Here is a 72,089-nt window from a genome sequence, read left to right as displayed (position 1 = left end):
GTCATTCAACTGATAATGTTCCCTCACTACGATTATGCCAACTTTAGTTACATGACTAAAGGTCCCCATACACGAGGCGATTTCACTCGTTGTGCGACGAACGATTATATCGACAAACGATCGTATGGCGTTTGGGTTTCCATACGATATGCCATCCACGGGCAACGATTTCATTGTATCATTATCGTAAAATACGTACGATCGTACATCTACGTACGATCCAATGTCGTGGCGGAAGCGGTATTTATTTATTTATGTACATAATAATGGCAATCATGACATGCGCAGAGAACAATCGTTCAAAGACAAATGTCTGACACTCACACCAACTGGCAGATTTTATCGTTAAACGACTAAAATTTTTAAACCTGGCCGATTGATTTTGGGGACGATAATGTCGGGTCGATTAGTGGGCCGACGATCGTTTGCACACCATCAACTATACGATAACTTAACGATAGTATCGGATCGTTCGGGAATCGGTCGTTTGACAGTAAAAAATCGGCCCATGTATGGGGGCCTTAAAGCTGGCCATACACGCACCGATAATATTGTACGAAACCTCTTTTCGTACAATATTCGGTGCGTGTATGGCATGTCGGCGAGTCGACCGATATCGCAGGAAGCTGCTGATATCGGTCGACTCGCCGATCGGACCGGTTAAAAGATTTTGATCGGGCGCCATAGAAGGCGCCTGACTAAAATCTGCCGTCAGGGCTGAAGTTGCAGAAGGAGGTAAAAATCCTATTGTTTCTACCTCCTTATCTGCTGTTTCAGCCCTGAACGGTGTGTGGCCACGTGTGTGGCCACCTTAAAAGATGTTCACTAACGCTACAGAATGAAACCAGTACCACCCTAAACAGACATACAAAGGCATATCTTGAGTTGAATGCAATGGATGTAAACACCTACTTAAATCCATTCAAACATACGGTTAAACAAATTACCTCTCTTTTCTCTGTTCATTCGGCCACCTCCACCAAAGAACATGTCAAAGATATCCATAGGTGAAGAAAAGTTTCCTCCGCCCATTCCTCCTTCTTTAATTGCCTGCTCTCCACCCTGATCATAGAGGTCCCTTTTTTTGGGATCAGATAGCACTTCATATGCTTGAGAGATTAGTTTAAACTAGAAAATAATACATTAAATATTATTAAATAAATAAATAAATAAAATGCAAGCCTCACAATACTTCTGAACTTCTTTAAAAAATGAAAATGGAATATGAAACATGGAAATAAGAAACTTTCTATATATAATCAATTGAAAATTCTGTCTGGTTTTTTTTGCTCTAAAACTCAAATTAGTCAAATGTGATTTTTTCTGTGTTCAAATTTTTCTCCCCCATTTAAAAAATGGTTAGCTTGGTTAGTTTTCAATTTTTATTTTTTTTTAAATTAGGAATGAACTTGAAAATTCCCAAATTTTAATTTTGATAAATATTACATTTTCTTTATTGCAGCAGTTGCGCTTTAAAATGACACACTTATCACTATAATTAATAGCTATGTTGTCAGTAAGACTAGTAAAGGATCACTGTACTATTCTTTTTATAGAATCCCACCTAAGCCACCCCCCAAGTGAAGCATTGCTAACATCTCCAGGCACAACCACATGGTTGGGCAGGAACATTTTATCAGCCAGGCTAGGGGCAGGGTCATCCTTATATAGGCTGGGGACAAATATAAATACTATCCCAGCTTGAAGAATTCTGCTGTCCCTGCTCAGTGCAAGTGACAGAACTGGCTTTCCAAGCTCACTCACTTTAATGGGCAGAAAACATCATTTCCCAATATAAACAAAACAGGACTTGTATTCTTTTAATAAAAAATCCACATTATTTTACTATTTGCCATCATAAAGCGCTAAAGCAAATTGCTTTTGTTTCTACCTAAACTCGTCCTTCCTTGCAGAAGTGCAGATGTGTTTCAGCTTATCTGTGGATTGTTCATGTGTTGTAATAAGTACTGCACCTCAAACAGTGACTCAGCACAACCAGGGAGTAAGGACAGAAAGTTGGAAAGTACATGTGGTTTTAATGTTGTGCAATAAATAACAAAATCCATACAGAATTCCTAATTTAATCAATATAGAGTAAATAATGTACCCCTATTGTAAACTAAAAGATATTATAAGTCACCAAGGAATTCCATGACCATATAAAAGCAGTTTAAAAGCTGCAATTCTAAGGCGCTTGTGTATTATATTTTTACAATTTAAAAATAAATAGCCTGTCAAACATATCTTAAAAAATGTAGTAATGTCATAATGTTATAATCGGCACTCAGTGATTGTGCGGTGAGGTCAGGTAATTTGTGTCTCAGGACTCACTAAAACTTGTCATGATACTGTACCCCATTTTGTAAAATGAGAATATAAGAAATCCCTTTGTCTTTTTTGTTACGTGGTCATGTCACGCCTTTGTTACTTATAATAATCTTATATTTCACAATTACATTATTGTAAAAGAGTACATTATTCCCTGTGTATCTTTAAAATCGTTTTGGCAACACATTTCAAGCAGGCCCACACGCGTTATGCCACTCGTGGAAGGCTATTCACATAGTAAAGAAAAACCTCTGGGTGAAAGCAGTAACCACCTTATATATCCCCTATATCCCTATATCTTTAGTACTGCCTGGAATAGGAGGCCACCCCTCCCAGTTCAAGACAGGCCCCCCAGCTATTAGAGCAGCTTACAATACCTTTTCTCCTTCCTTGGGGTTCTTATCGGGGTGATATTTCAGTGCCAGTTTCCTGTAAGCTTTCTTGATCTCATCTGGAGTGGCATTGGGTTTCACCCCAAGGGTATCATAGTATGCGGTCTCCTTCACCATTTTACTGATGAGAAAAATATACATATATTATAGAAAATACATCAGCACTAATGTATAACGTCCTGATTGCCATGTAAGGGCATAAAACCAACGCCTAGAACAAAGTTCGAGGCGCTTAATATTCTGGAAATCCATAAATGCGCTATACTAAGCACATACTATTTCTGCACAAACAATCTAATAATATACGTTTGAAGTAAGACACGATTTTCAAATATAATGTATTATGTACCGCCAATGTATTTACCTTTGGTCGCGGAGCGTGTCCCCTGATACAGAATGACACCCAACAGAATTATCACTCGTTGCCTTTTAAACAACGTAACGAACAAACGGAAATTACAGGCTCCTCAAAACGACATACAACTTTCCTATCAACCCACGCAACCGGCAAAGGTTTCTGTTAATATATATGCCGCCTGCTGGCCCCGCCCCCGCCCAGTAAGAACATTCTGGACGCTGCGACCCGACGTCACTGCAGCTTCGCCGGATTTCTAGAAGTCTATGTTGCTTGTAGCAACCAGAGCAGCTTCCCTGCTAGTGCATGAACGGGCGTGTCCGTGAGGAGAATCCTCTCAGTGGTATATTTAGTTTCTGAAAAGGACGTGGGGGTGGGGAAAGAAAGCCCGTCAGCCCTGTTATGTGAGTCTGTTACAGTCAGTTTGCAGCTGTTTGGAACCTTCCCATGCGACATAACAACAACGTTTGTAGCTTGTAGTAAAAGCTTGTTATAAGGGCAGTGAGGGCTGTGCCAGTTTTTACGTACAGAAATCAAGGAGCCTGCTTGGCAGCTAAGGGTAAAGACACACGGAGGTACTAGTAGCAGCTACTTGTAGTGGCTACAGAAATGACAATGCTGATCATTTACTGATAACCTGTTTTAGTAGAGGCAATTGTCTATGGCAGGTTATTTAGTACCAATTGCCCCCGTTGACAGTAGCCCCCATACACAGTGCCCCCATAGACAGAGCCCCCAATTGCCCTCGTTGACAGTACCCCCCATACACCGTGCCCCTATAGACAGAGCCCCCAATTGCCCCCGTTGACAGTAGCCCCCATACACAGTGCCCCCATAGACAGAGCCCCCAATTGCGCCCGTTGACAGTACCCCCATAGACAGAGCCCCCAATTGCCCCCGTTGACAGTAGCCCCCATATGCAGTGCCCCTATAGACAGAGCCCCCAATTGCCCCCGTTGACAGTAGCCCCCATACACAGTGCCCCCATAGACAGAGCCCCCAATTGCCCCCATTGACAGTAGCCCCCATACACAGTGCCCCTATAGACAGAGCCCCCAATTGCCCCCGTTGACAGTACCCCCCATACAGAGTGCCCCCATACACAGAGCCCCCAATTGCCCTCGTTGACAGTACCCCCCATACACAGTGCCCCTATAGACAGAGCCCCCAATTGCCCCCATTGACAGTACCCTCCATACACAGTGCCCCTATAGACAGAGCCCCCAATTGTGCCCGTTGACAGTACCCCCATAGACAGAGCCCCCAATTGCCCCCGTTGACAGTAGCCCCCATATACAGTGCCCCATAGACAGAGCCCCCAATTTCCCCCGTTGACAGTACCCCCATAGACAGAGCCCCCATACAGAGAGCCCCCAATTGCCCCTGTTGACAGTAGCACCCATACACAGTGCCCCCATAGACAGAGCCCCCAATTGCCCCGTTGACAGTAGCCCCCATACACAGTGCCCCTATAGACAGAGCCCCCAATTGCCCCTGTTGACAGTGCCCCCATACACAGAGCCCCCAATTGCCCCCGTTGACAGCAGCCCCCGTTGACAGCAGCCCCCTACACATGCCGCTTCTTCGGCTCTAACTTCTCCTGCGGCGGTGACGTCAGTGCGCACAGGGTGCAACCTTATAAAAAGGCCTGTCGCTGCCGCAGGAGAAGTTAGAGCCGCACAAGAAGGAGTCCAGCGCATCCCGCTGTCCCGGAAATGTGGGACATTCCTTGAACTATCCGGGACAGCGGGATGCGCAAAAAGCGGGACGGTTGGGTGGTATGCACTGGGTGTATCATTGGCTGTGTAAACTCAACACAAGTTTGTTGGCTGTGTACACAGCAAGTTGTGGACGCTTAAAGAATTTAGTGTAAAGACCAGGTCTGGACTAGGAATAAAACGGCCCTGGCATTTCAAGTACATACAGTAGTAGAGGTAAAGTAAATAGTGATTGTTTGTGGCAAGTTACATGGGTGCTGGTGCCATGAGGTGAGTTGAGATATTCACTCAGGTGGCAGAGGCAGAAAGCTTCTCCTGGTATCTTAAATCGGAATTTTTGTTCCCCACATGGTGATTTCGTACAGCAAACAAATGGCCCTTGTGCCATTACCCTAAAGCTGGCTCAATGAGGCGACCGAAATCACAAAAAGCTGTGGATATCGGTTCGACACGTCGATCGACCTGAAATCTGTTTCAGGGCTGAATCGGCAGAAGGAGGTAGAATTCCTATTGTTTCTACCTTCATATCTGACAATTCAATGCAATAATGGTTGCACGAAAGATTGAAATCGCTGCGTGTATGGCCCCCTTAAAGGAGAAAGAAAGGTAAAAACTAAGTAAGCTTTATCAGAAATGTCTATGTAAATACAGCCATAAGCACTCACAGAAATGCTGCACTGACTTCTCTGTCAAAACATTTCTTGTGTCTGTAATTCATGTGCCAGAGACACGCAGCTCTCTGCTCTCTCCTGCTCCCCCCTCCCTCAAGAATGCTAAGAACTCACTCCCCCCCTTAGGAATGTGGATCTGAGCCAATCACCAGGAAGCTGACTAATAGTCTAACTAACTGAGCATGTACACTTGGTCTCGGTGCAGGAGCGAGGCATTATGGGAACTTTCTTTACTCAGCTTAGTGTTTTTTCTTCCTGTTTGGCTTCTGATCATCTGAACAGGTGAAATTTGGGGAGACTTAAGGGCACTATTGAGACAACTGAAGGTATGCCTGCAGCTCGAGATTAACTGTCCCATACTGTACCCCTTACTGTAGCTAATGATTGGCCCTGCCAGAACTTGGGGTAAACAGAAGAGGCACATGCTTAGGGTACAACATGTACCTCTGTGCCAACCCCTAGTTTGGCTTTAGACTTACCTCACTGCCTGGTGATGTGGTGATGTGCATTGTAACCACCTCACCCCTGTTCTTAAGTAGAACCTTCGCTACTCATCAATTCAATGTGGCTGGGGGGTACAATCAAGGTACAATCAAGGTTGGCAGGTGTGTCTTGGGCACCACTGATGCTGGGCCCGGCACCTTGACCCACTGACCGAATGTATGCTGTATTTATATTGTTCAATTCAGGCCTAATGGTCATAGGGGCAAACCCATCAAGTTATTTCAAGTACTTCCTCATGTACTTCCTTCCATATAGATTGTAAGCTCTATGGGGCAGGGACCTCCATCCTCTTGTGTTTTGACTCTTATTGAAACTGTATCTTTAATTTATTTGTCTTTACTGTAATACTTTGTATTTATTTATTATCTTAATAACCCCCTGTTTGTATTAATGTATTCTACTGTACAGCGCTGCGTACATAAGTAGCGCTTTATAAATAAAGATATACATACATACATGTGCCCATGCATCATATACTGACAAATATAGTGCATCAATAGATTGCAGTATTTAACTTGCCCAATTTAGCAATATCCATAGTACCTCGACTTGCCAGCTATCCTAGAAGAAAATACCAACATTCCTTTATATTTTGGGATCAAGCATAATTTTTACTGGCCAGGCTGATAAAATACCGGCCAGGTGGCAACCCCAACAACCCCTGGATATTGGTCAGAATTGTCAGGCTGCCATACACGTACCAAAAAGAGAATTTTACTTATTTTATATTGTAAAGTATTGTCTCTCCATATTGTCTCTGTATAGGACCAGGCCTGCCACCCTGCCACCCTAAGGCAGCTGAACGATGCCTCCCCCGTTTTGGGCATGGAGCAAGAGGAGGCTGGACCACTAGTGCAAATGTGCTTTCTGCCCTACTGGAGCCAAAATGCCAATTAAAAGAATCATTTATTTGCTGCCCCTGGTAACCTCAGAGGAGCTGCTGCCTGAGGCAACTTGCCTTATGGCTGGAGCACCCTGTAACATCATCAGTCAAAATCAACATGACCTATGAGATTCCTGGTTTTCCTCCTCACCACTGGTATACTTTTGCTATAGCAATACAGGAATCAATATTAATAACTTTGTATGGAAACCCTGTACTGATATGTTGGGACTAGGAGAAAAGGCATTTACGATATGAAGGTTAGTGAATTTCTCATTGTCTTCTGCATCCTTTCCATATCAGTTCACAAGGGATCTCCCAAGCCATGCCCCAAAAACAAAAGTGCTAGGAATAAAAAATAACATACAAAATATAAAAAATGAGAAGGGAAAGCTTTACTTCCTGTCCACTAGGCCAAAAAATAATAGTGGTGAGAAGGAAGTAAAGTGATATTTTAGGTCATGTTTAATTTTCATTGGCTATGTTACAAGTCCTATCTCCCCGGCATGAATACTGGCATGAAAAGGACACAGAAGAAAAATTCTTTCTTGAAATGTTATTTGTACATCCAGCTTTAGATCAGTAATTCCAAGTCTGTAGAGATTGTCCCCACTTCAGCACTTCGTCAGTGAACCAACCTGAAGGCCAGTTATCGTGAGATTTGGGAGAATGCTTACTTGCTTTTTTTCTAAATACTGCAGGAAGGAAGCCAGTTTGAAGCCTGTTGGGATAAGACTTTGGTGAACCAAGAAAATTTGTATTTTTTGTTGTAAATATCCTTGGAACCAGTGTTCCCTCTAATTTCTTCTTGGCTGTGTGCGACATTTCTTTTTAACTTTATTTTTATTGATTTTAATATATTGTATGGACAGAAGATTCCAATCATACTTGTCACATAGTATGTTGGGTAAGGAAAAAGGTACAACAAAGGAAGAGAATAAAAGTAACAATGATAATCAACACTATGTGCTCTAGGTCCTGTCACGTATTGCCTCCTTATATTATTGTGCTGAATTGTTTAGGCCTTGTAATTTGTTTCCCAGAAGCATGAGGGCAAGGTGTGATATGTGTGAAAATAGCTGTGAGAGAATAGTGACAAAGTTAGGCATGCCCACCATATATGCCACATAGTTCATTTGTAGTACAGTTCCTAAAACAGAGAGGTGAAGTTGTAGGATATAGTCAACAGAGCCATTCTGTATATAGTATGCTGTATGAGATAATTGTGCACACAAAAAATTTGTGTGCAACCAAAAACAAATTTGTGTGAAGACACCCAAGACATGGAAAGTGAACCTTGTAGTGGTGAGCAAATTATTTCAGCAGGCATGGATTCGCAGGGAAATGTCACATTTTGCGAATTAGCGGTTGCATAAAAAAAGAAGTTGCAGCTGTTGCAAAAAAAAAAATGTTTCCGCGTCAAAAAAAATTGCACGCCACCTGCGCTTTGCTGACAGATTGGCTCATCAATAGAACCTTGTGCATTGGGAATGGGACTGATGTGAATGATTTATAATCTCTGCAAAGAACTGTGTGTTATGTTGACACTGTATAAATAAAATATACTATAACAATAAAAATGCCGTTAGTGCAGGGTTATTGTCATGGAGGAGTCTGATTGCCCAGGCTATTGGCAATTTACTATGGGATACCCCTTTTACCACTACAACTTGCATTAACCCCTTCTTATTTACACTCCTTCGTTATTTAACCTGGAAGCTGTAGCTGCTGTTGGAAGAATGCGGCTAAAAAATTAGGTATTCCATGTTCTGTAGGGAGTATTTTATACAATATTGGGCCTATCTCTGACATGTCCTAAATAGTTTTCTGAGAGCTGTCTGTACTTCAGTATTTCGTAGGCTATACACTATGGGATTTGCCAGAGGTGTAACTATATTGTAGAATAATGAGAGCAATTTGTCCCTCTCCAAGGAGTAGCTGGCCTTTGGTCTAATGTACGTGAAACTTCCAGATCCGTAGAATATAAACACTATGATAAGATGAGATGCACAAGTAGAGAATGCCTTTCTTAGTCCTGCTTTAGATGTAATTTTAAAAATTGTACAAGCAATATAGATATATGAGAGAAAAATAAAAAGAAGTGGACCAAGTCCTACAAATACCCCACTAACTGCAAACAGTATAATCTCATTTAGGGATGTGTCAGTACATGAGAGTTTCAGAAGAGGAGGGATATCACAGAACAAGTGATTGATTTTATTATCACAAAATGGTAAATGAACAATGAGTAATGTATGAAGTAGTGAGTGCAGAACAGCTGCAATTATTACCATGGAAAGTAAACTGTAGCAAAATTCTCTGCTCATTATGAGAATGTAGTGCAAAGGTTTGCAAATTGCTGCATAGCGGTCATATGCCATGATGGCAAGTAAAAAACATTCTGCACTTTCCAGGAAAATTACAGAAAAAAGTTGCACTACACAGGCAACAAATGAAATTGTGTTTTGCTGTGAGGCCAGAATAACCAACATATTTGGTACAGTAGCTGAAATATAACAAATGTCCAGCACAGATAAGTTTCCCAGAAGAAAGAACATTGGGTTTTGTAGGATGGTGTCGAACTTGGTTATAATCATTATTAGCATATTGCTAGAGAAAGTTAGCAAATAAATACTCAGTAATAGCATAAACAATAAAACCCTCTTTTCTTTCATGTCTTGAAATCCCAAAATGTTGAAACTCTGCACCATTGTCTGGTTTTCATTTGGAACCGACATTTTGTCTAGTATTTGTCTGCAAAGCAAATTTAGATTCGATCTATATTTGTATTACTGAGCAGTCAATGTTTTATGGCACCTGCTTTTTAGTTTAGTATACAGGTATTAATTTAAAGAGGGATGGAATCACCATGGGCACCTCAGGGCGGCATGGGGCCTAGAATCAACCCTGAATATATTTTTTCGGTATCAGACTGGGCCTCCTAGGGCCTACCAGACAACCTGGCATCAAAAAATGGGCAAAGACCGAGCACTCCAGGCAACCACCTCAGCTGAACGTAAAACTAAGCTTTGTTTCATTTTAAAAACAAATAAACATAGACTTTAGCTTTGTTTTGCCTTCAGCTGAGGTGGCAAGCACTTCGTGCTTTCTATGAGGTTTCCTTTCACCTTAAGCTACTGGTCTGGGGGGGATGCACCTGGGCAACATCCTGAACTGGTGAGTGATCTCTTCTCTGCCATTTGACTTGTGGACCAGGCTTACTGTAATGCAGGGTTAGTTTTATTACCTGGCATCAAGGACAATTCTCAGAAATAATATAGCGACAGTGCTAAATGGTACGGGTGCTATATAGGTCCACAGGGAAAATAAGAACAGGCTGAGGACATTTAATATAGGCCAGGGCCCAGCTATTGGAAAGATAAAACATATACCCATATATGCCTGAGAAATACAGTATCTGGGGCCAACTTTGTTATACACCAAACCAGCTTTAAAAAAAAGGAGGCTAGGAGACAATTGTATATGAATGGGAGCTAATGCTGTCTGAATTTTGTGCAAATTTTCCAGAAATGTGTATAGCCAGGCTTCAGTTATGGATGTGGATTAACCTATGGTTTTTTTTATTAGGTTGCTACTCTGAAGTGCTGTTGAGTCCTGTTTAAGGTTAGCCATACTCCCTAAAAATGGACTTATCAGTCCACTGAGTTTGCTGTTTTGACCCAAATGTCCACATAGGGCCCAACACACTGACTGATGGACAAGGCTTATGTGTGTGCAACCAAGTAAATGCTAAATCTAATATTAAATGGATTTGTATAAAAACCAAGTCTCTGTTGCTATTAAATTTATCACATGTTTAAGAGAATCACAATCTTTTTTATTTTAACACTAAAGTATTTTCATTATAAAATGTTTCAGCAGCCTTCCTGGGTTATATTAAATGTAGAAGTTCTAGTTATTCAGCAATTTTATATTGCCCTATAATAATATCTTTTTTCAATTTCCAGATCAGTACAACTAGGTGTTTCCGGAGCTTGACTGTTTTTCCTTGTTAATTATACTGTTAGGATGGTCTGTTCTCAAGTTAGAGAGAAAGATAGGGTATCTTTGAGGAACTGACCATATTTTGTTCAAGGTATATTTTTTTATATCCAGTGGTCACATACAGCAGTGTTATACTTTTATATACTTCAGGAAAAAGGTACTGTAACCATTACACAGCACTGGTGTATCTCTTACCTTTTGTGACTAAGTGCTTGCTATGCATTCCATGAATGTGTTGTAGTACATTGATTCTGTGTCTCAATAGTGCAACACATTTTGTTTCTTCAATACAATTAGTAGTTATAATAATCATATATATAGTTGTGAAATATGTAAATTGTGACAATTGTCAAAGGTACTATTTACATGTGAGAATTTCAGATGTTCAAGTGGGATTAATTAAATTGTAGATATTTATAAATGGTTTAAGTTTGCTCTAATTTAAAAATTACTTAGTCTAAGGGCTAGTAACAGAAAAAAGACATTACATTCATTTCTATTCTGCAATTTTTTTCTTTTATGCACACAGCAAAGTTTGTTTGTTGTGATTGCTGTATTCAGTCATTTTGTATCTAGTCTAAACAAAGCTCCACCCATTATACTGTGTTCATCAGAGGCAGAGACCATGCATAGTTAAAACTTCCCCAAAGGCCCTAGACAAAAAAACCAAATATTGAAAATTTGTGTAATATAAGTGGCACTTGTATTATAATCACAATTTTTTGAAGTTATAAGCAAAATGGGATCTGTTTAGACTGGTATTTTTCATGATCTTCTCTTGTAGTATATAGTATCACATGATAAGTAAAACATCAGCTTAATTAATTAGTTAATTTGGTGTGCTAATAGAATGAATTTAGAACACAGGTATGGGGTCCATTAGCCAGAAACCCATTTTCCAGAAAGTTTTGAATTACTGGAAGGCCAACTCCTATCGACACCATTTTAATTAAACAATTCAAAATGTTTGATATTTTTCTTCATCTCTGTAATAATAAAAAAAGTACCTTGTACTTTATTCCAGATAAGATAATCATTCTTTAAGTAGTCTTAAAGTATGGCGATATAAATTACGGAAGTAACCCTTATTAGGAAAGCCCCAGGTCCTGAGCATTTTACTAGGACTGTAGGTTAGTGATGAGTGAATTTTTTCACCAGGCATAGATGCGCAGCAAAATTTTGCTGCAGAAAATATCACGTCAAAAATTGTCACGCACATGAAAAAAAAGTCACGCTTGTGGCAAAAAATTTTGCGCATCAAAAAAGGTTGCCCATGGGAAAAAAGTCACATTTTGCTAATTTTTCAGAAGTTTCGCAAATTTTTTGGAGAAACAGACAGATTCCAGTAATGGAACAGCTAAGAGATAACAAAAACAGCCAAGATGCAATGTCTTGTTGATACAGAAACAGAGTAAGACATACAAAGCATTGTTATGAATTAGTTAATTCTTTATGTCTGTATGTATTTATATAGCACCACAGCTATATGCAGTGATTGACAAGTTGTAAACACAAACAGGAATACAATTATACAATGATAGTATTGTACAGTAAAAATAGTTAAATCCATGCTTAAAGGGGTTGTTCACTTTCAATGTCCAAAATATTTTAACCCATCAACAATGCTAGAAAATCCATTTTCCATAAAAAGCTACTTTTTATACCTTTGAAATCAGTTCTTCTGCCTCTCTGATCAGTTTTCTGAAGGGTGGGAGTGGCCTATTTTAACCTTACACACTGAGAAGTTCCTATATGCTTACACCATCATGTCCATACTTTGCGCTTACTTCTTTCCTATTGGACCAAAAAAAAAGACCAAAAAAAACAATTGTATTATAATTTTTATAAGGGTGTCCCCTCCCCCCGCAGGGTCTGTGCAGAAGTGAAGGATCAGCAGAGGGATAAATATATAGCAGAGGTGAATACCTCTTCAGCTGCATATTTTTTGTTAAGTATGTATATGGCAAAGATTGTTCTATTGTGAACTGTTAGATATGTGAACAACCCCTTTAAGTGCTTAGGTGTTTCAGTACACAGTTGTTATGAGGACCCTGCACCAAAGAGCTTACAATCTAATTAAAAAAAGGAAACAAGCAAACATACAAAAAGGGGGGTGGGGTAAAAATATATGATATACATACATTGCATTTATAGTCATGCCTTTGACTTATACCTGGTAGTATCTGTACATGAGAATTAAAATTCTAACTACGAAGGATGAAGGCACTGGAAAATCCCAAATATATATAATCTGGGCAATTTTGTAGTATTGGACTCCAAAGATGAATTTCAGTTGCAGAGCTAAACATCCAGTTTGCAAATCAGCACATTGCACATACTTCTGTCTGAAAAATGGATGAGAGCATTGTGAGTCAAAAAGGAAACCAAGACTTGTTCATTATATGGTATAAATTAGCTCTACGGCTATATATTACAACTGACAATGCTAATTTCTGATTTGTTTATTGTTTTTTTATTTAGTGGTTTGAAAGGATGAATACTGAATACTGACTTTATTACATGGATGGTCATGTCGTTATGTTCACTTGTGCCGAGAGCCCAAATGATTGTGAAAAGGAGTTACACCTCCTTTTTGCTTCCTCGTTTGCCAATGAAACCAATCCATGATCTGACATACATGCTCAGATGGTTAGCCAAACCACCCAACCACATGTGAGCTTGTAGTTGTATGTCTTCCTGCCAAGTAAACATGCCCACACAAAACCATGCAATATTTCACCCTAGAAAACAAGCACTAGCATTTTTATACATAAAAAGTTATTCTTTATTTGATATTTTTATTTAGATGGATTTCATATAGCGCCAATATAACTTAATGCTATTAATTAATTAAATAAATATATGTTGCTAGCTAGTTCCTATTATGCAGATAAAAATATACAGTATACAGTTATTATAAGGAATGCAGGAAAACAGTCTGCACTAAAAAAAACCTTATGTATGTACAAAGATACAAATCTGAATATTTCCTCAGTGTATCAAAAACCAATATTAAAATAGAGGAAAAAAATATTACACTGTTATATTATGAAAGTAAAGTATTAATTATTTTCTAAGAAAATCACAATTCCAATGAAGTTTATTTTTATCCTTCTTTGACTTTTACTAATTTAAATATAGCAAGTCATTAAAAACTTAACATTACAAAAATCTTTGTGTTGGCACGTATTAGCTACTTATCAGATTTCTTAGCTACTTTTTATTTTGTAATGAAAAATATTATGTTCACTTTTCTCTCAGGTTTTGTAAAGGAAGACTCACCTTTGGCAGAGAATATTTGATAAAAGAAAATAACTGCATTGACGTTGGCAATAGTATTCAGGTATTAACCCATCAAACAGCAGTAGACATGTATACGTGTCATTGTTATCTAGGAAGAGTCCTAATGGGTCTTTTGTGGTTTCTGGAAATGTCAGAAACACTACAAATATATGAAGAATAAACATGATGGCAAAGACTTTACTTCATGGATGCAGAACATAAACTGTCATCATTCTGTACAGACATGGTTTAGCACAGGCAGCTGCAAAATACAAATGAAAAGTAGGGGTGGTCAAAGTAGTAAAAATTCAGATACCTTTACATTGCTCTTCCTAAATTAATAATGTTATCAACATCGTATCTAGTTGAAGGTAAAGCATAATATAAGCCCAGTGATTTGGCCTGATAAAAACCCAAATGAAAACTCAGTGATTCTTATGGTCTGCCCAAGACTATCCAACATTGCTATTAAGCATTTCCTACATTACATTTACATTTAAATTGATTTTCTATTTTTAATGGTTTTTGAAATATTTGCATTTTTATACTGCTATTACCAGATTTTTAGCTTGAGTTAGCAGTCGAGGGTTAACAGAATACAGGAAGTTCATAGAGAGCGCTTACGCATTTAGGGTCAGTGACACTGTTAAGCCAACCCTACTATTAGCAGTCTTTAACTGTCTTAAACTACTAATAGAAAATTACTGTAAACTGCAAAAAAGCTCACAAGATCACTCTGATTAAGTGTATACCAATTAATTTTTTGAGGTTTATCTTCAGATAGGCAAATACATGCAAAGATATTATTGTTATTTGACAGAAATTTTCTAACTTCTCCAACTAACTGTACAACCGATCACCATAGTATGAAAACTAACTGTCCAGACTTTGTTTCATACGATTATATTAGTATGGCCATCTTAAATCAGCTTTTTAGCAAATGACCAGATTAGCTGGTTGCACAACATTTATGACATATATGAATACACTGTTATTCAGCTACACCCTTAGATTACTGATTCTCAGTATCAATTGAGGTGTGTGGGGTGGGAACAACAATATCCTGTTGTTATGCGAAGAGACAAAATTAATATGTACTTGGAGTAAAAGCCTCAAGGGAATATATGACTTTAAACATTTTTTCAGATTAAGATGAACTGACCATTGTTTTAGAATGTTTTATTAACATTTACTAAAGTGACAGACACGGGACATGCCAAATTATTATTATTATTATTATTAATATTGCTGTGATTTTATAATTGGTTTAACATGGAATACAACAAATTTAAGATTGACAGGCTACAGCACTACCCCATTAAAAATGTAACAGGACATGACACTTTTAGAAATAGTAATTAATCAATATATATCTCATACTTTAGTATACTTTTTTAAGGCTGGAGGAGACTTGCTACTGTTGTAAGGTTTTCTATTAATTGAAAAGAACACATTTAAAAGTCACTGAACATTTAAAACTCACTGAAACAGATCCTTAAAATACACCAAAAAAAGAGCACATAAAACTAATTAACCATCCATTCAAAGCATGCTCAGCAAATGTAGGACCGCATTCCATTATTTTTTCAGCTGTTAATTGAGGTGTTATTTACAAGCTACTATTCATTCAGGATAAATGTACATAATCTCCTAACGACATTTTGCCCCCAATAACAAATTTTGTCTAAAAAATATAATACAAAATGCTGCCTGGACTTAGCACACTTTGAAGAGTTATAGTATTGCAATGTATTTATGAGCCTCTTGCAGCATGAACTGCATTAGCTTTCTTTGCAGTTTAGTGTTCTTTAAACTCTAAGTTTGATAAAAAGAATCTTGGGTGTCTCCTTCTGTTCATTGCCACATTTCTTTAAAAACCCGAGAAGGTTCAGCAATGTTTTCTTCAGTTTGGGGCTGCCAAAAATGAGAATGATTGACTGCAAAGGGGAGTAGACATAAATAGCCATTAAGCAGGTACAAAATCCAGGGCTACTAGGTGGGAAAAAATTAATAAACATCAAGATCTGAAAGATATAGAAGGCCATGTATAGTAGCAATAGGCAACCAACAGTTCTTGCTGCTCGCTCTCTTGCCTCAGTTCGTGGACTATAGACGTCACTCTTGTTTTTCTCAAGCATGGTGCTTTTGCTTATCAGTGATTTAAGGATTAGACTATTGGAAATCCCAACAAGCATCAATGGAAGTGAACATCCAATAATATTACTGGAAAACAAGTAGACAGCACTCAGCTTGGGTAACTCAATTTTCAAACTCTGATTGCTTGAAAAATTGCCATTTTGGGGGTCCTTGTAGATGCTCCATAATGCTGGAATACTGATTACTAAAGAGGTGAACACCGAAGCCCCCAGGAAAAATGGCACAAGTCGAGACATTCCAAGTTTGAGACGCACAAGAAAGGGATGGGTGAATATGACAATCTGCAAGCAGTAGTAGACAGACAGGCAAACAGTAAACCAAAAGCTGGCAAAAATGGTTGAATAGAGCAAAGCTTTAAAGGTACCATAAACTGCATCTGAGAAATATAAGTCACTCCACAAAATAATCGAGAAGTCATTTACAGTCATGGTGAATTGGAAAGTGATATTCGACATGCCGAGTGTGACAAGGATGAGGTCCGAAGGATTAAAGCTTTTGCCCTTTATCTTGTCTGCAACATTCACAACTACAATTAGAGAATTTGTGACAATTCCCATTATTGTGGTAGCCCCCAAGATGACCACTGAGGCAAGGACAAACACAGGCAGCATAATCACAAGCGTATGTATAGGTCTGAGGAAGAGCAGCTGTAGAGACTAAGATGTTTAAAAAAGAAAAATATTTATTTTTGGAATATATATTAGATTTAGCTGCCCAAAGACATATTATGAACTTATATACCTTTGCAAGTTTATTCTAAGTATTAAGTGATGAAATCCTATACAATTTGCTGCCCACTCTTTGGAAAAACAATTACATTTCACAATTGTAATGAACAGTTACTTCCTAAATATACAACTCCCTCGCTTTTTATGTGTTGACAAAAAAATGAATTCAGAAAAATGTGATACTTTATTCCACTGGCAAAAATGCTCTGCTAAAATTGCCAGAGTGCCAAACATGGGATTAGATTATATATTTATGGGACATGCATGCCGTTTGTAGCTGTCATTTCTTTATTTGAGGAATTAATGTTCCAAAGGTGTGATAATAGCAATCGCTGACATACTACAGATAGGAATTGAATCTGTATTTCAACAAGCACATTATGTGATCTGAATCTAACATTTTTGTTAGCAGTTTGAGACCATTTTCTAAAATTCCATCCCCAACATATGCTTCATCCTTAACTTTTTGGATGCACCTGGATGCTCCATACTCAGCTATGAGGCATAAAGGAGCACTGTAGGCAGAAAAAAAAAACAGGAAATTTTGCACCTGTTTATACACTTTTTACCTTATTCTCTGGTGTGTTTAGAATACGTTTTTCTATAAACAATGACAAGTAACTCAAAGATAACACATTTCATAGATTACAGAAAGTTTCTTCAACTGCAAATGGTAATGCTTTTGTTTTGTCACATAGGAAAATAGTTTCTTCAATTTATATGTGCATCTCTTCTATATTATTGCTTTTATTTTATTGTTTATATGTTGGTTCTGTCGGATTGTTTTACATATATATATCTATAAATATATATATATACCAACATAGAGGAAAATATAAATCTGTTCAAAACTTCAGGGCAAATTTATTAACATTTTGATTGTTGTGGTTTTAATTTCCATGAACGTCTAGTTATTTTTTAAAAGAAAAAGCACAAACGATAAAAGATGTGGAAAAAACATGAAAACCTTGATTTTTTCGTATTGTTATAGTATAAGCATGGCATGTAAGTCTACTTAAATATTATTGTAGAAGTACCCTTGAAGCCCGTGAAGGACAATATCAGGAAGCTCAGTTACCAGAAACATTTAGTTTTCATGCCCTGGGGCATTCTTTTGCAATTCAAAAGCTGAAAGTAAGGTTTCAAAAAATTTTGGTAGGGTTTCTCTCTGTTTACAGTTCTGCAGCAGCTGGAAAAATAATTTGCTCAGAAATCTGCAGTCTGCGTTCTACGTTTGACACACTTTATACTAGGGGGACACGGGCGTGCTGATGCCTACTGAATGGTACAGCTTATTGCAGTAATCTCAGTAATGAAATTTCCAATGCTTGCCTAGCATTGTGACCTTCTGCCTGTCTCCAGCATCAGAATGCGGTGCATAGTATCTACACTGGTTACCAGGATTAGCAACATCAGATGAGGGTCACTATCAATGATTAAAACTTGCCATACACAGTCATACACACTTGTTTGGTGAGGTCACCAAACAGGTGAATCTAGCCTGATTTGGCCAACAACATGCTGTGCCAATTTGTGCTGATCTGATTATTGGGCCTAATGCCAATTATCTGATCATCCAGGGGCCCTGCTGCATCAACTTGCTAATACACTCCTCATCCTACAGGATTTTTAAACCTGCCCAATTGATTTCTGCCTGATTTTTGGCCAGACAGTGCTAAGATAGGCCCATGGTTGGTCCCATACATGGGTCATTAAGTTGCTGTCTTGGTCTGGGGCAAACACAGTTTTTTAGACCCTTGTATTGCCACCTTTAGCTAACAAAGTTGCCCAGCCTTGAAGTTACATTGCTTTTTATTTTAATTTAGAGATAGTTTTCTCATACTGGTGATCATGCAAATTATAACACACTCACCTTTTTTTAATGTGTCATTTTCATTTCCTCTATAAGTTCAGAAGTATTTATTTTCTTGCAGGTTTCTCAATATGCTTAAGATCTATTTAAAGACTTTGTCTTATGAAGATGTGATGTAATATAATATCTGTAGACTTCATCAGGAAAAAGAAAATAAAATTATTTAAAATCAGTAGTAACTAAAATTATGTTTTTAAATTGTGTCTTTAAATTTCTGGTCCGAGCAATGCCATCTAAGTGTATGGATAAGAAGGACCCCAGTAATGTTCTGGCCACATATCCTTTTTTTATAATGGGATATCCTTTTATATGCCAGTCCCATTCCCCATAATTACAGTGAGTATCCCCTGGAGGAGCAATTTTATGTATGGTTACCTTGCAAATTTAACAACTCCTGCAAATTATAGCCTTCTGTTCCCTTAAGCAATGACCCATTTACTTATGAAAATGTTTGTAATTTCACCTTGAATTCCCACCTGTTTTCTTTGGATTCCCTCCTGCTTTTCCTTGGATTCCCACCTCTTTTTCCTTGAATTCCCACTTGCTTTGAGACAATACACTTTTGGTGGGTTTTACTGTTATATCTGTTAAACAAGATATTTTAGGTATTTGGTTTAATAATCTCTTTATTTAACAAGTGTTATACATACATTGTTAATTATTATTGGTAACAGAGGTGTCTGATTCAACATGGCAAATGATAATTAATCAGGTGGAAAAAGATACATAGGCAATCCAAAATAGAGTTGTGAACTAAAGCAAATCTGGCTCTTGTTGAGACATGGTTTCTAATATTTAAGGCTTCTGAGTGCCAAAGTTCTTGTGTTTGAAATAAAGTCCAGGGTTTCCAAATTTCCTTGTGTAGCTCAACTTTGATAATATTGCAGAGAGGTGATGCATAAAGTGAATATGGTCCAGCCGTGCTTTTAGTTAAGAGGTAGCAAACCAGTTCAAAGCTTACCCAGCGGGCAGCTGCTTTAACTTGTAAAACCAGTTTGTTCTGTTTTTAGAGAGAGTTTTGGAAGGAGGTGATAGCAATGCAAGCTCTGGATCAGCGGGAGTATCAGTTTGGAACAGTTGCAAAATTTGGTCCCAAAATTTATGTACTATGGGACATGTCCACCTAGAATGAGTCTCCTGGGATAGGTGGAAATAAGTTTATTTTTCAAAACTGTTGTAGCATACCATCTAGAGAGGAGTTTATATGCTGTTTCTTTGATACTTGTGCAGGGAGATAATCTTTTCATAGATTGCCAGATTTTTTTCCCCATTTCTGGGGGGAGAAAGAAGTATGCAGATCTATTTCCCAAGCCTGCATGTAGTATAAGAGAAATATGGAAGTTTCTGATGTAGGACGTTGTGGGCCTTGTGAGAAATAGAAATGAGTATAGTGAAAGTGTTCGGAGGGAGGAGTTTTATAATTTACCTGGAGGTCTTCCAGGGATTTCAATCCTCAAGACGTAATGAGGTTTAGTAAACGATTATTGTGTTGGATCCACCAAGAGAATGCCTTAGGACAGTGCCGTCCAACTTCTTTAATTTTTCAGGCCTACATGGTGGAGGGCCAATAATGAAGCCAGTTTTGACCACTCCCCTTTTTTTAACTGCACCCACTTCAAACCACACCCATGTTATCACAAGAGCTTTTATGACCATAGCCACATTGATGGTAGCGCAGCAAAAACTCAAATGGTTGGTGCTCACTGTAGGGTTATCGCCCTTAATTTAAATGTGAAAGAACTTCATATGTGAAAGTTCTCTACCCAAAACATGTAGTGTGTTGACACTGTTAATAAAAATAGCACTGCAGTTTGAATTACTGCCTGGACTGGAGCTGTTTGATTAATTTATACTGCTTTGGGCAGGCAGAGTATGACATACACAAGCAGGGTAGGGCAGGCAGAGTATTGCACACACAGGCAGCATAGTGCATGCAGAGTATGCCACACACAGGCAGCATAGGGCATGCAGAGTATGGCACACACAGGCAGGGTAGGGCAGGCAGAGTATAGCATACACAGGCAGCATAAGCCAGGCACAGTATGGCATACACAGGCAGCATAGGGGAGGCAGAGTATGACACACATGGGCAGGGTAGGGCAGGCAGAGTATGGCACACACAGGCAGCATAGGGCAGGGAGAGTATGGCATACACAGGCAGCATATAGGGCCATAGCACTGCTAAAATTAACCCCATACATTTGAACATATAAAACCTAAAGCCTGTGTCTTGACATTGTCTTTTTTTGGGTGTCATAGTGCATTTGACAGTTGTATCTCTTATGCAAGTAGAGATGGCTAATTGTGCTTGGCTGCTCACTTGACCAAGTCTGGCTCAGTCCTGCTGCCCCTCATTAAACATCAATAACTCAGAAGTTGCAGAAGTTGAAGATTTCCCTTCCCAGTGTGACTACCTACTGGGCCCTACCTCCCATACAGTTTCCCAGTGATTCCAGGTAGAACTAATCCTGAGCTTAGTCCAATCCCATTATATTCTAAGGCAAAGTTGCCCAGGACACTCTGTCCTTTTTATCTATGGCATATCCCACATAGTCAAGCCTGAAATGCCATGGGTTTACTACAAATGATGAGGCTACTGCATGAAGCATGCAAGCAAGAGGAGCCATGCGCTCCGGACTCCGGGGTCTCTCATAAAATCAAATCTTTATTGTTGCATTAAAAGAAGGAACGCCTAACGCGTTTCGTATGCCAAGCACACTTATTCATAGGCTTAAAACAACTGTACAACAAGGAAGTGTTTAAATAGCATATACAGAGTGAATGACATAATTAGCAAGCTAATTCACCTGAAAGGGGGCGGAGAAATGCAAATCCGCTCAAACACATCCTAATGAAAAAAAAAAACTTTAAACAACTTTAATGAAACTCAAGAAATGACACACAATACTAATAGAACCCCACTATACAGATATATATATATAATAATAATAATAATTCAGGTGAATTAGCTTGCTAATTATGTCATTCACTCTGTATATGCTATTTAAACACTTCCTTGTTGTACAGTTGTTTTAAGCCTATGAATAAGTGTGCTTGGCATACGAAACGCGTTAGGCGTTCCTTCTTTTAATGCAACAATAAAGATTTGATTTTATGAGAGACCCCGGAGTCCGGAGCGCTTGGTGTCCACTACGTTTGAAATCGGCTTTTTTTCCCCTTCAGCTACGGGTTCGGGGCCCTGAGCACCCGGACCAGCCAGGGATACCGGTGAGCTATTTTGACTTGTACTGACTATGCTTGACCATTGTGTTCCTTGAACAGCATTTGCGATACGTCCGGGGCTTTTACACCCGGACCTCACTGTTTAGATTGGTACGGATTATATTTTGGGAATTGGAGCATTTATTATCATATGCAGAGAAATTTACTTTTGTTTTTCGTTTTTGTTTTACTTTATATGATATATTATCTTACCTCTTTTTCTTTGACAAGAGGAGCCATGGCTATCTAAAGGAGAGGGCAGCAGAACATATAAATAGCAGACAGGTATGCGGTGAGCCTAAGGGGCAGCTGTATGGTGGAAGGGTTTTTCAGCCTGAAAATGAGGGTGAGATTTGGAGAGAATATCTAATTGCTCTTATGGTTACTTCTGAAAGCTCAGCATGAAGGTCAGAAAGGGTGAGAACTTGGAGGATCTGTGACTTGTTATAAACTAGGGGGACTAAAATCAAATGATAGACCCCAACGGTAGTGGACTTAGACTTGTCACCAATACACAGTTTTAAACACACAAAACAAATCCATGCAGGCAAACAGGTTGAATTAGCCATGCCATATCATGTGAGCAGTAACGCTGTGCCAAGGCTTCAACCTGTGTTACTGAGCATTCACCTGCCTTTCATATCTTGGGGTTGATTCATTTGGGAGTTGAAAGGCAATGGTTTTCTCAAATGGGGAGCTTTCTCAAATGTTTGTTGGTGGCCAAATTGAATCAACCCACCCCTTTCTCTCACACAAACATGCACCATTTGCAACATGCCTGGTTCACTGCTGTCTAATTCTCATCCGATTTAGGGGACTTCCTGAGTAACTCTATTCTAACCCACTCCTTTAGTTCTACTTTTCTATTTCTTAACTATCCCCGCCCCACTTGGCATAGGGTGGGGGAATCACGGGTCAAAGGCAATCGGACCCTTTTTTAACAGCTTAAATGTAGAAATGTATTTACATTTACCAGTTACCTATGAATCGCCTAATTTTAAAAGTCCCACCCCCAATCCAATCAGTATAATAAAATATCCTAATCTGTTTATATTTGCTTTTATAAATCCTAAAAATCCTAAAATACTGTATAATATATTAATATAATTAATACATTAAAAAATTCTTATCACCTTATATCTGTACCCCCAATCCAAATTCATTTCTCATTATTCCCTCCCATTACATCTACAAATCCTAAAATCCCCTTACAGACCTTATTCCGTCTATAATAGGAGGCAGAAATTCTGCACAAACCTATGCAATGGATACAAATAACTGATATGCACATACATAGGAATACTTGTCATTTAGCATTACTGGCCCTTAATTAAACTGCATGGGTATGGCTCCAAGATATGATGCAGGTAAGAGCAAAAGGCTTTATAGGGGTTAAAAGAGTTAAAAGTTGCCCTTTATGGAAACAATTGTTTATTGTGCCTGCCTTACATCCTACAAATGCTGCTGGCCAATTCATTGGTTGTCATGAATTATTTACTTGCCATTTGCAGTAGTTATAGTATCCAAATATAACTAGAGATGAGCGAATCTGCCCCATTTTGCCGTTTTGTAGTATTAAGGCAATATTGTTCAATAAAACTATTCCCCAACTCTCCATGTCATCTATGCCATTAAACTGCAAAAGCATCCGCTAATGAGAATTCCATCCGATCTATTTAATAATTTCTACATCTTTTTTGTTCTTATAAATGGAGCTGGCAGCTAATAAACACTAAACTGCAGCATGTACTCACTCCTAATGTTTGATTACAGTGAAATATCATGAAAAAAATTTATACAATCTTAATATGTAGTATAACTGCGTAATTACTGCAAAGTGCTGGTGGGCAGATAGGTGCACTTATAGGTGCATTCTTTATGTTTATTGGTAAAGCATTATAACATTTTTATAAGTCTTTTTAGTGGCTGAGACTGTGATACTGCGTTAACACAGAGGGGGTCATCATAGCCTCAGTGCAACATCCTTTTGGTTTAAGATTAGCAGGATTATTGATATTTAGACCAGTATTCTTCATCCAGTATTTATTCTGGGTATAACAAATTAGCTGTGACCAGGGTAAATCTTTGCTACTGCGAAACATATATGCAGCGCTTTGTTTTTTCAAAGTCGTCTGACATTTCCTAGCAAGGCAACTTTGGAAAAACGAAAAGTCGCATATGTTTTTCCTTACTGCAATATACATTATAACCAGTGGGAAAGCAGGACATTAAGATTTATCTCAGGTGACTAATCTCTTTGTGTGCCAGAACCCTAAAATGCAGTCAGGTTGTCTGGATTATGAATGGTACTTGGTACCAACTCTTCAAAACTGCACAGAGTGTGTTTGGATGCATTTGTGTTTATTTAGCATGACTGCACCTGCAGCTTTGTTCAGAAATGACCCCAAAGGGCAGTGGCAGACAGGGAGAATAGTCGCCCTGTGACAAATCTTAATTTCTACTAATCTCCCCGCAATGTGATCCCACCGGCAAGAATATAAATCGCTGGTGGGATGGCAAACGCGTCACTACGATTTCTCAAAGTTGGGACTTCGGGAAATCGTAGCGATGTGTATGCCATCCCACCGATTTATATTCTTGCCGTTGGGATGGCATTGCGGGGAGATTAGTCGCCCGTGGCAACGAAGATTTGTCGTGGGGCGACTAATCTCCCAATCTGCCACTGCCTTAAGGGTGAAGACAAATGGAGCTACTGCTAGCACTCATAAACGATATGTACAAAGATAATGCCCTGGTGTTCCCTCAACCATTTCCAAACCTCTACGTAGACAAAAACATCACATATATAATTATATAACGACAAACCACTAAATTATTTTTATTATTTATTATCACTATTAATGATGAAGTAAAAATGACAACTCTACATTAGATTTATCTACATCTTGCAAGAGAAGCCACAGCAGGAAATAGAGGTGTTGTTTATAGTTTTATGGAATTAAAAGCTGACTGAAAGAATCTTAGGAGTCTCCATCTGTTCCATGCCACATATCTTAGAGAAATGGAGAAGGTTCAGCAACGCTTTCTTTAGTTTGGGGCTACCAAAAATTAGAATCACTGATTGTGTAGGTGGGTAGCTATAAATGACCATTAAGCAGGTACAAAATCCAGGGCTACCGGGTGGAAAAAAATCAACAAACATAAAGATCTCAGAGATATAGAAGGCCATGTATAGTAGCAGTAGGCAACCGACCGTCCTTGCTGCTCGCTCTCTGGCCTCAGTTCGTGGGCTGTACACATCACTCTTGTTTTTCTCAAACATAGTGCTCTTGCTTATCAGTGACTTAAGGATTAGACAATTGGAAATCCCAACAAACACCAGTGGAAGTGAACATCCAATAATATTGCTGTAAAACAAGTACGTAAAGCTCAATTTGGGTAGCTCCATTTCCAAGCTTTGATTGTTTGAAATATTTGAAATAGGGGGATCCCTGTAGGTGCTCCATATTCCAGGAATACTAATAACCACAGAAATAAAGACAGATGTCGCAAGAAGAAATGGTACAAGTTGAGAGATTTTAAGCTTTAGCTGCACAAGAAAAGGATGGGTGAATATGACAATCTGCAAGCAGTAGTAGACACATAGACATACAGTAAACCAAAAGCTAGAGAAGATGGGAAAAAGCAGCAGGGTAATGAAAGTTGTATAAACAGCATCTGAGAAGTAAAGGTCACTCCACAAAATGCTTAAGAAGTCATTTGCAGTCATGCTGAACTGGAAAGTCATGTTTGATAGGCCAAGGGTGACAAGGATGAGGTCTGACGGGTTAAGACTTTTTCCCTTTACCCTGTCAACAAGATTCACAACTACAATTACAAGGTTTGTGGCAATTCCCAATATAGTGGTAGCTCCCAAAATAGCCATAGAGACAAGCAAAAAAATAGGCAGCATTGGCAGCACTGTTACTAAAGCATTACTGCACATGCAGTTATCTAGATTAAGTCTAAGGCAGTGCAAATTGAAAAGCAGAGACTGTGATATATTACATATATAAAGTATAATATTTTTTGATGTTACTATATGTATATATGATGAAAAATGTATGCAACTTTTAGTGGCATTGTTTAATGTAATTTAATATTCATGTTTAAAGTTATAGCCTTCCTGCTGTAATCTTGCATGGATTCAAATCCCTGGTCTGTGCTTCTATATTGTAATGTCAGGTGTATCACAAAGCTCCACATTGATCCTACAAAAGCATGAACCTTTGTTAATTTTCCTTTTTTGACAGAGCAAGCTGTAAAATGTACAGACAAATGCACAAGGTTCCAGATGCTGAGAGTCCATGAGATATCTGATGCTGCATATACTTTTGGTGGTCACACTCCTCACTTCCTTGGAATAAAGCAGTGATCTGATCATTAAGAGCAATTAATACCAAACTGGAGTAGCTGCCCAGTCATCTGAAAGAAGAGCAGATTTGGTATTATTAATCTTGATTCACACATGGATGTGGTAACATATATTTATGCTATATCATATATAATTATTTTACTTATTATTATTTTCTTTTCTATGTCTGTGTATTTAAAAAAGCAGATATGTTTTCCTTTTATTCTATAAGTTGTCCAAATTGCAAACTCAAGCACTTATAATAACAAGTTCACTTATATTTCTGTAGGGCAGTATTTCTTAAATTATCGGTCAGCATGACCACACTTAAGATTTGGATTGCAGCCCAGGCATAATTCAGTATACCACACATTGTATCAGAGCTTCTAAAGCCTTAACATGTTTTTCACCATTACAATAGAACAGTATATTATGTTTAACTGGATACAGTACTTTTAATTCTTTGTTTTTTAATGGCCCATTAAACTGCTCAGTCCTTAAACTTTTGGTGAACTGGCAGGGACGAAACTAAGGGTCTGCAGAATAGGCAGCTGCTTAGGGTGTAATTTGTTGGTGGAGCGGGAGTAGGTAAGCGAGCAGAAGGAAGTAGGCACAGACTGGGATTCAAAATAGGCCCTGGCATTTCATGAACACAGATGCCTAAACAGCCCCCCACCAGCCCAATAAATAGTGACTGTCTTTGCCATTTTACAGCAGCCCCTCTGGCATTTGTCAGAATCCACAGATTGCCAGGCCTGGAGGGGAGTGAAACAGGGAGCAGACTTAGGGGATAAGTCTGGGGTGGCATGCAAGAGACACATACTTTGGGCCAAAGTACCTATTCTGTGAACTGAATATTTGCAAAAATGTTCTTGTAAACACATTGCCGTTTGTATACTCAAGATCATCAATTTTTCCTTATGACTTACTTGCATTTCTGTATTTATTATCTTCTGTGAAAAGTCCAGGCTTTCATTATTTTATTGCAGGTTCCTTGAAGACTAAATTCATATGAGCTTTAGCTGTTTATATAGACTTCCTTGTCAATGTAAGTTGTGATGCAGCAATAATATCTACAGATTTCTGAAAGAGAAGAAAAGGCACAAAAATTAATTCACCAAAATCAGACCATGCTGCCGTTTTTTTGTATAAAATAGACAGTTACCCATTATAGACTATGCAAAAGCAGAGTCTGATACTGAAATCTGATTTCCTAGTGATGCTGTACCTGTATATTCTCTTATAGGGATCTGTAATTTATATATCACCCTGATCACCGGTAATTATAAGGTGATTTTCTTTTGGAGGGAAAGTAATAAGTATAATTGCACTTAAGCACTAACCCTTTTCCTGAAGGAACTTCAAATTTGTGGTTGTCATCTCCCACCTGGATTCTCTTCTTCTTAGGAACAACTTAAAAGTCTCCATGGGCAGAGGATTGTGTTTTGGAAGATTATTTAGATATTCAGACAGCTTTATTTCTCTATGCATGCTAATCATATGATTTTCCATAATGAGCAAGATATAAGAATTTACTTTTGGCTGCATTCAGAAAAACTACTTTCACTGCATCAATGCGAATCTAACACATAATGATGTGAGGGCCCCTTTTGGTGAGTCACCATAGACACTGGTATTGTGCAGCATTCCTGCAGCAGACTCACACTCACCCCCCTGTTGTCTGTCCATACTCCATACACATATACTCCTCCCTGCTCCCATCTACATACTCCAGCTCCTTTACCCTCTATAACTACTTACATCACCTCTGTCCCCCGGTTACTGTCCGTATGCAGAGGCGCAATCATTTCAAATCCTCTGCTCACATCTTCTCACTCCTCTTCCTACTATTGCTGGCTGCAGGGGACGTCTCTCCAAACCCCAGGCCCTGCTCCATACCTACTTATATCCGTGCTCGTCCTTCTGTCCCCATGCCCAAAACCTGTCGTTCCTCTGCTGTTTCTAACCTTATTCAGGTTCCCACTCTTCCCTCCTCCTGCCTTCCGTTTTCCTGTGCCCTTCTTAATGTCCGTTCCTTAACTAACAAAGCTACACTAATCCACGATCTGTTCTGCTTTAAATCATTTCATCTCCTCGCACTAACAGACACCTGGCTCTTGCAGGATGACACCGCCACTGAAGCTCCGCTCTCTCATGGCGGTCTGTCTTTCTCCCACAACCCCAGGACCACTGGACGTGGTGGGGGAGTTGGAATTCTCCTCTCCTCCCGTTGTCAGTTTGCACCTATTGATATTCCACCAGCTTTTTCTTTTAACTCATTTGAGGTGCATGCATTTCAAATCTTCCATCCTCTCTCTGTACGGGTGGCTGTCATTTACAGGCCCCCGTCAGCCTCCTCCCCTGCTACCTTCCTCTCTGATTTTGAAACCTGGCTCTCCTTTTTTCTCTCTACTGATGGCCCTGCAATCATCCTTGGGGATTTCAACTCCCACATTGATGATCCCTCGCAACCCTGGCCCTCACGTTTTCTCTGCCTAACCTCCTCCTTTGAACTCCAGCAGTGGACAAATGCTCCGACTCATAAGGATGGCCACTTTCTGGATTTAGTCTTTACTAAAGTCCCTTTCTGATTTTAACAGTGTCCCCTTCCCCTTCTCTGACCATCACCTGGTTACATTTTATGTCTCTCACTCTCCTTCCCAACCTGCTCCTTCCCCCACTGTATTAATTAGAAATACACGTGACGTAGATCTCCCGGCCTTAGCTGCTCTTTCAGGTCCAGTTTCTCCTTCTTTGACGAGATGTCTGACCCTGATACCCTGGTTAGCAAGTACAACAGTATACTAGCCTCCACCATTGACTTATTTGCACCCCTTCAGCCTAAGCGTACTCGGGTGCAAAACCCATGCCCCTGGCTGAATGTGCACACCAAATTCTTATGCTCCTGTACGAGGTCTGCGGAACGTATGTGGAGGAAATCCCGTACGCAAGCGGACTTTATCCATTATAAATTCCTATTGGCCTGCCTCAATTCTGCCCGGTCGAAGGCTAAACAGGAATACTATAATACCCTTATAAACAACAATAAATCCAACCCGCGACACCTGTTTTCTATTTTCAATACCCTTCTGCGTCCCTCACAGACTCCATTACCTCACTTTATGCACTCTCCCCAGGACTTTGCTGATTTCTTCATGAACAAAGTGGAGTCCATCCGCAATCAGATTCCCCCCTCTACTAATACAAACCAGCTCCTCCTTCCTCAGCCCCCTTCTGCATGTCTTAACTCTTTTGGTCCCGTAACTGTCTCCGAAGTCTCCCGCCTTCTTTTGTCAGATCCACTCACCACTTGCTCTCTTGACCCTATGCCTTCCTCTCTGCTTAAACACTGCGTTCCTGAACTTACTCCGTGCTTACTCACATCTTTAACTCTTCTCTGACCTCTGGAAGCTTCCCCTCTTCCTTCAAACAGGCCTGTGTCAAGCCTATCCTAAAAAAGGCCCCGCTGGACCTGTCCTGGCTCTCTAACTACCGCCCTGTCTCGCTTCTACCGCTTGCCTCCAAAATCTTAGAGCGTATTGTCTTCTCCCGCATCACTAACTTTCTTAACGCCTATAATTTATTAGACCCTCTGAAATCTGGTTTTCGGCCTGCGCACTCCACTGAGACAGCCTTATGCAGAGTTACAAATGATCTTCAGGTTGCCAAAGCCAAAGGTCACTTTTCTATACTAATACTCCTAGATCTGTCGGCTGCGTTTGATACGGTTGACCAATCCCTCCTGATGCAGATTCTGCATTCGATTGGTATCTGTAGTCAGGCTGCATGCTGGATTACTTCTTATCTCTCTAACCACTCTTTCACTGTCTCCTATGCTAACAAAACCTCATCTCCAGTTCCTCTTAATGTGGGGGTACCCCAAGGCTCTGTACTTGGGCCGTTGTTGTTCTCCCTCTACACGCTGTCTTTGGGAGATCTTATCCGTTCATTTGGCTTCAAATACCATCTGTATGCTGATGATATCCAAATTTATCTGTCGACCCCTTTGTTAACAGTTGAAACTGAGACTCAAATCTCTAACTGCCTCCTGGCTATCTCTAACTGGATGAACCAACGCCACCTCAAACTGAACCTAACAAAAATTGATCTAATGATCTTTCTGCCTAAGCCTGGTCCTACCCCCCCTTTTCTATCTCTATTGATGGCACCCTCATCAACCCCGTTGATTCGGTGCATTGTTTGGGGGTGATCTTTGACTCCAGTCTCTCCTTTACTGACCACATTAACTCCACTGTCAAAACCTGTCAGTTTTTCTTACGCAATATTGCCAAAATTCGTCCCTTTCTTTCTACTGCAACAGCTAGGCTGCTCATGCATGCTCTCATCCTGTCATGACTGGACTACTGCAACCTGCTATTAACCGGCCTCCCTAACTCCCATCTTTCCCCCCTACAGTCAATATTAAATTCTGCTGCCAGAATTCTCCTCCTCTCATCCAGGAGAGTTCAGGCCCTTCCCCTGCTAAAGTCCTTATCGTGGCTTCATATTAAACATAGAATATCTTACAAACTTCTTCTCCTAATCTTCAAAGCCCTCCATTCCTCTGCTCCTCACTACATCCTTTCCCTTGTGTCTCTGTACGTTCCTGGCCGACTCCTTCGTTCCTCGCAGAGCAATCGTTTGGTTGCGCCCCCCACTACTACTGCTGTTTCCCGCCTTAAACCTTTCTGCCTTGCTGCCCCTTACATTGGGAATGCCCTACCTTTTGGAGCACTCACCCAGCACCTGATCTGGGAACTAGCACTTATATTGTAATGTCAACCCCTGTGACCTACAGCACTTATACCGCATTTGCCTATTTGTGTCTGTAAGTTACCCTCCCATATAGATTGTAAGCTCTACGGGGCAGGGACCTCCTTCCTCTTGTGTCCTCGACTCTTAACTTATTGCAGCTGTATTTTATCTTGTATTTATTGTTATACTTTGTATTTATCTATTATTATCTTATTAACACCCTGTTTGTATTAATGTATTCTACTGCACAGCGCTGCATACATAAGTAGCGCTTTATAAATAAAGATATACATACATTCATACAGTCAAAGGGCAGGTATGGAGGTTGGCCAAACTGGATAGATAAAAATAAGGGAGAGGAAGAGAGGCATACAGTGAAGATAACCAGGAATCCTTCTGCTGATTGGCTCAGATCCACATTCCTAAGGGGGAGTAGCATTCTTGAGGGAGGGGGGAGCAGGAGAGAGGAGAGAGCTGCATGTCTCTGGCACAGAAAAACAGACACAACAAATCTTTTGACAGAGAACTCTAAAGGTGTTTATGGCTATATTTACATAGAACTTTCTGATAAAGCTTACTTAGTTTTTACCTTTCTTTCTCCTTTAAGGGTATTACGTGGGTGGTCAATTCGCTAAGGGCTTAGGGTATAGGGCTTTGGTCTCTATAAAAATATATTGCATAAAACAGCTCATATGTAAAACCTTTTTTTTCTAAATAAACCATTTTCATAAAAATATACTTTGTAATTGTGCCACTGGGTAATCCTTAATAGAATATTGCCTTTATAAGTACTAAGGGCTAAGCTAAGCAGAATCTACTGTGTGGGCTACAAGCAGTATAACAGATATTCTGATTAAGATAGTTGTACTCAATCCCAGTATAGTTTTTTACTATTTCTGTCCTAAATTTTGGAGTAGCGAAATAGCTTTATAACAAAGTACAGGTATGGGACCCATTATCCAGAATGCTGGAGACCTGGGGTATGCCGTATAAGGGGTTTTTCTATAATTCAGATCTCCTACCTTAAGTTTGCTAAAAAAAAAATATTTAAACAGTAATTAAAGGAGAAGGAAAGGCTAAGTCACTTGGGGGTGCCAAAATGTTAGGCACCCCCAAGTGACTTAGATCGCTTACCTTTTACCCCGGGCTGGTGCCCCTGTTAGTAGAAAAAAGCACCAGCCCGGGGTACCTGTAGCGAGCGCTTCCTCCTTCCTCTCTCTTCTCCGGGCGAAATCCGTCGGCCGGCGCATGTGTAGTAGAGTGAAAAGCCGACTTTGTTTTTTAGTTCGGCTTTTCACTCTACTGTGCATGTGCGCGCGGCGATACAGGAAGGAGGAAGCGCTCGCTGCTACCCCGGGCTGGTGCTGTTCTCTCCGTACAGGGGCACCAGCCCGGGGTATGAGGTGAGCGATCTAAGTCACTTGGGGGTGCCTAACATTTTGGCACCGCCAAGTGACTTAGCCTTTCCTTCTCCTTTAAACCCAATAGGATTGTTTTGGCTCCAATATGGATTAATTATATCTTAGTTGGGATCATGTACAAGGTACTGTTTTATTATTATGGAGAAAAAGGAAATCATTTTTTAAAATGTGAATTATTTGATTAAAATGGTGTCTATGGGAGATGGCCTTTCCGTAATTTTGGAATTTTCTGGATAATGGGCTTTTGGATAAGGGGTCCAATACCTGTACTGCTGGTAATCTGACAAGATTCCTCAAAATTGATATAATAAACTATAGTCTCTCCACTTTGCAGTAGATTTATATTACCCCCTTAGCTAAAGTTTACAACTAACGCTTTCTGGTAAGGATATTTATTTAATTGGGCTCATGTAAAGTGCATTCAAGGGAAAAATACCCCCTTTTTCACATAAACTTATTTAGTCAGGCCCATGTTAGAAAGGTTCTGAAACACAAGATAGGTTCTGGTGCTTAAAGTCCATCTGCTTTCTATAGTTGGTGGTGCTCAGGAAAGCAGAGGCTTCAAGCCTCTAAATCTATCACCTTACAATGAGGGGCTGAATGACTCTGCGGGGGGTTGGTTCCCATAAGTCAGAGGCAGACTTTCATGGTTTTCACTCAGTCTGAGGAATCTTGTTTGTCTGTGTTTATGCACCATTTTTTTTGAAGCTTGTATCAAAAAGGAGACATTTTTTCCCTTTAAATGCAGGTGGAAGTTTTTTTTAAAAGAAATTACATTGGCTGCCAATGTGAAACATAATACAAAAACAAAATTGCACTGCTTGCATAAAATGGCAGTGTGCCCCTAATTAACACCACTGTAGTGTTTGTTAAAATTAGAGGCATATGTAAAAAAAATTTGAACTTCAGAGTTCAAGTTTTTAATTTTCACTGAAAACATTTGAAAACTCACCAAACAAAAAATACCCTTAAAAAACCCAAAAAGTGTGCTTATTTATTAAAATTCAAAAAACTCAAAAACTTGATTGTGTAAAAACGTAGATAAAAACCAGTGAAATCACATTTTAACCACCATTTTTAATGAATCTGCCAAACTACAAATAAGTCTTGAAAACTCAAGTTAAAAAAAAACTTACTTACTTTTGCCAGTACAACTCCTATTGACTTCTGCATAAACTGCCAGCTTTTTATATTCAAGTATTTTTTTGCTCTTAATAAATTGTGAACTTTCCCATTTCTGGAATCTAAATTTCTTTTTTTACCAAAAAAAAAATAGTTTGAATTACGGTCAAAAGCTAATGTTCAAAAATTATGAATCTTAATATCTATCACATTTGTATCCTGTTATGACTTAACTGCATACGTATGAAGCGGTCTCCTCAACCCTTTTAGCTTGTTCGTGTATCACATTTGTATAAATCCCGTAGATGCGCATCATGAAGTAATAAGATTCAGAAAGTTGAAAGACTTTGTCATTTTGATGTTTTATTATTTTGCTTTATTTAAGTAATTTAAAAGCCCATTCTTTTTTTTACAGTTTTACCCAAATACATGTAAAATACAGACATTTCTAACCATTATTATTAGGTTGAAATATTCTTATTCATAAAGCCACAACATATTTAGTAGCACTGTACACGAAATGGGTGTATTTATTTAATATACAGATTACATACAAAAACAACCAGTAACCAATACAAGAAGATCAACATGTTGTTTTGTTATTTTTAGCTATAGATCATTTAGCCACAGTAACTGATTAATATTTCAAGAATATGAGTACAAACCACTGGTTTCTTTTAAGCGTCCTCAATGCCAATGAACAATTAGAGTGCAGTAATATACAGAAATGACTTTACATTACATTGATCTAGATCTTGCAAGAGAAGCTGTAGCAGGGTATAGAGATGCTTTACATTTCCTTTGTTGTTAATAGCTTTACAACATATTAAATCAAAAATTAATGAAAAGAATCTTGGTTGTTTTTTTTGACTCATTGCATTTCTTTGGAAGACGGAGAAGGTTCAGCAATGCTTTCTTTAGTTTGGGGCTGCCAAATATTAGAATGACCGACTGTGTAGGTGGGTAACCATAAATAATCATTAAGCAGGTACAAAATCCAGGGCTACTGGGTGGGAAAAAATCAACAAACATAAAGATCTCAGAGATATAGAAGGTCATGTAAAGTAATAATAGGCAACCAGCGGTCCTTGCTGCTCGCTCTCTGGCCTCAGTTCGTGGGCTATGGGCATCACTCTTGTTTTTTTCTAGCATGGCGCGCTTCCTTATGAGTGACTTAAGGATTAGACAATTGGAAATCCCAACTAGCACCAGTGGAAGTGAACATCCAATAATATTACTGGAAAACAGGTATACAAGGCTCAGCTTGGGTACCTCAATTTCCAAACTCTGATTGCTTGTTAAATTTGAAATGGGGGGGTCACTGTTTGTACTCCATATTCCAGGAGTACTGATAACCACAGAAATAAAGACAGAAGCTGCAAGAAAATATGGTACAAGTCGAGAGAGTGCAAGTTTGAGACGCACAAGAATGGGGTGGGTAAATATGACAATCTGCAAGCAGTAGTAGACACAAAGGCAAACAGTAAACCAAAAACTGGCAAAAATGGTTGAAAACAGCAAAACTTTGAAAGTAGCATAAATTGCAGATGAGAAATATAAGTCACTCGACAAAATGATCAAGAAGTCATTTGCAGTCATTGTGAACTGGAAAGTGATATTGGATAGGCCAAGTGTGACAAGAATGAGGTCTGATGGATTAAAACTTTTTCCCTTTACCTTGTCAACAATATTTACGACTACAATTATAGAGTTTGTAAAAATTCCCATCATAGTGGTAACTCCCAAGATAGCCATAGAGGCAAAAAGAAAAACGGGCAGCATTGGCAGTACTACAAGATTTGGAAGTATTACTGCACATAGAATGAATTGGATCAACTTAAATATAAGGCAGTGCAAATGAAAAGGCAGTGACTGAGATGCATGAATTATATTAAGTGCATATTAATTATTGATGTGAATAATATATTTTTAAATAACCTAAATTATGCAACGTCTGGTGGTACAGCATTAAAATGTGTTTAATAGTAGTCAATATTAATGTTCAAATTTTATACCCACAACTATAATGCTGTATGGATGCAGATACTTGGTGTAACCTGTTTTATTAAGTAAGTTTTGTTAGCTATGAAATGAAATGTTATTTCCATGTTCCACGTTCTAACCTACAAAATGCAAAAATTTGTTAAACAAAAATTGTCAGGGACACAGTGTAATGATTCCTTCCCATAAGAGGTCATACAAAATTTCAGCCAACCTATTGTAATGCTGTGTGATGTGAAGACCTTATGTATGCGTCTGTATTGTAATGTCAAGTGTATAACAAAGTTGCTTCTACAAAATGTGAACCCTTGTTAATCAAGTATTTTCATAGATACAAAATGTAATTCTGTTTTCTTTGACAGATCAAACTGTAAACTATACAGACAAATGCATTAGGTTCCATATGCTAAGAGTCCATGAAATAATTGATGCTGCACATACTTTTTCAGTGGCCTGTGGTCACAGTTTCTCACTTCCTAGGAATAAAGCTGTATTCTTTAAGAGCAAGAAATAACAAATTGGTGTTGCTGCCCAGTCAGCTGAAAAAAATAGCAGATTTGGTATCATGTATCTTAATTCCAATATGAATGAGATGGCTTAAAGGGGCTGTTCACTGTTAGTATGATGTAGAGAGGAATATCTTTAATAATCTTAGTATTATTTTTGATTTGCAATCTTGTAATGTTTTCAATATTTAACTACAAATATGTTTTCTAATTATTCCCTACTTTTTCTCCAGACTGCAAACGCTTAAAGTAAAAATTACACTTACAGGGGAACACAGGGAACAATATTTCTGAAAAAATATCTCAGAATGCCAAAGCTTAAAATGGATTTTTGTCCCACTATATGGAAAAAGTTAAGCAATGCTGATCATCTATTTTCCTGTATCACTTACCTGGTTTTCCTTTGCTATAAAGATTCCCTTTCCTTGTAAATGTGTCACCATTTTATGTGTAGATTTCTGCAAGGAGAATAAAAAGACTCAATAATTTAGTACATTTGGCCATGATATTTCCTATATATCTAATTTTGGACAGTCACATATTATTAGTTCATTGCAGCGAGAGCAAGTAAGGGATTATTCTTGAGCCCAAACTATTTTCCTAGTGAATTTATTTACCTGTATATATTGCTAAAGGGATCTTTAATTTATAGGCCATACTGATTGCCAGTAATTATGGGGTGATTTTTTCCTGGAGGGCTAGTAATAAGTATAATTTTGTTTAAGCACTGTCCTTTTCCTGTAGACATTTTTAATGTGAGGTTGTCATTTCCCACCTGGATTCTCTCCTCATTTGAAAAAAGTCTCCATGGACACAGGGTTGTGTTTTGTTAGGCTATTCTGTTTGCAAGTTGTTTTGCCTTAATACTGTATGTAGATTTTTAGCTTTATTTTTCTATCAGTTCTTATATCAAAGAAGAACTAAACGCTAAAAATGAAATGGGTAGAAATAGCATAATTTATATACTGAACTTACTGCACCAGCCTAAAGTTTCAGCATGTCTATAGTAGTAATGATCCAGGTCTTTACTGTTGCTACATAAGATCACCAACTTTTGTTAGATTTTTAGTGTCAGTGACACTGCACATGCTCAGTGGGCTCTGGGCAGCTGTTAAGCTAAGCAGTTAAGCTTAGGGGTTGTCACAAAGTTTCAAGCAGGGCTGATAATTAAATCCTGATATATTCCAATATATTCCAAAAAATGAGATCCAGGCAGAAATGTAGCTTTTACTGCATTTGAACTATTTTAGACGGTAACCAATAATACTATGCTGGGCCCTCCTCCTTTTTTAAAAGTATTTTTATTAAGTTTTTCACACAAACAATTTTAATTTTTTTCTATGTCTTTCACAAAAAAAGAGTATCTAAGATAACATTCAAATAAAAAATGCCACATTTATGTGGAATAAATTTTGAAAAAGCTCTGAGACTTTTTAGTAAGAGAAGTTCTGCCTTTTGCTTCCACACTACTTCCTGTTACAGTTAGAGCTGCATTATTTCTGGTCATGTGATCTCTGAGGGAGCCCACAGCCCATCAACAAATGGTGGATCAAGGGAAAGGATGTAAAAGGGCAATATTTACTGATATATACTGTATATTCCATCAAGATTCTTTAATAGGTCACTTAACATAATATGAATTAGTGGTTGGTTAAGTATTCATTCTGGGGGTATTGGTTTCCTTTAATTGGATGGCAGGCTGCTTTTGAAAATGCCTAGGTCAATGTTTTGTCCTTAGCATCAATGTACTGCTTACTAGTGATACTATGGAATAATGCAATCTGATTGGTTAAATGGGCAGACGTGATTTTGAGGTAAATGTATGGTGGATTAAAGCTCAGGACCCTTGAAATCCCCAATGTATATGTGTTTTCCTTAACTTTCAGATATCCTGTAATAATGCAATCTTAATGGTCAGATAGGGTGCATGTGATCCTGGGTAAATAGGTGGCAGAATTAAGCTCAGCACCTTTGCAAATCTCTAAGAATGTTACATTTGGTCTTACCCTATTCAATTGTATAATTTGATTTGTCAGACACAAAGGTGGGTCATTGTGGGTATGTAACAGGGTTACTCATGGCTAGCAAGTGCCGAGTACAGTAAGAGTTTTTTCTGTAAGAAACAGGCATGATATGCGACCATGCGATGAACAAAGGCACACTTCATTAGCAGGCAGCTTTTGCAGGGAGGCAGGTTACAGACCGGGGCACTAGTTGCGACTAAATAATCTTAGTTACACAGTAAACAAGACTTCATCAGATTTTCTCTCTCTGCTTCTCAAACTCACACAGCGTTTCTTCCCTGGACCCCTGGCATCTGGGAATGTACAGGCAGAGTATCATAGTTACAAAAACATTTTTATTTAACAAATCATTATGCAGCCAAAATATTGCATTTTAAACAATATAATATCCATCAATAAACAAATCAATACATACCACCCAGTGAAAAAACTGAAAAAAAAGAGATATGAAGGCAGATACTCTGGATGAGAGAATACCCCAACGTTTCGGCTCAAAGGGGATCTTTGGGGGACCTTCACGTGCATGGGCACCTTAAAGCAACTTGATATTTTACCCTTTATACGAGCAACTCAAACTGAATGGAACAGAATTCCCCATGCATAATACATTTACAATGGTCCCATTGAATTATTCAGCTAGGTGTTGGCTGAAACTGGCTGAGGTGTGAAAGTGTGATCCAGTCACATTGGTATCATGATTCTTATTGAGGCCTGGTTTGTTTTTTTTCAGTCATTGTAGTGGTTAGTTGGTAGGTTGGGCGGGGCAGGATACTAAACTAACTATATATCATTTAGATTTTTAATGCACTGATATGAGAGTCGTTATCCTGTTGGATAAGCACCCCATTAGATTACTTATGACAGATCTATAGGGCTGATTATTACATCATACAAGGGACTATGATCCAATAATTGGAAATAGAGTTTAATGTTCAGATCAGCACAATTGGGTCACCAGATGGAATTTGTGTGTAATTGTTTGATGTTATATGTGTGGTGTACCCAGCAATTACCTGGTCCCTTCTGATTTGGAGATACATTTTAATGAATGCCTTTGTTCCTGTAATTAAGGGGCATGACTTGTTTTAGGGCTTATTAAGTTTTCATCACCTACAAATTCCCATGACTTGCTTAAATGACAGCTTTACTGTTATTCTAAAGAGAAATACAGTATTATTCTCCAAGCACTTCTTGATCATTATTTGCAGCTCTCTTAAAGGAGAACATCGGTTCACAATTTAAAAGGGGTAGTTTAGTATGATGTAGACAATGATATCTACGATTGGTCTTAAAGGAGACATATTGTGTGAAAAACTCAGTGCATTATACTCTTCTAAAAATAGAAGGACTGTGCTTAAAAAATATCAAATGTGAAAAAAAACATATGTTTCAGGTTGATTTATTGAAATCTTCCCCCAAAACCCCACTAGTCCCGCCCATCTGTTCCACTCCCTGCTGCCTCCTTTCCCAGGCTGTGTAGGGAAGCTGGTGGCACTCTGCACACTGCTCTGTAGGATAGGAACCAATCAGCACCTAGGCTGACCTGATAGGGAACTGAAGCCCATCTTTGCTTGCATGCCTGTGGGGCTGTGATTGGCTACTCGCCCTCCCACTGTGCTGCTGGCAGGGACCAATAGGACACACCCACCCCCCATTTGAAACACCAACACAGACAGTATCAGAGCTATAGGGAGCTCCAATAAGGGTGAAGACACACAGAGCTAATAGTAGCAGCTACTTGTTGTGGCTACCAAAACAGACAATGCTGATCATTAACTGATAACTGTCTCTATGTGTGTCTATGACAGGGGTTTTTCTGGAATTTAGTAGCTGTGACAAGTAGCTGCTACTCAATAGCTCTGTGTGTCTTCACCCTAAAGGGGCCATTTTTAAAGATAATGAACATTTTTAGCCCAGAGTGCAACCATCACCATGTTTTTAGTTATGCTATACATCTTCTTTATTTATTTATTTTGTGTTTTTTTTATTATTTAGCGTATAGTTCAGTTGTTCTTTGGTTTAGAATTTCAGCAGCTATCTGGTTGTTAGGATCCAGTTTACCCTAACAACCTGGCAGTAGTTTGAATGAGAGAGTGGAGGGCTGGAAAAGAAAGATAAGTAATAAAAAGAAACAATAATGTGGTGCACTACAGTGACTAAAGTGAATTTACTTAATAAGATGGTGCACCAAATTAAATGATCCAATCTTTGTCCCTAGGACCAATGATCAGATGTAATAAGGGGCCTGAGTAGATGTGATCCAAATGTGACACAAATGTATATGAACGAAATATTGACGAAAGGTTAACTACACTGGTTTATGTATTGGCTGTGTTGTGCAGCAGCAACCATCCATCAGTGAATTTGTACCGTTTGCCAGCACCATCACATTTTCCTAAAGCAAATAGCAGCTTTCACCCGGTGGCCATTTTTCCTGTGATACATAATCAGTTACATTTAAATCCTAAACAGCAGGGTCGAACTGGGCCGCCGGGACACCGGAAAAATCCTGGTGGGCCCCGGCGGCCCAGACCCGACCCTTGCGGCGCTCCCCCTGCCTGACCGCTCCTGCCCCGACGCGTTAAATTTACGCGTTCAGGGAAGGATGTCGGGTGGGGGGCCCTGCAAGGGGGGTTGGGGGGCCCTGTGAGGGGGGTTGGGGGGGGCCCTCCCGGGGGGGCGCTATGGGCCCGACCCTGCTAAACAGCATATACACACACAGACCCTTATTCAGCATACATTTTATAAAGAATACAGGCTCACACAGGCAGAACTGTCTTCGATAAAAGTTCTGCTTTGTTTGAGCTGAGCTCGGGAGAGAAAGGAGATAAAAATTGAAGCAGACAGCTAGAGCTGAGTTTCTATGGGAACCAGTAGTGCCATCTCTTCACTGGCTGCTAGACTGGGGGGCGTGTTTGGTAATCTGAGCTTAGAACAACTGAGCATGCCCACAAGCCAACAGCCAAAGCAAATTCCTGAGGGAGGGGGCTGAGTGGGTTACAGGAGGAGAAGCAAATCTAAGTGATTAAGGGGATGTTGCAGCCTTACTATTAACCTCTGGACAACCAGTGTGGCAGGTATTGAAAGATTTCACAGAGGCTGTTCAATGATTAAATTTTTGCATGTGGGGTTTACATGTCCTTTAACGCTTCGAATAGAAAACATTAATTAATATAAAAGGGTTGTTTCGGAACCTTTGGAACTTCACCTGTGAGTAGATGTGCTGCATAGGATACTTTTGCTGCAATTGCCTTCACTGTATTCTGGGGTTCCGCAGTTGATGCAGGCTAGGATGATGTATTTTCTTTTAAATCAATTGGTAATGTATTAAATTTCTACTATATCGCTTGGGTTAAGCTGTTTAAGCTGTTTATTGATAATTAAATTATTGGTTTATATTATCAATAAGGGTGAAAGTGTATTTTTGATATCCTGCCTTTTATATAGCAATACAGTAGAGTAGACCATCACGAGCTGTCAAGTCAGTAAGTAGTATTGGCCTGTGTTTGCCCTGCGTAAGCAACAATGGCTGCAGACTTATATTTCTCTCTCATTTAGACCTTGCTTAAATTCAGTGGCGATTCTGCAGCCGCCCCCTCTCTTCTACTCCGCGCTTCCAACTATAGCGTCGGAGTGGGTACAAAAGTGAAAGTTTGTCTCTTAAAGTTACCAGAGGCAGATTTTTGCCGGTCTCGTGCAGGGCTACCTTGGTTTTAGACATCATTGGTATTTTATCAAGCTACTGAACCAGAGTGTGCACAACAATTTATAGTGTAACATTATGGTGCCATCTACTGATAACTCACGTTACTACACAATACATAAAAGCCTTTATTCATTGCCATATTGTTACAAAAGGATACATAATACAACCCCGTTTCCAATAAAAAGTTGGAATATGATGTAAAATGTCAATATAAAGAGAATGTGATATTTTGCAAATTAATTAAACCCTATCTCCTTTGTTATATTTTTCATTTCATAATGTGCCAAATATTTTCAGTGGGTGATAGGTCTGGGCCACAGGCAGGTCAGTTTAGCACCTGAACTCTTTTACTGCTGAGACATAATTCTCTTAAAACCTGTATATATTGTGTAGCATTAATGGTGTCCCCCAGATGTGCAAGCTACCAATTCCTTGTGCATTAATGCACCCCCATGCATTCAAATAATTTCATATTTGGGCTGGTCAGACCACAGGACAGTTTTCCACTTCACCTCAGTCCATCTTAAATGAGCTTTGGCCTAGAGAAGGCTGTGGATCATGTTCAAATATGGATTCTTCTTTGCATGGTAGAGTTTTATATTGCATTTCTGGATGCAGAAACAAACTTTGTTCTCAGACAGTAATTATGGGAAGTCTTTCTGAGCCCATGCAGTGATTTTCACTATAGAATCATGTCTGCTTTAAATTCAGTGCAAGTGGAGGGCCAGAAGATCACAACCTTCCAATACTGGCTTTCAGCTTTGTTCCTTGCATACCAGGATTCTCTGAATCTATTAATGATATTATATATAGCAGATGATGAAATACCCAAATCATTTGCAATTTAACATGAGGAATGCTATCTTTAAATTATTGCAATATTTGCCCCCCACACAGACATGTGCTCTTTTATACCCAGTTATTTTACTGACCTGTTGCAAATTGGTGAGATGTTTGACCAGGCGGATTTTTTTATCATTACATGCATTTTCCAGTTTTGCTGCCACTGTTCCAACCTCCTATTTGTTCTCGGGAAGATAAGGAACTTTTCTGCCTGTCATGCTGAGAAGTGGAATGTATTATACTTCTATGGAGGTGTAGCACCTCTCCCTCTGTTTCAACATCCACACAGCCCAGGAGGTTGCATATTGTTCCTGAGTGCCATGTAATAAAGATACTAATTCTTCCTTTCTCATTGTAGTTCATATTTTCCTCATCCATTCCTCAATCAGAGGGGGCTGCACTGATTTCCAGGACCTGGGAATGACTGCCCTAGTCACCAGCAGCGCAAATCTAATTAGGAATTTCTGGCAACTCCAATGGGAACAGGTAGCCCCAAAAAAGGTGTATATGTCAAAAAAAAAGTTGCATGCGTCCATTTTGCTAATTTTTCCATCGTTTTGTATGTATGTATGTATATCTTTATTTATAAAGCGCTACTTATGTACGCAGTGCTGTACAGTAGAATACATTAATATAAACAGGGGGTATTAAAATAGACAAATACAAAGTATTACACTAAGCAAAAGATACAATTGTAATAAGATAAGAATCAAAGACACAAGAGGATGGAGGTCCCTGCCCCGTAGAGCTTACAATCTATATGGGAGGGTAACTTACAGACACAAATGGGCAAATATAAGTGCTGTAGGTCACAGTGGGTGACATTACAATATAAGTGCTAGTTTCCAGATCAGGTGCTGGGTGAGTGCTCCAAAAGGCCTTTTAGTTTGGTTTTAAAAAGACTGGGGGAGGATTCTCTCCGGAGGAAATCGGGGAGGGCATTTCAAATGTAGGGGCAGCAAGGCAGAAAGGTTTAAGGCGGGAAATAGCAGTGGTAGTGGGGGGCACAACCAAACGTTTGCTCTGCGAGGAACGAAGGAGTCGGCCATGAACGTACAGAGACACAAGGGAAGAGATGTAGATAGGAGTAGAGGAATGGAGGGCTTTGAAGGTTAATAGAAGGAGTTTGTAAAATATTCTTTGTTTAATAGGAATCCACGATAAGGACTTTAGCAGGGGAAGGGCCTGAACTCTCCTGGATGAGAGGAGGAGAATTTTGGCAGCAGTATTTAATATAGACTGTAGGGGGGAAAGATGGGATTTAGGGAGGCCGATTAGTAGCAGGTTGCAGTAGTCAAGTCGGGATAGGATGAGAGCATGCATGAGCAGCCTGGCTGTTGCAGTAGAGAGAAAGGGATGGATTTTGGCAATATTGCGCAGGAAAAAGTGACAGGTTTTGACAGTGGTGTTAATATGGTCAGAGAAGGAGAGACAGGAGTCAAAGATCACCCCCAAACAATGCGCCGAATCGACCGGGTTGATGAGGGTACCATCAATAGAGATAGAAAAGGGGGGAGTAGGACCAGGCTTAGGCGGAAAGATCATTAGTTCAGTTTTTGTTAGGTTCAGTTTGAGGTGGTGTTGGTTCATCCAATTAGAGATAGCCAAGAGGCAGTTAGAGATTTGAGTCTCAGTTTCGACTGTTAACGAAGGGGTCGAAAAGTAAATTTGGGTATCATCAGCATACAGATGATATTTAATGCCAAATGAACGCATAAGATCTCCCAAAGACAGCGTGTAGAGGGAGAACAACAACGGCCCAAGTACAGAGCCTTGAGGTACCCCCACATTAAGAGGAACTGGAGACAGTGAATGAACGGTTAGAGAGGTAGGAAGAGATCCAGGATGCGGCCTGACTACGGAGACCAATCGAATGCAGAATTTGCATCAGGAGGGAGTGGTCAACTGTATCAAACGCAGCCAATAGATCTAGGAGGATTAGTAAAGAAAAGTGACCTTTGGCTTTGGCAACCTGAAGATCATTCGTAACTCTACACAACGCCATCTCAGTAGAATGCGCAGGCCGAAAACCAGATTGCAGCGGGTCCAATAAATTATGTGCATTAAGAAAGTTAGTAATACGGGAGAAGACAATACGCTCTAAGATTTTGGAGGCAAGTGGTAGAAGCGAGACAGGATGGTAGTTAGAGAGACAGGACGGGTCCAGCGTGGCCTTTTTAAGGATAGGCTTGACACAGGCCTGTTTGAAGGAAGAGGGGAAACTTCCAGAAGTCAGAGAAGAGTTGAAGATGTGAGTAAGAGCCAGAGTAAGTTCAGCAGCACAGTGTTTAAGCAGAGAGGAAGGCATAGGGTCTAGTGAACAAGTGGTGAGCGGAGCCGACAAAAGAAGCCGGGAGACTTCAGAGACAGTTACGGGACCAAAAGAGTTAAGACATGCAGAAGGGGGCTGAGGAAGGAGGGGCTGATTTGTATTAGTAGAGGGGGGAATTTGATTGCGGATGTTCATGAAGAAATCAGCAAAGTCCTGGGGAGAGTGCATAAAGTGAGGTAATGGGGTCTGTGAGGGACGCAGAAGGGTATTGAATATAGAAAACAGGCGTTTCGGGTTGGATTTATTATTGTTTATAAGGGTGTTGTAGTATTCCTGTTTAGCCTTCGACAGGGCAGAATTGAGGCAGGCCAATAGGAATTTATGATGGATAAAGTCGGCTTGCGTACGGGATTTCCTCCACATACGTTCCACAGACCTCGTACAGGAGCGTAGGAATTTGGTGCGCACATTCAGCCGGGGGCGTGGGTTTTGAACCCGAGTACGCTTAGGCTGAAGGGGTGCAAATGAATCAATGATGGAGGCTGGTATACTGTTGTACTCTCTAACCAGGGTGTCAGGGTGAGACATCTCATTAAAGGAGGAGAGACTGGACCTGAAAGAGCGAGCTAAGGCTGGGAGGTCTATGTCACGAGTATTTCGAGTTAGTGGGGGAAGGAGCAGGTTGGGAAGGAGAGTGAGAGACAGAAAATGTAACCAGGTGATGGTCAGAGAAGGGGAAGGGGACACTGTTAAAATCAGAAAGGGACAGATTTTTGGTAAAGACTAAATCCAGAAAGTGGCCATCCTTATGAGTCGGAGCATTTGTCCACTGCTGGAGTTCAAAGGAGGAGGTTAGGCGGAGAAAACGTGAGGGCCAGGGTTGCGAGGGATCATCAGTGTGGGAGTTGAAATCCCCAAGGATGATTGCAGGGCCGTCAGTACAGAGGAAGAAAGAGAGCCAGGTTTCAAAATCAGAGAGGAAGGTAGCAGGGGAGGAGGCTGATGGGGGCCTGTAAATGACAGCCACCCATACAGAGAGAGGATGGAAGATCTGAAGGACATGCACTTCAAATGAGTGAAACAAAAAAGCTGGGGGAATAGGAATAGATGCGTTTGAGAATTTTTCGGCAAAGCAAAATGGGACAGATTCGCTAGTCACTAGTTACCAAGTTCCAAAAATCTTGCTAAAGGCTCAATTAATCTAGAGCTCTTCTGTATAAATTTTTTTTGTAGCTGCGTATTTTTTATTGTGTGATCATGTGAGTTACCAGTAGATGGCACCATACACTATAAATTGCTGTGCACATTCAGTAGCTTGAAACTGGCTTAGTAGCTTTGATAAAAGACCAAAGAGGTTTGAAATGTTGCTGCTGCTGCCCGGATCTCAGCCCTTGTACAAATAAGGCTTTCTAAAGAAGAATCTAACTTGCAATGGTGTCTATCAGCAACGTCCTTGAATGGTACCATTGGATAAGGCCACCATGTGATGGGCACCAAACCACAAGATTAAAAGTCTGGTGAGTGCTGACAGGTAACACAGTAACAACCTAAAATTAACCAAAACATTTACAAAGTTAAATTTGCAAAATTGTAGGATAATACAGACTTTATTTAATAATTAATGAATAAATATTGTGTAGGCCCCAGCGAGATTTGAACTCGCGACCCCTGGTTTACAAGACCAGTGCTCTAACCCCTGAGCTATGGAGCCATCTGGAAATCTCAGCTGCTGATTCTTTTTAAATAATTATAATTATTATTTATTTAATTAGGTTTTTTTTTGTTATTATAAAGCACCCTGGATACCAGCATTGGGAATGAGAGTAATGTTGTCTAAACGGACTGCATGCTATAATTACACGTGCTGTTACTGCAGAACACTGCAATTCGCTGGAATGTTAGGAATCCCTAAAGCACATTCAGAAGCAGATATAATTAACCTTGGAGCTCTCTCACATCTCCATGTTCCTTTTTCCGAGCTCATATTGTATTGCTCAACCCCCAGGTGCTTCTTGCTTAGCCATTTGCTGGTAGTGCAAGTAGATTAGGCTTCCAGGAGATACAAGGACAAAAGGACAACATGGCTGAGTGACCTTGTGTGCCAGACACAGCTGATAGCAAGGACACCTAGTACAAGGCCCCTGAGCTCTAGTGGGGAGAGCGGGGCTAGAATTAAAGGGGAACGCCACCCAAACACAACTTTTTGAAGTAAACATAATTTCAACCACTTTTGCAATATACCGTATATACTCGAGTATAAGCCGATCCGAATATAAGCCAAGGTACCTAATTTTACCTAAGAAAACTGGAAAAACGTACTGACTCGAGTATAAGCCTAGGGTGGGAAATGCAGCAGCTACTGCTAAATTTCAATAATCAAAATAAATACCATTAAAATTACATTAATTGAGGCATCAGTGGGGTATATGTTTTTAAATATTTACTTACAGAGTTAGCTCTGTAAGTGTAGAAGAGGGTCAACAAAAAAAATATGGTATCAACAATGATAACTTCGAGTACTACCCCCCTTAGCTCAATCCTTCAAAACTGTATATAGTTTATATAGAATATAAAGTGCCATGCCTAGTGCAGAATGGGACAGGTGAGGATGGTAGATGAAGATAAATTTGGGAGCGGGCCAGGGCACTGGAGGGTGTGGTTGCGGGTGGCCTAATTTGCACACAAAGGACAGAGGGTGCTAGTGTGGAGGGGCCCATGGCATCCGACTCGAGTATAAGCCGAGGATGACTTTTTCAGCACATTTCGGGTGCTGAAAAACTAGGCTTATACTTGAGTATATACAGTACATCAACTGTAAAGATATACAGCCTTTTCATGATTTTTAATGTAATAATATGGTTTGGAGCAGTTACCTAAGCCTGGCCCCCTGTTCTCCAGCTGATCTTGCTGCCTATTTTGAGATTCAAATAAATGTAACAGCAGTCAACTGTCCTCAGCCTGCATCCCCCAAACCCCACAATCCCCCGCACCCATGATATAAATATGGAAAGAAACATCACCAAGCAATGCATTGTGGGTTATGTAGTCCCTGTATGCCATGGAGACGTTGTCACAATTTGTAACATCAATGTTTTAGTCCCTTTTACCCTGCCAGGATTTAAAATGATACCCAAAGAGAAAATTTTTTTGCTGCTGGATTCCAGCATATAAAAAAAAATCTTTATTTGTATTAATGGCATTTCAGAAGCCTTGTCATGCCAAGGGGCACTTAATCATAGGTTTACACTAAAACACAGGAAATTGGTATTTAAAGGCCAAGTCACCAAAAGAAGAACACACACACAAAAAATCCTAAAGGAACAGTATATAATGATTAAAAAAGGGAAAACAAATCAAGTACAATTCAGAACACACCTATTATCCAATTATGGTACAATCTAAATTTTGAAGAAAATTAAGAAACAATATGGGAGTAAAGGCCTAGAAATGTTTCTTTAGAATACCATTTTGGAATCAAATAAAGATTATTTGATCAATAAAAGTGGGAATACATAAAAGAAATAATACGTCAATGTCTGAATTATGCAATAAACTTTGCATTTTTAAAGCATCTAAGATATATCACAGCCCCCCCCAGGGTGACTGCCCAGGGTTAGGGTCAGGGTTGTAACTAGGGGTGGGCAGAAGAGGCAGGTGTCTTGTGCGCAATTGGGGGGGGGATGCTTGATGCTGTGACTCGTTACTTTTTACCCAACCCCCCATTCATTCCTCCTACACATGGGGGGGAGAAGGATTTGCCTGTCACTGTTCAGAGTGGCAGTGACCCTAGGGCTAAGCGACTAGGCAGGTGGTGCATAGCTTATTAGGTTTGCTTACAGTCTGACTTTCAAAGAGAGTTTGTGATCGGAAAGCCTGATATCAGCAGTATAAAACTGCAAATATCTGAGAAACCATTAAAAATGGAAATTAATGTAAACTGCAGAAGTGCTCAGAGATGCTCTCTGAGTAAATTTACATGAATTCATTTTTTGGGTTGAAATACTAGAATGTTATGTACAAAAAGTAATAATCTATGCCACATGTGCATGAAAAAAATTCCCCATGCCAACATTGCTAATACATAAAGCAACCAATGTGATTAGTAAAGGAATGCAAATATGGAACCAATAAAGTGTTTGGCAGTTCCACATCATGGCAGTACATGCGCTGCTAGCTATCTGGGCTGATCAGCTGGATATGCGCTGAGGGATGAACCTGCAGGTAACTCTTTTATGGCAATGCCTCAATCTGCCTCTGGGATCAGCGCACTGCCTAACAATGCATTGGGTCCCGCTGGTTTAAATGTAACCCAGAAATGTAGATCATAAATTTCCAACGGTCTTGCTACAACTTAAAATCTATGTAGTTAGAGGGGTAAGGGTTAAATGACATTTTGTTCAGCTGTAGAAATAAATACAGGGCCGAGGCCAAAAGGAAAATGGTGAACAAATTTACTAAACAACTGCCTGTCATTTTTCTGCCTCCTTTAAAAGTTTTGGAGAAATTGTTGATAAAAGGGATTTTTGTCTTAGGTACATGATTCCTGTGAGTTAGTCATACTCATGACATTTTTACTGACATCTTTTTACTCCACAATGTGTCGGAAATAATGAATATGTAGTGTTCTAAACTGTTCTAAATATTGCCTTGTCTGTTAAAGCAGAATGAATACTTAACCAACAGATAGTTTATATCATATTAAATGGCCTGCTAAAGAATCTTACCCATCTGAAATATATATATATACTGTATATAGCAGTAAATGTTGACCTTTTAGATCTCTGAGCCACCACTTAGTGATTGGGGGGCTCCCTCAGAGATCACCTGACCAGAAATAATTCAGCTGTAACAGGAAGAAGTGTGGGCCATTGATTGGCTGATGTGACCTAACACAATGTATGTGTGCCCTAGTTTGTTTGCACTGCAAATCGTACAGTCCTAGGAGGGGCAGTCCTTAGTATTTAAAATGGCAGTTTTCCATTTAGGGTTACCCAAAGCACATATTATTAAAAAGTATATCTTTATGAAAATGGTTTATTTAGATGAAGCAGGGTTTTACATAGATCTTGTTTATGCAATATATTTTTATAGATACCTTCATTGTTGGGGGTATAGTTCTCTTTTAAACTGCAGACTGGCCTTTCTATAGGGACCTAAGGGAGTGTTTTTTGTGATAAAATGACAAAACAAACTTGGATATTATGGACACCAATAAGAAGAGATTTATAAGATGGCCATACATTACAGGAGCCAGTCATTTGGTGAAGTTGCCATACAAGTGAATGTTTCCCCCAATATGCCCACCTAAGATGGCCGATATTAGGCTGATCTGATCATTCAAATCCCAGTGATGGAGATGCAGGGTGTCAGTGCGAGGACCGCATCAATGAGCCAAATGTGGTTCTCGATCTGATGGGGAAAACAAACCTGCCCAATAAAAATTGCTCAGGTAGGCCCATCAGAGGGACCCATACAGGGGCAGATAAGCTGCAGAATTGCTCTAAAGGGCCAAAATTGGCAGCTTAAATCTACCCATGTATGGCCACCTTTATTCGATGCCCTCAATCAAACTACTCAAGCAACACAGTGCCAGACTGATTTCCCTGATGTGACAAATGAATTTCACCATGAATGAGAGCTTTGCATTGCCAGAGATGTTTGCAGCAGGAGTAATGTTACATTAAGCTAGTTTACTAATAAACCAATTATATCTCAAACATGACATGATAATAAGACCTATTTCCGAAACTGGTTTAATAAATATACTCTGTACTTTGCATGCATCTTTATGTCAATGGCAAAATCTCTTTAATGTGTAATACTCTCATTATAAGTGTATATTTATAAAGTGACAAGCATTTTGCATAATACTAGTTACTAGTATAAAAATGAGTATGTGTTTAAGAGTCTGGATATTTTATGCATGTTTATTGTACTGCATCCAAAGCAGATGGATCTTTATATTAGCAAGAGAATGGCCATACATGGAAACATTTGTCCTTATCACAGGGAAACAGCCTGCAGTATGGCATGCTGATATGTGTGTCAGTAGTACGGCAGCTGGTGGATTTTGTATATGAAAGGTCTTCAAAAATAGGAGTGCATGGACTATCACACAGAAAGGCAGTCATTATAGTGTAATGTACGCTCAATAACTGCCTACTGGACTCTCTCACCCAGAATGGGCCATCACTAAATGGAAGAGGCAGGTGCGAGTGTTGTGCATGCTGCTATACAGAAAAATAAAGACAGAGGACACCAGATTTTCTTGTAAACAAAACATAAATGGTTTATTTAACATCCACATGGTTTACTCACAGTTCATTTTCTCTGAGGCAAGTGGTACAGGCAACATCCCATGCTGAGTGTAATACAGGCTGACACTCACTGAGGACAGACTTGGCAGGAATCTCATTTCAACTCTACGACACTCCATAATGTCCAGGATCACCTCAAGGAATTAACTATCCTACTACCCTATTTACTGGGATCAGGGTCGGACAGGGCCGAAGGGACACCGGGAAAAAAGCTGAACTGATCCCTGCTGGGTCTCCCTCTCCCAGTCACCTAAGTATGGGGGGCAGTCCCGTGGGCCCTGCACCCCCCAGTCCAACCCTGACTGGGATCCCTACACTACAGGCAATATTCTTTGGGAGAGATACCTCCAAAAATCTGCCACTCTTATGTTAGAGGACAGACCTGCTCTGTAAAGACAATGGAGATACTGACACCTCCTGGCCAAATTTTGAACTGCCAGGGAACACTTTAACATGGAAAGGGAACACTTCCCCTCCTAACCCTAAGATAGGCCCAGCTCTTAGTTGATCATAGCCAGAGAATTTCCAACCAGTAGGGGATTTCCCAGCCATAGGGAAAGGTAACCCTATGGACTTTATTGTTAGGCCAATTGCACCCAGGTTACTGCTGCCATCCAGTGAAAAATGATGGCGCCCTGGCAGCCTGTGACTGCAGAGGTCCACGCTTAATCACAATAATTGCCAGATGATTGTGAACAAGAATCAGCGGGTGCTTCCTATGACCTAAAATGAGAAGCAATTAGGGGGGTAACTGACCACCAGTGTTTTCTGTTTTCACTAGATCAGTAGTCAGATATTGCAAATTTTAAAAAGTTTCCTTAAATACACTAAGAACAAATTAAATTCCATTGCTTGCAGCAAAAATGGCATGCTCAATATATCAGATACTAAGAGCTTATAGTAATAAATAAATGGCAACTCCCAGTCCAACTTTCAATGCTAGATATTTATAATTTTAACATTTGTATTTAATAAGTGATAGTATACTTTAGAAAACTTGGTGCCATTTGCAATATCTGAGACCTGATCTATGTAAAGAAATAGCCCAGGTTTGTCCCCTGGGGGCCCTGTTTCTTATAGTGCACAGAGCTCACAAGCATCTTTAACAACTATACAGCCAAAGAAAACAGGTGCAGGTGAATTACACCCTGTTCCAGGTAATACACTGTGGGCAGAATGATATTTGTATTTTAGTTGCTAATGTGCCTTCATTTATTGTGCTATATACTAATTACTGTTTGCCTGAATATAGAGACAATGTGTAAAAAATCAGCTCTTGTCCATTCAAAACTCCAATCAATACTTCTGTTATTGTTTGGTTGATTAAACAGAGAACATGTAAGGCATTGTGGAGGAGAACTGACTCCCAGTAGGTTTCATTGGTTTGAGTAGTCAGAACAAGCAGTAAAGAATCGGTAAGAGACATGCTGCTTTGAATAGTGTTTCCATAGAAGATGGAGGACTTTCCAGATGGTTATATAAATGTGGCAATATTGTTGATGTAATAATGGAAATTTAGCAACTTCAGTTGCAACTTTAACAAAATTACCAAGGCATAGTAATTTATCTGTTTATTTTCTTAGAAGTTCTTTATATTCTTCAAAAAATGCTGGCTTCCTGGTGTAACACTGATCTTTGCCTGTATAAGGCCTTGTTCTTATAGTAAGGTTGACCTCTTCTGTTCTTTTGTTATTATGTGCCCTTTTATAGTTACCATCCCTGCATACAACTACCAGATTAATGGAAATCGATGACTACAAGAAAATCACACATTCCAAGTTCAGTTATTAACCCCTGTCATACTCTGGTTCATGTATAAAAATGGGAAAGGAAACATTTTTCCTTATATACTGCATTTCCTATCCCTAAGAAAACACCTATGTCTATCATAAGAACAAATGGCCAATCACTGCATCCCATCTGATCTGGCCTCCAGTTAACCCAGGTAAGTAACTCGTGCATTTAAATTACTCAATGTGGGAGATACATAATAATAACATGTGGATTCCTCCATGTTAATATGAATTGTTACACAAACCAGTTTACCATTTTATACAGAGGGCTTGGTGACGAAATTCCTTCACTTCCAATTTTAAAGTATCATTTCTGACTAATGTTACTATTATCATTCCCATTAATCTTTGCTACAGATTAAAATGTAGGTAAATAAAAAACAGAGCCCACTTTTTAAAGAAGTTCTTTAATTGAAGGTTAAAAAAAAATCTTGCAAAAGAGAGGACTACATTTATTGTGACACATTAAGAGAATATAATAGAATTGTACTCAGCTTTCCTGGACATTACATGATTTCCTCTTCCCTTAATGACATAATAATGCATTGCAGTTATTAGCTTTCAGTAAATACAGGAGTACAAGCAATTCGATGTGAAACCAACTACCTGTAATTCTCATAATGACCCTGTTTCATGTAGAACCATATTTAACACACATCCTGATCCTATTGCCATTAGCAGCTGGCTCTGCAGACTGTTTCAACTGTGTGGGTCCAAGTTCTCTGACAACACAATGGTTCTACCATCCCCTTCCTTTAAAGCTGGTGTCACATGAGCACAAAGGCACCTAAATATACAATAAGAAACTGCACACCAATGATTACAATAGTTTATTAACTTATAATAAAGCTATGTTACACATGCAGGTGCTGGAACTCAATGTGGATCAGTGGGCTAGCAGCCTGAAAAAATTAAAGGTGCACATTTTGTATGTTGTACAGGATTATTGTTCCCTAGTCTGACATTTTGGAACAATGTGTTGTGCACCTTTGTAAACTACAACAGGATTACTCGCTGGCACGACTTTGTACTGACTTACAGCCCTGTGACCTTTTATTGTTGGATTTTTCAATTTAAATACACAATTTTTGTGGACAAGTAAAGCACCACCTTTTTTCAAACTGGATGAATCAATCATGTTTCAAATGGATATGTGTTTCATATAATTATTTTTTTTATATTATGTTTGGCTCTTTTACATTTTGCGTTCACGGCATTCCATTGGGTGTAACTGCCTATGATTTGTTGCCTACCTTAGGTTTTAACTTGTTGCTGGACTACAGCTCCCAGAATCCTCCAACAAATTATCTTGAGTTAAGTGTAATCCATGTAATCCAAGGTTGAGAAGCCTAAGGGCTATGGCATGAAATGTGGTTTAAGTGGCACCAATTGTGGCAGCAATCAAATTGTCACAACTTACCCAAGCTAACATTTTATTTACATGAATCAGAAGAACAGAAGGTCTTATGCTAAAATAAGCACTGGTGTTAGTGCCCAGAGGTGACAAAACCCAGCTAGAGCCATACACCTTATATGAGAGTTTCTTAACCTTGGGTTGTCAAATGCTGGACTGTAGCAACCAGTTTGCTTCTAGATCTTGTATTGCAGCCATAAACGTTGGCTTTTAGTCTTGCCAACATTATGGCGTCTTGTACATGGTCATGAAGGCAAAAATACAATACAATATTCAGCTGCTCGCATTAAAATGCATAGGTTTATAAAAATAACTTCAGTTTAAAAGAGAGTTGCGCCTGTGAGAATCTGCTGTTTGCACCATGTCCCATAAATGTAAAAGTCTTCCTTCACCAGCAGTTATAATGATAACATAAAAATACATTTACATTGTGTCAAGTCAAGTAATAAATGTTTAATAATGTAAAATAAAAGAGTCAGTGTGGATCATTTATAAACTTTGCGCAGCACACAATGATTCGCACAGTGAACATATTTGCCCTGTGTGTGTTTATATTGATATAGCTGGACAAAATTGGTTTACATAATTGCAAATTTTTATTCGTTTTGCGATTATCATTAGAAGCTTTTTAAATATGGCATAATCGCAAATGGCAAATATTTATGTGCACACTCTGTGGGTAAGTTAGGCCAAACTTTTGGTGGTGGAAAAAATATTCACTAAACAATATGCACAAACTGCAAATTTATGGAAGACTGGCACAGCAGTGAAATATTTAAGCATATACAACCATATGCGAATAAATATGCACTGTACAGTTTATAAATGACCCCCACTCTTCCTTCTGTTCATTATCTTCTCACCCAAGCTTATCTGCCCGTGTATAGGCAACAGCGATGGGCCTACCCGACCAACATCTTGTCTGAAATTGGCAGATCTTGATCGGGCAGGTTTGATTATTCTGAAAGATCGGGGACCGCATCAGCTTGTTGATGCAGTCCCCAAACTGATGCCCGTCGTTTCAATTTGATCGTTTGGCCCTAGGGCCAAACAATCGAATTAACCCGTTGGTGGGCATATCGGGAGAAGATACGCTTGCTTGGTCACCTCGCCAACCGAGCTGATCTTACAGTGTATGGCCACCTTTAGATTTTATTGTTCTATTACAATTCAGCAAATGTTCCCACTAGAAGATGTAACAGTACATTTTAGATTGATTTACAGTATGAATAAATACCTACTGAGAGGCTGCACATATGTAGCATGATAGTTGCTTCCACAAACAAAACTATGCTAGCTGAATGTGAGTTGGAGGAATGTGATGAGGAGTTTTAAAAGAATAAAGGGAGTATTGTTAGTAAGGAATGATAAATGGATGCTCCATGTCCAGTAAATGGATCCAAGATATTGATCCTGTGCACCATTCTGATGCAACTGTATTAAAAGAAAGGTACAGATAGCATATGTAGATAGAGTGTGGCATCAGCCTGTTATTGTTAGATCTGTAGAACAGGGGTGTCTATCCTGCCAACCTTCAGCTGTTGTAGAACCACATTTTCTAGCCTTCCTCCAAAATCCTGGCATTACAGTATAAGAGCTGAAAGTGGCAGGTCTGACATATTAGAGAAAGGGAAAGATTAAAATGAAAGTAGATTTATTCCTTTGTGCTCAGTGTGTGCCCTTCGCTGTCACACTTGATTTAGGTTCAGGTGTTGCAGGAAAGTGCTTACAAGCTTCTCCATATACTTGGCACTATCTCTGCCAGCTTGAAGCACCTCCTCGTGGTTGGCAGTAGCTTTGCTGTCATAGTCCATAACAGCTTTGTTGGTAATTAGTGATATTCCCAGGCTGCGCAAGCCACAGTGTCTCGCAACAACCACCTCATGTACTGTGCTCATACCTAAAGAAGTGCAAAAGGGAGATAAAGTCAGACCTGCAGAACAAAGCTGATACCATCTATAACAAACAAGAATACGTCTACGTATTTTCTTCCTCATTTTAGTATCACTGATTAACTACATTTTACTGCAATACAATTTGTCTATGTTATGCCTATGTTGTATATCTAGCTTTCCCTTCTGTTTGTGCTCAAACTGATTGAGCTGTACTGGTTGGCAACCATCAGGCTTTGTTTTTCTGGCCTACTGATGGCCACATTTAATGTAATGGAGGCTCTCTATCTTTTGCACCACTGGGACAGCCTTTCCTAGTACCTTTTGCAAGTTATCCAAAAAGGATGACCCGCAAAGCGAGGTATCTGCTGTGTGTTCACAGGGTGATCACACTGAATAAACACGCAGGGGTATATCCCCACTTGCAGATACCTTGCTGTGCCGGTCATCCTTTTTGAAGAAAGAGCTGTTGTTATTGTGCTAATGTAAATGCTGTTGATTGAACAACCCTGCCACAAAATGTGCATCTAAATGTCTTTAAACTTAAATAAAATGAGTTAGTTTATAACAAAGAGATGGTCTTACTACAGGTTCTTTTGCACTTACCTACAGCATCTGCACCTATCTTGCTGAGGTATCGACATTCGGCAATTGTTTCAAAGTTAGGTCCCCCAATACCACAATACACTCCTTCTCTCATGTTATTAAAACCCAGCTCCTTGCCAGTGGCGAGCAACAGACTCCTCATTTCCTTGTCATATGCATCAGACATAGGGGGGAAACGAGGGCCAAACCTGGATAAAACAATTGAGACATATATAATTTTATCAATTTTGTAAAATTAGAGCTCTTCCACTAAAGGGAATAAGGGATTCTCAGTTTCTGGCATAGGTTTCAATGAAAGTTATTGAATTTCAAAACGTTATAACAGTCTACTACTGGCAGTACCATCTTGGCTGTTTTGGCATACCGGCAAGAGATGCAAAAGAACAATGTCTGATCAAATAAAGCCCTGCTTAAAATACAATAAATAAGTTAATCATCTCCCAGAAATACTATTCCTCTCTTTTTAATTTTAAATGTATGAATCCCACAGGAGCAAGTAGAACATTTCTAAGGGGCATAACATTGTGCCCCCTAGGGCCCAACAACAGAGCACTTGTGTCTGATGGATTTATGCAGGCCACACTTTGCACCTTGTGCTGAATCTGGTACAAGATGTAAAGTCTTGTACCTAATGCTTGCCATCGGCCCTGATTCAACTTGTTCCTGCTGGTACTCCCTAACTTGCTTAACTGAATCAAGGGGGCCCTAGATACTGCTCACAGCCTATCCCTCATTAATACATTGTATTCATGGTAGAAGAGAGGGAGTTGTGCTCTATTCTAAAGTGCACAGACCTGCATCTATGGCTGCTAAGTAAAACAGGATACAAAGTGCACAATTAAGGGCAGTTTTTGCACTCTACGCCCTGCCCCACTGTTGGATAATGAGGTTTTATATTTTTACTAACACAAGATTGGCACCTTGGGCTTGGAAGTGTTTGCTATTATAATAAGTAATGTTGCTAGCTGCAGTATATAACTAACTTCACATGCATTAAACTTCTATACAACAAATGTAACTGCAGCTATTTTCTGCTATGCTACTTATTTCAAAATAATACAATTACATAGGAAATAAAGGAAAACCACATAAGCAATAAAAAGTGAACAAACATAATGACACAATCAGACCCTTAACCCCTACCTACCTTTCATCATTGTGACCAAACAATGGATTTTGTCCTGCAAATCCTAGCATGTTAATGTGATCCTTTATTACCATGATGTCTCCCACACTGAACTCTTGGTTCAGACCTCCAGCAGCATTAGTGACAATGATGACCTCAACTCCCATTAGACGGAACACTCGAACTGGAAATGTCACCTAATGGAAAAGAAGGGTGAAAAGTGCTTACAGTCATAACTTAACTGATATATGTGAGAGCTAGGTTTCACACTTGATAAGAGAATCTGCCCCTTTCTCGTTGTTAGTGACTTCCCTTTTACGTTACATTTCAGTACAGAGAGAATGACATTATGCAGAGGGCCCAATACACACTTTAGTCAGATCGATCATTGTCAATTTCCTCCACATTTGGAGCACACAGCACATAACAGCTTGTTAATTTGTGCTTACCTTCCATAGTGGGTAGCCTTCATAGAAGTGGAAACGGCCTTGCATGCATACACATGGCTTCCCACTCAGATTTCCAAATATCAGTCGCCCTGCATGGCCAGGAACTGAAAATCAGAGACACATTAGAGGATGGAAAAAGATTTTCTCATCCTATTGTGAATTTGGCAACTTGAGTAATAAAAACATAACAGCTAATTGGATTGCATTGTTCAAACATTATTATGCCAGATAAGCTACTCATTTCTTTATTCTAGACCTAGGGAATACAGCCTAAGAGCAATGGCAGAGAGGGAGTCATAAAGCAGCAATTCCTCATATAACATTACAAAACCTTTCATATTATAGTGCTATAATTGCAATTAGGGTAACAAGTGCCTGCAAACGTTATATATACAGCTATGGGATCCCTTATCCGGAAACCCGTTATCCAGAAAGCTCTGAATTACGGAAAGACCGCCTCCCCGACTCCATTTTAATCAAATAATTTAGAATTTTAAAACTGATTTCCTTTTTCACCATGCATGAATAATTGTAGTCTATTAATGAATTTATAGAAATTCATTGGTGATTATTCAGTACATATTATACATCACCTATCTGCGTATCAGTTCCATACCTGTGCTCTGTGGGAAGTTGGGTATGTCACTGTAATTGAAAGCGTCTGGCTCTGTAAGAAGATTCCCTAGGCCACCAAGCCCAGAGCCGCACACAATGGCCACAGTGGGACGATGTTTTGTTTTGGAAAGAAGCCAGTCTGCTGTCTGTTTATAGTCCTCATATGTGTGCCTGCAAGACATGACATACCAGGTTCAGACTAGGACACAAATAAGCACCTGTAAGAACCTGTTTTTACATTGCAGTATTGGCAACTTCTTCACCATGGCAATCAAGACACATTTTACATTTTAGAAGTTAGTGGGCAGAATACATTGCATTAAAAGGGGATGGGGTGAGATGTATAGCCACTGTGTCATGAAATGCTGTGCCCACTCTCAGTGGGATTACATGAGAGCTACTTGGACCCCCCATGCACTGCCCCTCTCTTACAGAGATGTTGTTGCACAGCACTGTAGGCCTCATGAGCACCTGGTTTGCGCCAGTCACCCCTGACACCCAACAAATAAACTAGTCATGTAACCAAGGCAATGGCTCTTGGAACAATTTTGGACATTTTGCTTGCCTCATTACATTTTAAGCGGGGCCAGCACTCCCACACAACACTGCACTTTCAGGCAACTGTCACTGAGAGAAATTTCAGGTTTTGGCCTTGCATATTTGGCTCCTAAAATCACAGCAGGCAAAATGCTCTAAACTGGTCCATTTGCCCCAATATTACAGTATAATTTTACAGTATAACTCCAATAATCAAATTATTTGGATTGTCATTAGATTTACTAATGCATACTGTACTAGGGAATGTATGTTAATGTTTTCTATCCAGGTACAATAAGAAATACATCATGGGGGTGGATATCATTTGGATATAAACAAACTTATTTCAGAAACCATTTTATAGAACTATGCTCCCTATAGTGGGCTTCCCTTAGTCACAGCTACTCCGCTGCTAGACACATTCTTATAGAACATGTGACAACCATGTGAAAACCATCAGTTCCAGAGCATTCCCTTAGCTCTTTAGCCACACGGGTAATATTTAGACTAAAGCGAGATCAGTTTCATGGCTATCTATGGGAAAATCTTTCTGGGGAACATTGCAATGGTCTGACTGAGGAACATTTGGTTTTCAGTGAACAGAGACCACCCCAGCATGAAATCTGGTACTCATGCTTTTTCAGAATCTCTGTGCTTTCTCTATTTGCATACATTTTATCTTTAATATTCTAAAATAGAAAAGATTATAAAATTCCCCACCCCCACAATCTGATCTGACTGTACAACTAAATAATATTTAGGTTTCTCTTGTTCTAACAATCTTTACAAGAACATGAAGATTATGATACATGGAGCAATTTATTATGTTTTACTCATGTTGTTTTTTTTGCCCACATTTAACCCCATGTCAGTGGAATCTCATGGAAATTGTGGTTTGTCAGAAGAACACTGGCAGTCTGATCTCTTTCTGTCTTTTTTCCTTTTTTGTGGCATTATCATTACAGACACAATTATTTCAAATTTTTCAGGCTGGCACAAAACCAGACTACAGCAGAAGTGATGCTGTTAAAAACATTGTTTATTTACTGGAAAAACATCTAAAAAATTAAAGCCTTACATATTTTGTGCCTTTTGGGGCTCTTAATCATAGGCTCCAAGTTTGGTGAGTTCTACCTCTCTAATATAGACTGACAGATGAATGAAAATAGAACAAATGTTCAAGAGACATTTCTGCACTTTCAGCAGGATCTCTCTTCAAGTCTCCCCCCACTGAGAGCAGCTCCACAGTGTGGGAACCACTGACAAACTTCATTCCTATGTAATGTACTGCAGGGTGCTGGGACAAAATGACAGGCCTAAATTATCTAAATATATACTATCTAGAGTATCTACATATATAATACAGAAAGAAGCAACACTAGTAATGTGTGAAAAATGTATTTCTCCACTTCACTGCTAATAATTGGTTTGCAGAAGTTACATTGTAACAAGCAGTTTGGCATTTTGAACAATTGTTCTCTGTATGATGTACAAAAACTCAAAAGCTGCATTGCTAATAACCAATATAACGCCCTTATGCAAATCTTAGACAAACGGGATTGGTCCATCCAATCCAATTTATACTGTTCTGATTATTCAGCCCCAGTGCAATTTGGTCATCAAAGTAGCCACCTTTGGGATTAGCCTCTGTGTCTACCTTTAACAGTTAGCTAGTCACTATAACAGGAGAAAAACTCAATAAGAATATTTGCTAGACTGTGTAAAAAAAAGCTATGAACACCATTTCTACATGGTGTGACTGTTTTCCCTAGAGGACTGCATACTTTTATGAGGTCAGGCTTAGGGGTTGATTGCCTTTTGACAGCTTGAAATATTGCTTTGACTTAGACTGAACAAAGAGCCACAGTGCTCAAAACATGTTATGCCAATAAAAGTGCACCTGCAGCAAGTTCTGTGCCTATAGCCTAGTGGTTCTCAACCTTCCTAATGATGCGACCCTTTAATATAGTTCCTCATGTCAACCATAAAATTATTCCTAAGACCATCGGAAATATGTGTTTTCCATTGGTCTTAGGCGACCCCTGTGAAAGGGTCGTTCGACCCCCAAAGGGGTCCCGACCCACAGGTTGAGAACCGCTGCTATAGCCTATTCCTTCTATCCTGATAGATGAGTGTGTGAATTGCACTTGCATGTAAGGCAGAGCTGCTAACAAGACATAGGCTACTAAATTATCTCTGTATATGGACTACAGTGTGTAAGCCAATATCACCGGTGATATTGTTCATAGCAAGCAATCAGCAATTAGATTTGAACTGTCACCTACAAGTTCGAAAAATGATAGTAAAGATCCAATTGGTTGTTATGCGTAACGTTACTGGTGATGTTGGCTTACATGCCCCTTGTGTAGGATGCCTATGTGTCTAACTTAGCTAGCTACTGAAATCATAAAATAGATCATTAATAAAATATATGCTAGACTGAGCAAAAATGGGTAATGTTCAACAGACTCCAGGTGCAGTGGTCAATGAATACCAGGTTGCCTACTGTGTCAGGGTACAAAGGGTTCAGTCTGCTGTTTTAGCCATTCTGTGAATGATGGCACATGTCCTACCACAGCTTCCTGCAATTTACTCTGAATAGAAATCACAAGACAGCACTAGTACTGTTAATCAACGCAGGCTGAACTGGCACAGTGGTAGTTGCCTAATTACATGTTTTAATAGAGTATGTGCATTTTTTTTGCATCAGATAATTCCAAATCCTATTTTATCATGCTTGGTGAGCAAAAGATACTTTACACTAAATAAATCAGTTAAATCTTATTTCTTGCAGTTTTGGAATTTACAATCACAGCAAGCAAGCAAAATAAGTGTTTTGTAAGCTGTAAGCTTTGCATCATCCCAAAATGTTGTTTATGCTCATGTAGTACATTAAGCACAAGGCAGAATAAAAAGTGAAAGTGATTGCTATCAAGTGCAGTCACACTTTATGTTGATGCAGTCTGTTAATATGAATTGTCAATATGAATTTTGTTGGTTAAATTGGGTAATATAAGGAAGCAGAAAGACTGAATGATGCGTGCTTAAGTAATATTGCATTAGCTGTTACCGTAAAGGAAGTAAGAAAAGCACTTAAAAAGAAGTGGGTATTTCCCGTCTGTGTGCTTCAGAGCGGATGGCCTGTTTCTATATTTACCCTAAAAGACCTTGCTCTGCAAGCACAAAGCCCAAAGTTGGCAACATGAAAGAAACTTCCACTTTGTTATAGTTTTTCCATAGCAAGAACCAGCTTCCTTTGCGTACGAGTAGGGCCACTGCTGACTGCATACTCTGCATAAAAACATAGTAGTGCAGGTTGTTGGCAGTGCAGAAGGGTCACTATGTGAAAGTACAGGCTGAGCTTCAGGAAAGAAAGTCCAGAGCACCAGGCTATTATCTACACAGGCAATGTAGTAATGTGACAGTACCTGTTGCCCAGAAAGAAGCAGGAATGTCAGTAAACAAGAATTTTGCTTGGATACAAATATCTGTTTTGGGTTGGACTGCTTCGGGACATTCTGCCACTGCCTGTTCACCTTTAAATAATAAGTAAACCTTTTTTTTTTTTTTTAGATCTCTCATATCTTTCTCCCTGCATCCAGATTTATTTTGTTTCTCCATTACAGTCAGTTTATTGACTTCCTTGTCTAGCATAAAGCTCAGCCCCCTCTTGCTTTTTGACCACTCCCTTCTCTCTTCGAATATGATGACCAGAAAAAGGTGCCTACTGCTCATGCCTGATTAGTTTTAATTGGAGCAGTAAGCATAAGGGAGGGAGTAAACATGCCCAGTAGGCACCTCTTTGATGTCTTCATAGTTGGAGAAAGAAGGTGTGCCCAGAAAGCAAAAGGGTGAGGAGCTTCACACTAAACAAGGAAGTCAGTAGTAGAGCTGCAGTTCAGCTACTTGTAATAGAGAAACAAAAAAATCTGCATGTTAGCGAGATTTCAAAATAAAAGGATTCATTATTCTTTAAATGAACTCTTAATTTTACATAGACAGTAAAATTCTAACACAATTAGCAACTGGCTTTCATTTTTATTTTCATTTATTTAGCTTTTTTATCAGTAGCTTTCCAGTATGGAATGTCACCAGCTATCTTGTTGCCAGGGTTTTGTTTACCGTAGCAACCAGACAGTGGGTTGAATGAGATTCTGCAATATGAACAGGAGAGGGACTGAATAGAAAGATCAAAATTAAAAAGTAACAATAACATTTTAAGATCACAGAGAAGTAGTTTAGGCTGCCTTCTGAAAGCTGGAAAGATGTAGAAGAGGAAGGCAAGTTATGCAAAAACTATAAAAAAATAAATCATAATGATAATTTGCAAAGTTGCTAGAACCAGGACAGTCTAAAAGTTAACTTTAAGGCAAACAACACCTTAAAGAGGGCAGAATCTCTAGCTAGTAAATGGAGAAAAGGAGAAACTGTATTATTACTTGCATGTGTATGCCTTGCATATTTTAGAATAGCATTACAATAAGAAAGATCAGTCTTCCCATGGCAAAATAATATTTTTACTTTGGAAAAGTGAGGTTCTTATAGAAGGCTGCCAGGATCAGCGACTCAGAAAACTATAAAGCACAAAGACAAAGATCTCCGACTTATGGCAGTGATGCTTGTGCCCTAAAAAGCTATAGGCAATACTTTTAAAATTTAGTGAGTCACATGCTGCCTGAACAATTAGCTTTGTGATAATGAGCTTGGCAAACTGGATTCCACTCTTGTCCCTAAAGACCTTAAATGTGTGTTGCATGAATTTCACCTCCAGAAGCACAAACTATTTTGAAAGCTGCAAAACAAGAATAGCTGGACAGAAGCCACCACCAGATAGAAACTATTATTTATATGCCCCTATATCAAGGAAATAACTGAATTATTCATAAACCTTTATTACTAGAGAAACAACTGTCTGTGTTTTTTTGGTAGTTTAATTGCATATTTCTTTCCAGTAAGGTCTGTAGCCTGTAAAACACTCTAGGACCATTTTCTGTGGCAGGGGCACAGTCAAAGGTGCAAAACTGCACCTTAGGGCAATGACACAAGGGGCAGTTTTGAGACTACTGTTGCTCTGTTCTTTTTGTAACTTGTTGGGTGGGGAATAAACTTTAAAAACCTCTCCTCCATTTATCTGAATAGGATTTACCTATACTGTCCACTGTCCAGTGCACTTTCATGGCAATGAAATTTTAGTTGCAAAACATGCCAGTGAATGATATCTAGTGATGATCATGAGAATGCACCTCACACTTGCAGGAGATTCCCAATCAATTGAGTGGAGGGGAGATTACAAGCATTTTGGCCTCCCTTCAACAAGCAACAGAACACTCAAAATCAATCTGTACGCTACTGGCCTTGGAGCCAACACAGAAAGCACTTGCACATTGCATTCCCACGTCCATCCCTATGCCAACACTCTAGACAGTCACAATGCTTTGTGCTCCATTTGGGGAGAGCAGAGAGTTGCAGCTGCATGGAAGGCACAGATCCTAGTGGAAGTGGAAAAGTGGAAAGGATCATTCATGTTTTTTGCATTTTGCACCTAGAACCTCAGAAAATAGACCCCTTTTAAAATTCTGTATAAACGTACCATCTTAAAGTTGCAATATAGAGAAATAAACAGATCCTATGGGGAACAATTATAGTATCAAGATCTTTAGTTTTTATTTCCTGAGCCAAATAGGATAAATAGACAAACTTAGGGTGAAGACACATGCAGCTACTAGTAGCAGCTACTTTTTAATGGCTACTAGACAGAAAATACCCTGCCATAGACAATACTGAGAATTGGCTCTGTTAAAACACACGTAGATCACATTCAGATTTACATTCTTGCCGGTGGGATGGTATTGCAGGGAGATTAGTTGCCTAATCATATTAAGAGTACACAGATAAGCAGAAGTTTATTATGCAGGGGAATTATCTATGCACTGGAAATCTATATACCTCGCAAGGACCAAACATGGAGTAGCATTAATCTTCCTGTTTTTCCTGTTTAGCTTAAGGGTGAAGACACACTGAGCTACTAGTAGCAGCCACTTTTTTCTGGCTACTAAACTCCAGAAAATCCCCTGCCATAGACAATACTGAGTATTGCCTCTGCTAAAACACACACAGAGACAATTATCATAATGATCAGCATTGTCTATTTTAGTAGCCACGACAAGTAGCTGGTACTAGTAGCTCTGTTTGTCCTCACCCTAAGGAATACTAAAAACCTTAAATTTATTGTGATTAAAACAATAGGCAAAATGTATTTTCAGCACATGCCTTAGGTTACTGCCACACAGGGCAGTTTCTTAGTTGACGTATAAGTGCAGGCCAGGAGACCACCCTCTGCTTCGATCTGCAGAACGGTATGTCTGCATCTAGACACACTGCATCATCCTGGGTGCAGACACCCAAAGTGAATATGGACACAAAAATGCATACTCATGCATTTCAGGGCCTAAATCCGTCCAGGTGTCTGTACATCTTCCATTAGCAATATTGGCTAGGCAGATGTGCCAATGGAGTTGGAGCAGTGTCTTTCTCTGACTGATAATGCTACTGTGCTTGACATGTGCCCACACTCTGCAGTGTTTATGTTACTAATGTTAAGTACAGTACAGTCTTTCACCAACCACCACTGCCACACCCATAAGTGACTGTGCTGCCAAGCCCTAAGTGTTAATTTCCAGTTTCAACTCCCCAATCACTGAAGAAAAAGTAGATCTCCAATTTTATCAAAACAGTAAAATATTTTATTGCATACTGTAGATAATGCTTGTGGACTTTTGCCACAGCATAACTGACAACCCATGGAATTTCTCATTCATCTGTCCATAAGGTTACTTTTAAAATAAAAAGCAAAACATTGCAAAGCTACATAACAACTAAAATAGTATAGTATATCTGATATAGGGTTATAAGTGTTGTTCTATATACACTATGCTAAGCCACAAGTGTCCCCAGTGCCCGGCCGGCCACCTCGTTCCACCCCCGCCTCCCAGTGCAAGCATGCATGCCTGTATCCCTGCGTTTGAGCAGGACTGGGAGCATCGCAGGGACTGGAGTGCTTGTACTACGGGGTAGGCAGAAACAAGGTATGTGCCTCCTGCCCCTCCAGCATTGTGCTCTAGGCACGTGCCTCTTCTGCCTACCCCTAGTTCCAGCCATGAGTTTACCACAGTACTGGGGGGAAGTAAAAGATAAAACTAAATACTGGGTCAGATTCTATACAGTGAGAAAAGGTTCTTGTGGTTTATCAGGGAATAATTAGCTTTCCAATATACATTCATTACAAATGTTTAATGGTGTTAAAGTTAGTTGTACATGCATGGGCGTCCGCAGAAAATTTTCCAAGGGGGGGCAAGTAAGCTAGCATCATCCTGCAACAGATAAATATATATATATTTTTTTTTTTTTTGCAGGATGATACTAGGGGAGGCTAAATATGGCCCATACACAGACTGACCTACAGCTAATGTGACACTTAGTGGATTCGCTGCTGACGTAAAAAGTTAACCTCCCAACTACCTCTTGCCGTTCCCACTGACTTCCAGGGATACTGTACAAAAGTGCGGGTGGGGGTGCTTTTTTTTTTTTACCCTAAAATGTTTAGTATTAGTAGTAAAAGTATTCATACGCGCACTTCTGTTAGGGGATCTGCAAACATTTGTGTTTGTGATCAGTTAGCTTAAAGGGGTAGTTCGCATTCGAATTCACTTTTATTTTTAATGGTTTTTCAGTTATTTAGCTTTTTGTTCAGCAGCTCTCCATTTGGTATTTCAGCAGCTATCTGGTTGCTAGGGTCTTATTTACCCTAGCAACCAGGTAGTGATTTAAACAAGAGATGGGAATATGAATAGTTAAGGGGCCTACTTGGAAAAATAAGTAATACAAAATTATAATAATAATAAAATTGTAGCCTCACAGAGCAATATTTTTTGGCCCCCATTTGAAATCTGTATAGAGGCAGAAGAGAAAGGCAAATTATTCAAAAAAATTAATTAGGAAGACCAATTGCAAAGTTGCTAGGAATAGGCCATTTTATAACATACTAAAGGTTAACTTAAAAGTGAACCACCCCTTTAGATGTGTTTATGTTAGTTTTATAGCAAGAAAGGCAGTGGGTACTGACTCCCCATTATATACAGTGAGACGCAGTCTGTATTTACAAACCCAGCACATTATATACAGTGAGGAGCAGTCCGTATTTACAAACCCAGCACATTATATACAGTGAAACACAGTGGGTACAGATGGCAGATATTCAGGCCCTGGCACTATAACACTGGCACTGATACACAACATTGGCCCCACTGTAACTTACTATAAATGAACAAAACAATGACAAAAAAAAAAAAAATAGTAAGTGCAAAAAACAACAACACATATATAAACACACAATGAGCTTTTTCAGAGGGAAAGAGTTAACTTACCCTCCATCTGTTAGGGTAGGGGATAGATTATATATTATTATAGATGTCAGGTCAGGCAAAAAACAATTTAATGTCAGCTAGTGATTCTTTAGAACTGTATAGTACCTGGGTATAGTACCTGGGTATAGTGCCTGGGTATAGTGCCTGGGTATAGTGCCTGGGTATAGTACCTGTGTATAGTGCCTGGGTATAGTACCTGGGTATAGTACCTGTGTATAGTGCCTGGGTATAGTGCCTGGGTATAGTGCCTGGGTATAGTGCCTGTGTATAGTGCCTGGGTATAGTGCCTGTGTATAGTGCCTGTGTATAATACCTGTGTATAGTACCTGGGTATAGTACCTGGGTATAGTGCCTGTGTATAGTACCTGGGTATAGTGCCTGTGTATAGTGCCTGGGTATAGTGCCTGGGTATAGTGCCTGTGTATAGTGCCTGGGTATAGTGCCTGTGTATAGTGCCTGTGTATAGTGCCTGTGTATAGTACCTGGGTATAGTACCTGGGTATAGTGCCTGTGTATAGTACCTGGGTATAGTGCCTGTGTATAGTACCTGGGTATAGTGCCTGTGTATAGTACCTGGGTATAGTGCCTGTGTATAGTACCTGTGGGATGAAAACTGCAGCAAAAGTTGAGAGTTGGTTCTTAGGTAAAGTTACAGGGGCAGATTCTTCTTTTCAGTCTTTATTTCTGTTTCCAGTTTGCAAAATCTCCCGATCCCTGTGTGCATGTGTGCTCTGATTGGTCAATTTTACTGTCTGTCAAGGAAGCTGTGCTCTGATTGGAGAATCCACAAGAAGAAAGATCCAATCGGAGCACAGCAAAAACGGGCTTGAGGGGACTGCAGAAACGGAGTAAGGGTTTTGTTTTTTTTGCTACTTTTCCAGGGGGGGGCAAGTGCCCCCTCTTGCCCCCTTCTGTGGACGCCCATGTGTACATGTAGATTTTGATGTACTGGGTGCAACTGTGGCTGGTGTAATTCAGAGTGAGGTCACTAGTAGTGTGTGGTCTATCACTTATCTAACAGGTGGCCAATGGCCTTCCCTGCCTGCGATGTCAGTGTGCACCTAATCCTATTCCACCCTGGTGCAATCACTCATTTATATACTCCTCCCAGTGACATCAGAGATGGGGCAGGAGCAGGTATATATGGAAAGATGGCACTATGAGTCAGGCTGAGTAGAGTTTGAGAGATGTCAGCTAAGGGTCTGGTGCAGATTGACTTTTGTTGACCCGTACACCACTACTTTCCACAACTGCACTAGAATTCTGATACAAAAGTAAAAACCTATTTTGATTTGCGCTGAATACTGTGCTTTGCACAATGCCCTGCATTGAAAATGACTTTATCTGTACTAGTGGTTTTCCAAAAACACTGCAGCAGAAGCAGGCTTCAGACATAGAGAAGAACTGACTTCTGCTTCACTGCTTGAAAAGTATGAACCAGAGACCACAAAGGGATAACTACTGCTTTCAGTTATACTTTTATTTCCTAATAACTGTAAAACCACAAAACATCAAACATCTTTAATAAATGTATATTGGGAAGTCGCTCAGAGTTATATTTTCTTTCATTATGCAAAAGTTTTTGGTTAGAAATTGACTTTAAATGCAGCAGAGAACTGTATGCAAACTGGGGACCTTCAGCTGAAGTCTCTACTGTAGAGTTTACAGACCCCTCCCATCAGCATGAGGCTGTCATATAAATCACTGCCATTAAGCTCTTCCTGTCCAGCTACTAAAGAAAGTAAAACTATGTAGGATGGATTCATGTACCTGATATTTCTCCTGCAGAGCTATTAGTAAAGTTCATAAAATAAATGTATGGGGCCCCTTATCCAGAATCCCTTATCTGAAATGTGACACCCAGAAAGGCCATCTCCCTGAGAGTCCATTTTAAGCAAATAATTAAAATTTTTAAAATAATTTCCCTTTTCTCTGTTATGCACAGTGTTTTGTACTTGATCCTAAGATGCATGAATATAGTGGTAAGGATGCACCGAGCCCACTTTTTTGGGTTCGGCCGAACCCACCCAGAAGGATTCGGCAGAATTCAGAACCAAATCTGAATCCTAACTAGCATATGCTGATTAGGATCAGCACGGCGAAAATTTTTTTTTACTGCCCATTTAAACCTTGCTGAATTCTAGTTAGCACATGCTAATTTATGCTAATTAGGATTGAGATTTGGTTCGGCCGGGACCGCAGATTCGGCTGAAACCGAATCCTTAAAAAAAAGCCGGTATTCGGTGCATCCCTAATTGGTGGTGAAACAATCCCCTTAGGTTTACAGGTATTTAATATTTTTTTTTAGCAGACTTAAAGAATGGAGGTCTAAATAATGGAAAGATTCCTTATCCAGAAAACCCCAATTCCCAAGCATTCTGAAAAATAGATCCTATACCTGTAACAATTGGATGATCCAGTGCAGCTTATGGCTTAAAAATCCAAATCACAACAAGGTTGGAAGAGGTTGACAGCTCTGGTGCCAATAATAGTAGCGCTAATGGCGTTGCACAGTTATTGGATTGTTGCGGTTGTTTGTTATACAAACGTTCAAGTTATGTTTATCATACGTTCATGATATGTTTATATATTTTCATGTTATGTTTTGATATGTTATCATATGTTCATGGTATGTTTTAAATTAAAACTTAAGATGTTAATAAATGTTCTGCGGCCCTTTTCATCCAAACCGGTGTATGTGTAATTTGTTGGGATTTGAAGGATAGGTAGGGGGTGTGGTAGGTTGTTAAGAGGCGGGGCAAGTCCCAACGGTGCGTATGTCATGTACCATATAATTAATGCAAAGAATATTTTGCTTTTGCCCTGAACAATAATAAAACAGATGTCCACCCTGGAAAAAATAAGAACAAATCTGTCAACCACAGAGCATATGGCAATGGCAGCCTGGAGTACATGAGTAGAGTCACATCATCCCTTAGCTGCAGATTATGGGCTATTCCGTGTCAAACTGGGGGGGGGGGGGGGGTGACTGTGCCTGTTGCTAATGCCCAGTGTATCACTCAGCACTGCTGCCTCTGTATAGTGACAGTGATGGGGGTGGGGGCTGTGTGATGCACTGGGTGCCATTCAGATTTGCTATTCTCAGGAATGAATGGGGGGTGTGTGTGACAGTGAGCTGTCCATAGTGAGCTATTTTCACTATTTCTTTGCCTACTGTTCCCAGCGCAGCATCAGAGCTCTGCTAATCAGAAACAGACAGTGACTACTATGCAGGAAGTACGTGAGAAAACGTTTACAAGGTGGTGTCCCATTAAATATATATATTTATATATATATAAGGAAAAGAGGCTGTGTTGGTAAGTAAAGCCACGTTTCTGGTGGGTTGTGGCTGGTGCGTAGGTAGATATGGGCACGGAAATGCTCACCTTTCCTCCTCCTGTTTCTGTCCGGCTGGGGCGGGAGGCGACATGACTGTAAACGGTAACAACCAGCTGCACGACTAGACACTCGCCAATGTGACAGGACCAATACGCTGCAATGTTTCCTCCCTTGCCCAGAGCGAACGATGGGGCCACTCTAATAAGTCACCATAAGGTAACACGCCCCTACATCCTATTGGCTAACAGGCTGAATGTATCAGGGAGGACTACTGCATTCCACTCCGCTCTCCGGGAGGATGGAGGGGGCGGAGCCAAGAAATACATCTCTAGAGCTGAATTCCGACTGCTGTGCTTAGAGCTGCTGCTTTGAATGTTATAAATAAAGACGTGGCAGGAGAACACCTGACCCCAAAACAGTGTCAGCTACAGTAACTGATACAGTGCTATACATGCA

General features: G+C 39.6%; 6 protein-coding genes and 1 non-coding gene across 9 annotated transcripts in view; all 7 read right to left on the bottom strand.

Moving 5' to 3' along the window:
• Nucleotides 1–3,194, bottom strand: part of dnaja4.1 (DnaJ heat shock protein family (Hsp40) member A4) — a 7,099-nt gene extending 3,905 nt beyond the window's left edge. Inside the window, exons 1-3 of the mRNA NM_001079380.1 lie at nt 3,085–3,194; nt 2,706–2,841; nt 948–1,128 (exon numbers count right to left, since the gene is read on the bottom strand). Of these exons, the coding sequence (NP_001072848.1) occupies nt 948–1,128; nt 2,706–2,837 (313 nt within the window). The 5' untranslated portion in view covers nt 2,838–2,841; nt 3,085–3,194. The remainder of the gene's footprint in view (nt 1–947; nt 1,129–2,705; nt 2,842–3,084) is intronic.
• A 5,456-nt stretch (nt 3,195–8,650) lies between these two features.
• On the bottom strand, nt 8,651–9,589 carry LOC101733075 (olfactory receptor 5V1-like). The gene has a single exon (XM_031905992.1). The coding sequence runs from the start codon at nt 9,587–9,589 to the stop codon at nt 8,651–8,653; it is 939 nt and encodes a 312-aa protein (XP_031761852.1).
• A 6,330-nt stretch (nt 9,590–15,919) lies between these two features.
• On the bottom strand, nt 15,920–16,906 carry t2r46 (bitter taste receptor 46). The gene is given in 1 exon segment (NM_001172029.1): nt 15,920–16,906. A coding segment is annotated over 1 exon segment (987 nt).
• Nucleotides 16,907–25,077: 8,171 nt separating this feature from the next.
• Nucleotides 25,078–26,031, bottom strand: tas2r39 (taste 2 receptor member 39). The gene is given in 1 exon segment (NM_001172028.1): nt 25,078–26,031. A coding segment is annotated over 1 exon segment (954 nt).
• Nucleotides 26,032–34,601: 8,570 nt separating this feature from the next.
• t2r45 (bitter taste receptor 45) lies at nt 34,602–35,552 on the bottom strand. The gene is given in 1 exon segment (NM_001172059.1): nt 34,602–35,552. A coding segment is annotated over 1 exon segment (951 nt).
• Nucleotides 35,553–46,760: 11,208 nt separating this feature from the next.
• On the bottom strand, nt 46,761–46,833 carry trnat-ugu. Its single transcript has one exon. It is a non-coding gene; the product is annotated as a tRNA-Thr (tRNA).
• A 6,787-nt stretch (nt 46,834–53,620) lies between these two features.
• On the bottom strand, nt 53,621–71,859 carry pnp (purine nucleoside phosphorylase). 3 transcript variants are annotated; one of them, NM_001006719.1, is given in 7 exon segments: nt 53,624–55,274; nt 55,311–56,546; nt 57,145–57,332; nt 58,292–58,467; nt 58,720–58,823; nt 59,336–59,505; nt 71,681–71,859. In NM_001006719.1, coding segments are annotated over 6 exon segments (894 nt in total). In that variant the 5' UTR covers nt 71,725–71,859; the 3' UTR covers nt 53,624–55,274; nt 55,311–56,334.
• Between the last annotated feature and the right edge of the window lie 230 nt (nt 71,860–72,089).

Source organism: Xenopus tropicalis, chromosome 1, assembly GCF_000004195.4.
Source record: "Xenopus tropicalis strain Nigerian chromosome 1, UCB_Xtro_10.0, whole genome shotgun sequence".
Lineage (NCBI taxonomy): Eukaryota > Metazoa > Chordata > Amphibia > Anura > Pipidae > Xenopus > Xenopus tropicalis.
Note: the sequence above shows the minus strand (reverse complement) of the source record. Positions and strands in the feature narration are given on the sequence as shown.

Bases quoted from the DNA above. Each gene is read 5' to 3' on its own strand.
- LOC101733075 (XM_031905992.1), bottom strand. From the start codon at position 9,589: ATGTCGGTTCCAAATGAAAACCAGACAATGGTGCAGAGTTTCAACATT.
- pnp (XM_031897845.1), bottom strand. From the start codon at position 71,724: ATGTCGCCTCCCGCCCCAGCCGGACAGAAACAGGAGGAGGAAAG. The intron at 57,333-58,291 runs GTAGGTAGGGGT...TGTTTTATCCAG, and splicing joins TTTGGTCACAATGATGAAAG to GTTTGGCCCTCGTTTCCCCC. The intron at 56,547-57,144 runs GTAAGTGCAAAA...GCACTTCTTTAG, and splicing joins GATAGGTGCAGATGCTGTAG to GTATGAGCACAGTACATGAG.